The 72,089-nt window shown below is 41.9% G+C and overlaps 1 protein-coding gene across 1 annotated transcript; it reads right to left on the bottom strand.

The window, feature by feature from the left end:
• Window positions 1-4,957: 4,957 nt before the first annotated feature.
• Window positions 4,958-44,830, bottom strand: LOC122133059 (teneurin-1-like). Its single transcript, XM_042708380.1, has 3 exons — window positions 44,358-44,830; window positions 17,149-17,388; window positions 4,958-5,262 (listed from the first exon to the last, which is right to left on the bottom strand). Exons 2-3 carry the CDS (start codon window positions 17,360-17,362, stop codon window positions 4,958-4,960), a joined length of 519 nt encoding a protein of 172 aa, XP_042564314.1. The 5' UTR covers window positions 17,363-17,388; window positions 44,358-44,830.
• Between the last annotated feature and the right edge of the window lie 27,259 nt (window positions 44,831-72,089).

The following is a 72,089-nucleotide window of genomic DNA, read 5'->3' on the forward strand; positions in this document are numbered from 1 at the left end:
TCTACTACAGCCGTGCTGGAACGTCTTCAACGACAGGCAGGCTTAAGGGATGACAGGCTGACTGAGAAAAAAGCACACACGTCTTGACTCGGCTAAATTCGAGGTAATTGCAAAGGTCAACTGCGCTGTTTGCGCAGGGGCTCATTCGTGGATTAGCAAGACACACTCATCCTCGGAATAATGAAGGTCTCAGTGTGTGTCGGCTGCGGAAATGTCAATGATATCCCCCCAGGTAGTCACAGCGGCGGCCGCAGAGGAGGCAGCGGAGACGGCGGTGGCAGCGAGTCCCGGCCGCACAGGCCTGGAGTGGAGCCACGCCGGCAGGGCCTCTCCCATCCACCCACCCCATCCCACCCCCGCCTCACCCCAGCCAGCAGGAGAGCGGCCCGACGGCTGACATTATCAATGTTCGCAATGTCACATCTTAATGGCCGACTGTCTGGAGAGCAGTAAGAGTGACCGCTTATGCTGATAAGGCATGCGCGCACATGCGGCGACGTGAGCACGACTCTGGTCTGGTGAAACAAGAGGGCCTAGTTAAACAGAGAGACTGAGGGGGGGGGGGGGGGATCGCATGATTAATTTGAACTGCTACAGGGTAATAGTGATATAGAAAAATCTGTTGAGGAGAATATTGCTGGGCTTATTGAGGGCATCTCTTTATCTAATCAGACAAAATGTAGTCGAGATTAGTCTGCCCCCGATTTGAGACGTGTGTGACAAGTTTGTGCGGAAATTAGTGAGATGTGTGTGTGTGTGGCTGCTTCATTACCTAAACCACTCGATCGGTGAATCTTATCAAGGTTCACATTCAAAGCTGAAGACACTCATATATATATACACACATATGCACTGACAAATACACATGGAGGACTCTCTCCTTCTCTCACACACACACATACACACACACACACATACATACATACATACAGTACATACATAACTACATACAATCACACATTTTTATAAGGTGAAATGTATACAGGGTGTCGGGGTTGGGGCCCTCTCTGGAGAATGCTTTAAACCAGTCCTTGAACAGGAGCCATCCTACTTGCTCTTTCTTCTTTGAGGCTAAAGGCGGAAGAAGAAGAGCACAAGCTCACTGACATGTCCAGCACAGTACTCAGGCTTGACTGGTCCCTACATCTTCCACATCTCCGCCGTGGGCCAAGGTTAAAAGAAGAGTCAGACTCTCTCTCTCGCAAAAAGACTGGAGGCAAAAAGACTTCACTATCGCAAGCAAGCAACTCGCTGTGAGCCTCGGCAATATGTTTCCGTGGGAGTCGATGGACAAGCCTTTGTTTAGTTCACATGCGTGTGCACTGTAAATGGATGTATGTGTGTGTGGGTGTGTGTTCTGCACCCGTTGTGCCCACTAAATGACTGTCACAGCTGAAAGACACGTATGAATAGAGAGTGCAAGTGGAGAGGCTTCTGAGCGTCCTTGGCAAGTCCGCTCAGCGCGGCGTGGCGTGGCGTGGCACAGAACTGAGCGGAGCGGAAAAGAGACGACAGAGAAAGAGAGAGAGAGAGATGGACACCATGTTTCACACCGCAAAAGGACCGCTCTCTATTATCGCCCTGATAGATTTCTATTCCGAGGGGAGAATAATGACGTCCAATGAGAGTCCATTTACTGTGCCGCTGGCTAATGGCCACTCAGGCCGTCCTCACCCACAGCAAACAAAGGAGCATCGATACAAATGATCCACCAGACTCATGAGACCGGCCCGCACAAGTGGAATTACTCCCCGCGCCTGGCCCAGTAATTAGTTTTAATTTGGGCCTGTTAAATCAAAGCAAAATATACAACATGTCTCCAAATACAAAGATCGGCCCTCCTGAACATCATTCTTGCCCACAGTGCTGATAAAAAAGCTGACCCTATAAGACACAGAGCCACAAAGGAGACTGGGAGAGAAAAAGAGAGAGACAGAGACCTATAAAGAGAGAGAGAGAGAGAGAGAGAGAGAGAGAGGGAGAGAGGCTGAATAATGCATAGGGGAAGAGCTACATCTCTTTTCACAGTCAGCTCGCACAATGCCGTCTCTGAATTCCAACTCACAGTAAAAGTAGTGAATGGTGTCTTGCATGACACACAGTGAAATAATGTTATGGGGTCTATTGTGTTGGTGAACAAAGACTGTAAAATGCAGTGTGACAGTGTTCTGGTGTGTTTGTGACCTTGAAGAGTGTGTTGTGGTTGGTTTGTGCCTTGCAGACCTAATATTGTGTAAGACTGGACGGGATGGTGCAGTGAAATGGGAGTTTAATGTAAATAAGCTGGCACAAGGCGAGGTGTGCACATTTTTATGATAGATGTGTCATTGTGCAGTAAAACAACACACACCACATCTTAACTCCGCCTTACCCAAACCCTGTACTCAGTACCGTTCAACACCATCGAAGGATGCAGGCTAGACAGTGGGCTACATACCATTACGATTATAAAGAAATTGTAAAAAGCATCCTGCTATCATCATCATCATCATCATCATCATCATCATCACCATAGTCATTATCATCATCATCTTATAAAAGAAGTGGACCTGACTGGCTAACACACAATACACAGGACACACAATAACTATCACACTGTCCTATTTTCACCCCACTTTACCCCACTCCACTCGAGCTACCTGGTTGTGTGTTCACATCTATGGACAAAACTGCAGGCGCCTTCAGGATGGAAAACCCTCATGCAGCAATTATATGGTAAGTGCACAAAAAAGCGATGAAAGTGATGAAAAAGCGAGTAATATGTACCAAATTATAGAGTTACAGTAATATATCACTCACACACATCTCTCTCTCACAAACATCGGTATTTAGCAGCTAAGTTATGCTAGCTCTCGTGGTATCGTGCTATCTTTATGCCACATTATTTGACGTGAAATTTATGTATCTCTTTATTTCTGTCTGTTCCAGACAATTTTACAAAATCAAACGTCCTGTATGAATAATTGCATGCTGATAACTTCAGTAAACTCAAGAAAAACAAGACTTGTGGATTCACTTGAAATTCATCATCTTTATTCTGCTAAGACAAGTGTTAGCTAGCTGTCTAGGTCCTGCAAGGTAGCAAACGCAGTACGAGGACAGCATAGAGAGAGAGAGAGGGCGATAGAGAGAGAGAGGGCGATAGGGCCAGACAGCAATTTTTGTGTGTGTCCCCCCCAGGAATTACTCTCTGAAATGTTACCGTGTATTGTCCCCCCCAACAATAAAATGGGATCTCCGCCCCTGCACACACACACACAAACACACACACACATATATATTATATATACAGTACTGTATATATATATATAGATATTTCCATACATGCCTGTGTGATATATAATACTTCAAATACATGACTAGTGGAGGAACAGATACAGGAGAACTGTGCAAGAGGGAGGAGAGCTGACATTATGGAGACATTCAGAGAGAAAGGGGAGACAGATAAGGCTGCCAGGAGATCACATCCAGGAGGGACAGAGGAATAGAATGAGACGGAGAGAGAGAAATAGAGAGGGAGAGAGAGAGAGCAATAGTGCGAGGGGGGGGATAAGAAAGAGGAGGAAACTGAGAAACACTGAATGCCTGACAACATTAGTGTGTGTGTGTGTGTGTGTGTGTGTGTGTTTGTGTGTGTGTTAAGTGGGAGTGCAATGGATGTAAACTGTGCATGAACCTCTCTCAGCGCACGTCATCATTAAAAATGTAAACACTTTTTCATCCAAATACACTTGTCCTCAGTCAGTGAACACATACACACAAAGACATTTTCACACACACACACACACACACACACACACACACACACACACACACACACACACACACACACACAGATGCACGCACACACTCACACACACACACACAGACAAGCACACAGTGCAGAGAAGCATTTGCTTAATACTGAAAAATCGTATATAGTTCCCATTAATACTACCTATCGAAACTGTCTACATCCTATTCAAAATTATAATTGCAATTGTCATATAATATTGTGCTGTCCTCACTGTGCCTCTGCCCCCTGTGCTGCACACTGCTCACAGCACCAGGACAGCAGATCTTTCTTTAATAGACTTTCTGTTCATTAGCTTAGGCCCGAAATGTCAACGCATATGAATTAGGCCTGAGCCTAGAGTAGAGGCTCTTTAACCCAAACCTAAACTAAAACCACTATTTCAGTCTCTCACATAAAAACGTTAAAATCAGTTCAGTCACAAATCTGTCTTTACATTTACATAATTTTAATTACGTTTCTTGTAGTCCCTTCAATATTAGTATTTGAGTAAAGAAACAATCTGACCATGAAAGCCTAAAGCCTCGGGGCATGTCAAAAAGAGTCCCAATGTCACGTAGGACTAACGTACAGGTCAGTACATGGACAAAGACACATTTTTGTTACAATTATGTTTTATGTACTAATGTAATGATATGTAGTATGTTTTATGTAGGGTGACCATATTTGAGTTTGTGAAAAAGAGGACACTTCGTCGCGGGGGAGGGGGCTTGGTAGTGTATAGCATACAGATGACCCCGCCCCCTCCCCCGCAACGAAATTTTGACATCTTTTCCACATGCAGATGTCATGCATGTGCTCTTGTAAACAATGCAACTAGTGGAAGCGGCAAGGTGCTCAGTGTTGCCAGATTGGAAATGGCGAAGTATCGTACCAAATGCTCAAAATGATCGTCTTTGGAGGATAATTATCGTGCCTCTGGCAACACTGAGAGGGCGGTCGACCAATGACAGTCTACAGTCAGAGCTCGCGCAAGAAGGTGGAACGTAAGGGAGATACCCTTTCCAAAACTTGAAAGGGCGCACAAACTAGTTTGTGAAAGACCCAGAGAAACACAAATATCCGACAAGGCAAAATCCCGGACGTTTTTGGATCCCCTGCCGGACGCATTTTTTAGGTCTCGAAAAGAGGACATGTCCGGGTAAAAGAGGACGTCTGGTCACCCTATTTTATGTATGTATATGTTTCCATGTGTACGTTGACTTGTATGTGTGATGACAGCAGCGGTGTCTTACCGTTGTCCATGTCGGACTTCCTCTCCTGCTCGGTGTCGGTGAGAGACAGGATGGAGTTGGCTCGGCTGGACAGGCCGGAGCCGTGCTCCGATTTCACCTCCTGCATCCACAGGTGCAGGGCGTGGTCTGGCGAGGCCGGGCCCTCGGGGTCTGTGTCCGGGTCGGAACCGCCACAGACGGACACGCCACCGGCATACGGGCGCTGAGAAGAGGGTGCGTGGAGGAAGTCTTCATCTGGGAAAGAGGGCCAAAACAGGGAGAGGGAGAGAGGCAGCAACATTAGAGTTACATTCTGTGTTTCTTAGCCAATCATCACCTCTCTCAGCCTTAGCCTCTCAGCTGGTAAAGTAGGATTTGATTCTCCTGAATGCTGAATGCAATTGTTTAGGAACGTGACTGATATTATGGGAAAATAATTGTGTGCTCTCACAATTGGTAACAGTTTATTGAATAATTCAAGAGTGAAATCAAATCTAATCTAATAGAACATCATCATCATCATCATCATCATTGTTTATTCAGGGAGAAATTGACTGAGCACAGGGCTCTTTTGCAGCAATGCCCTGATTGAGGCCACATAGTACAGAAGAACAATACATAAACAAACCACAACAAAACGAAACAGACAAAATACATTTTAAAAAAAACACACCAAACAACTCAGAAATTAAGCATAAAAAATAAATAAATAAAATAACATAAAGTAAAAAAATTAAATCAGAGAATCATTCAAAACAACAGCATTGAGGCACATCCTTATTATCTAAAAGGCTCTTAAATTGGTTGACAGACAAATACTTGGTTAATTTCAACTCCACTTGAATAGTGTTCCATTTATGGGAAGCAAAGAACTTAAAAGCTATTTTACCTATATTAGTTTTTGTAAGGGGGATTTCAAGGGAGATGAGGCTCTGTCATCATCTATGGCATGCTTGGTAAATCCTGAGGAAGATAGACATGTGTAGATAGAAATATAAAATGTATTCTTCAAATGGACAAAACATTCTTAGTGAGATGTTTCTAATATTGACTTTGCTCCATTTAGGTTACCCATTCATACGAAATGAAAAAGAATCTCAAGGGAATCACAGCTTCAGCACAAAAGCAAATCGAATCAATCGAGTAAGAGTGAATAGAAAAGCAGAGATTATGCCAGATATGTAAATAGAGTCAAGAGCCTGCTGTGGTGATCAGATGTTAACTCAAAATGGACCCTTTGGATGGGGGAAAGAAAGAGGTGTGTGTGTGTGTGTTAGGGCTGAACGATTTGGGAAAATAATCTAATTGCGATTTTTTACCAAAATATTGCGATTGCGATTTAATATGCGATTTTTTTTTTTATTCTCTTTTTTTCCCCAACAAAACGTAATGAATGATTTAAATATGACCAACACAATATTAGATACATTTAGTGTAAAATCTTCTTTCCCACATTTTACATTTTTATTTAACTGCTCATTACAGAAACAAGAACAACAAATCGGTGTCAAAAAAGTCATTTTAAGTATGAACACTAGGCATGCACTTAAACACTGTGTGCAAAATGTATCATCTTAAAATATATATATATATATATATATATATATATTTATATATATTTTTTTTTTAGACCAGGTTTAGAAAATCGCGTTCTATCATATCGCGATTAAATCTCAAATGCAATTAATCGTTCAGCCCTAGTGTGTGTGTGTGTGTGTGTGTGTGTGTGTGTGTGTGTGTGTGTGTGTGTGTGACAGAACTCCACTCTCCTCACACAACGTGCAGCACAAACACAAACTAATCTGAGATTAATATTTCAGCCAGAACGTAGGGGGCCTTCCAGAGTTCCTGCTGGCGAGTAGTGAGGAGAGTCTTCCATGCCTCTTGGGAGAGAGAGGGAAGGATGCCCTCTCCTCACTGCACAACACACAACTGCACTCCACCGACTGACTGCACTCCACTGGCTGGGGAACAGCAAAGCATCCATTTTGTAGACCTAATATCATCCCAGTAGCAACCCCATTTGAAAGTACATTCATAATGTATCTAAATATGTATAAAGTTCTGCTGTTGTAGGTCTGGTTTGCCATTAGTTTCTGATATGCTTGGGAGGCTGTTTTTAACCAAAACTGAATTGAGAGGGAAGAGAGAGAGAGCAGGCTAAAGAAGGAAAAGAGAAAAAGAGAAAGGCTCATCAGACTCAGACACTCCTTTAACCTGCGCCTTGTCTTTCTTCTGCAGACTGCAGAGTGAAACTAATGAACACTAGAGCGATTCACAGTTGTAGCACAGAGCCCGTGGCACGTGTGAGGGACTAATCATAGCCTGATCTTTTCTGCCAGGCTCGGTAAGAGCAACTCGGCGCCTCAAATGCCGCTCATTTATTTCTTCCAAGACCTTCGACAGCCTTGCGTGTGCACACACTAACACACGCAACACACGCACCACGCGTACAGAAATACTCGCAAACTCTCTCTTTTTAGCTTTTAATTAGAGGTTGTGTGCAGATAGGATCAACTGGGATAAACAGTGACTCAGAGTGACTGAGGAGAATTAACTTCAGTGACACTGTGACAAATTAAGTACACACACACACACACACACACACACACACACACACACACACACACACACAAAACACACACACACACACACACAAACACAGACCCTCATCCACACACACATAGAGACAGCGATAGAGACAGAGACAGATATAGAGACAGAGAGAGAGAGAGGGAATCTTACATCAGTGGCTGGATGGTCTACTACGTGTAGGCTAGTAATGTCTGACAAAACCATCTGACCTTTCAGCCACAGCCATCTGAAGGTTTACCCAGACAGCTACGGCAGAGATCAGCCCCCCACATCAGCACATCTCACGTGTCCTCCATAGTAGCACTAACCTACATGACACTACAGCTGTCTGCCACTGCTGATGCAAGGCGCTCTGCAGATTAAAGAGAGTGCAGGTAGAGAGCTTTTCTCTCTCTTGGAAGTGTTCTTTTAAAGGGCCTGTGTGCAAGTGGCCCTCTTTCTCTCTTTCTTCCCCTCCCCCCCCCCCTCTCATTCCAGTAATCATCTCAGCCCTAATTACAGTGGGACGGCTGCTCCGTCCTTCAGAGCGACCCACCCCGCTGCCCCTCGGAGTCCCAGCCGGCAGTGCAGAAGCACGCACTCACAAACGAGCACTGGGCGCTCGCTCACACTCCTCTGCCTCTCCGGCTCACTCATGACTAACTCCCTTTGTTATACCCCCCTCTCTCTCTCTCGTCTCTCCTTCCTCCCTTTTCTCTCTCTCTCTCTCTCTTTGCCCTCTCTTCTCAATTCCTTCTATTTTAGTGTGCTTCAAAGTGCCTTTACATCGCAGTGCACTTCTCCTGTCCGATCACAGCCTGGATGTACAAGCATACAGGGGGATGAAAGCACACCCAAAAGGCTAATACAAAACACGTGCGTGTGTTGCAACAAAAAGCTACATTAAAATTGTGTCATTTCAGACGGTTCATGGGCTTGTGTGTTGAGTGTAGCGGATTAGATAAACGAGAATTTAAGCAACTCTGCACATCTTGTTAAATTTGCGGCTTGGTCTCGGCCACTCTCGGAGCCTGACTGAGGCCTGTGCGCGGCCCACTCTAAGCCGGGCCCGTGGTCACGGACCGTCACCATGTCCTAGCAGTTAGCACTGCCAGGGATGTGTATCCTTAAAGTATGTGCACGACTGAACCGGTGTCTGTTTTAAGATTGGGTTTGGACAGAAAACCTCCGCCACTATGTTTTGGTGGCCAGGGGGTAGCCTCAGTTATTACTTTGTTCTCATTCATCTGTAAAATTTGGCAGCATTCCCTCATCGTAGTGGAAGAGCAGGTGCTAAATATGAAGGGTGGTGGACAAACTTCTATGTTGTGAAAAAATTTGGTTTGATGGTATATTGAAGTTCTGTAAATAAATTTGTTTTTATTTTAAGAAAATATTGCAAATATCTTATTTTCCATCATTTCTCCATCTCGTTTATTTCAGAAATTATGGTTTATTTTAGGATTAGGAAAGGTCCATTGTTTGAACATGCCACAATAAACTTATGTAAAACATGGTAACTAACATTAGCCTACCATGCAAGGAATGAGTTGTTTATTCTCTCCTCTTTTGCATGTCAACATCTCTCTCTCTCTCTCTCTCTCTCCTCTCACTTGCCTATCTGCTTCTGCCTTTTTAAATTTTACTCTTTCTCCCCCATCGGTCTCCCCTCTATGTGTCCTTCCTCCTGCCTCAGCCTCTGTTCTGGGTGCCTTCATTTTCAGATGCCTCCTCTCTGGCCTCTCACTCACTCTCTCTCTCTCTCTCTCTCTCTCTCTCTCTCTCTCTCTCGTTCCTCTTCTCTTGACAAACAGCATGTCTCAGATCTCTCACTGCCTGCTCTCCTCTCAATCTGTTCGGGTTGAGAGAGCTCTACAGCGTGCAGCAAATGGCTCTTGTTCATTTTATGCAGTTTCCAGGGCAACTAGAACAGAATGTTTTGTTCCATGTGCATCATTTGAATACACCAATAAATGGAAGCAGAAAGCCAATTTCTAGTCATGTTTTTGCTTCCGTCAGACAAGAACGAATGCGTGAGGGTGTCTGTGTGTCAGTAGTTCCTGGTTCAAATCAAAGGTACGAAACAATACACACGCGTGGGGATGGACTACACCAACAAATAAAAAAACAATAAAAAAAAGACTCCATTTACGAGATTGAAGGCCAAGAGCAGAGACTGGGGTGCGTGGGTGTATTGTTTTAATCATGTCAAACCAAACGCTGCAGCAACGCAACAGGACAAGGCAGATAAAATAATGAATTCAATGGATGATAGTTTATCAAGTTTCCAAGGCTACTTTAACATTTCTTCTGTACTTCTGTTCTTCAATATATATCACCAAGAAACTAAAACGCTGAAAAAGAAACATTTTTGCAGTGCGGTGGAATAGTGTGGTAATTCATTGCAACTTCCTGCAGAGTTTGTGGATGTCATTAAAATGTAGAGATTAACATGAAGACCACAATTTGTGTTCTTAAAAATAATTATGTTTACAGACATCCTCAATGATTTACGCCGGGGACGCTGGGGACATGTCACCACCATTTTTTGCAATCATCAATTTCGTCCCCACCACTTTTGACAACTGACAATAAAACCTCACCACAAAAAATAGAAAGCTTCTCAAACAGTACTTAATCACCAGTTAAGATGAAATCAAATTGATTCACACAAATTTCAGTTTTGTGTAAAGTTAGTCTAAGTGTTACAATGTAGATACTCTTTGATGAGCCCCAGTCATAAGCAATCACCTTTGTTCCAGTGCACTATGTAAGCCATCCATCTAAAATGCATGCTTTTCTAGAGCACCTTTAGGTTATGTCTTCCTACCGTTATTTGGTTTTAAAATGCTCTAACAGAGTTACTAAGTGCTGCAACCATCGCATTTTTGGTTCTGTTTGCGGAGTCTAATTATAAAAAGACGGTGTCGCAGTGCTAAAAAGTCAGATTGCACTTGCAACTCTTGCCAGACTAATCTCTAACTAGCTACCTCATCATGTCTAGCACACATTATGCTTCATAACTGAAATAACAGTGGATTTAACTGTGTAGTACGTGGATAACGTTCAGTGGACCATACAAAGATAAGATTGACCTGCACCAGCCACGCCCCCGTTGGTTTCCACTCGCTCACTCTCACCGGAGTACTGATCACTTACACCTGTGTCCTCACTCACCTGCACCGCGTTTACACTCACCTGGCTCCTAATCACCCACACCTGTCACAGCCCCTACATATACCTCACTCTCCCTTCACGCGGTGTCTGGTATCGCACTTCAAACGGAAGCGCTCCCATTGGATTTCCCACGACCTGGCTTTCCGAAGGATTACGTTCTCGTCCATCATTGTTAGTTTCAGTTTAGTTCCTCTCCTTAGTTCCTGTTTTGAGTACAACCTTAGTTATAGTTTAGTTCAGTGTCTTGCCGAGTGTGACTCATGTTTTGTTTGCCGCAACGGCGTGTTCTGTTATAGTTTGTTCATTAAGAGGTTGCCTCTGCTTTATTTAGTTCGGCGAGTAGATCGCGAGTGCCACCAGTGCTGTCGCTACACGATGGTAGTCCTTTGGGGGATCGTAGTCCCTCACATTGCGCATACTCAGACACAAACGGTTTACGACATAAGGCTCAACATCAACATATCTGGCTTGTCTTAACGCATAATGTAGGTTTATTTAACGTAATATTTAATAATGTTGTAAACGGTTTAAACGTCAACATATGGGGCTTGTCTTAACGCATAATGTGGGTATATTTAATGTTATATTTAATTATGTTGTAAACGGCTAACAGCATAAGGCTCTACGTCAACATATGAAACGAAACTGGGGAGAGACTTTTTGATCCTCCACCTCATCTGTTTTGTCTACTGTGACATCTTTGTTTTTAAATAAATGGTCATGTTTTCAAAAAAACTGGCTTTCGTCACTTTTCTCCATGATTGAAAACGGATCTGTCGTCGTGACGCATGCGCGCGCGGCTTCACTGTCGACAGCAGTCGACAGTGTCGCAAAATGACGCATGCGCAATGTGAGTGACTACGATCGTGTAGCGACAGTGCCCAGCAGTGCTACGCGCCTGCGCCCCTCCGAGGGTTGAGACTGTTGTTGAGGATTCTCCCGCAGCCTCTCTGTGTCTGCAACCTGTTGTCTGTCCTGTGTGTTCCTGGCTGTCTCCGTGTGCAATAAACTCTGTTCCAAGAATCCAAAACTTGAAGTCTGTTTGTTCCGTGACACATAGATGTGGCTACTCACAGGTGATATGTTTTAATGTGTCACTTGTTATGTGATTTTATATCAATGTAAGCAGTCCCACACTGAACTCGAACCCGCACCCTCAGAGAGCAGAGGTAGGGTTGCTAATAATTACGCTACAACCTCTGGGTGAAACAATTGTCGCAAAAACGTATTTTATACTTCCAGGGAAAGATGTTTTGTTGCTGCAGAGTTCTGTATCCGCTGCCCGAGCCCTTCACACTATCCCAATAACCTGTGAAATGTGTGGTGCATTAGTATTCGGGTTGCACTAATCATAATAATAGTGGAGGCAGACAACGCAATGGGCTGGTGACGGGTAGGATCATGTAAAATCCCGTCTCTGTCCTCAGCCCTTTTCAAACCAAAATGGCTGCCATGAACAAAGTGATAGCCATGCATGAGGAGGCATGAATAAGTGCACTGTAGGATATAACGCTTCTACAATGATACATGTAAGGTCTATTAAATTGCCCTGTTCATTTTAATGTTCTAAAAGATTATTATCATATGAAAGGTCAAAAAATGACATGTCAGTGATGACCAACCTTTATGACTCCATTTAACAGACTTCAAATGGGAGAGGTCACATGTCAGTTTTTTTTTCTCCAAGTTATCTCTTCATACACATTTTTATCTTTATAATTGTATTTCTCATGTAACACAGCAAAACATCTAAACTAAAGGATAAATACCATTGTAGTTCATTTGTAGGGATGAAGATAAATGATAAATCTTGAATTGTTTGAATTGATTGAACAAACTATCACTGAAAGCTGCTGCTATTCTATATGCGTTTAGGCATTTTACACCAGACCTACCCAAAGAGCAAAAATAATCATGGTACCCATACCATATGCTGTTTCTCTGATATTCCCCAACCCTTCTGCTGTGAAGCCTAGAGAATGCTAATTGGTGAGTACACAATCAAACAACCTCCACCACCTGTACCCACACGCAGGATAAAAACACGGTGTCCATCATGTTACAAAAATAAAGGTAACATTTAATATAACATGAACAATGTTTTCACGCAGAAGGGGCGGTCACAGAAAGGGCCTGGATATGAACAAATGACATTTAATCAGCTTGGTAATTTTAGACATATTTCACATATACACAGGCTGTTTTAGTATTATTATAGTACAATGCAGCCTATCAAGTACTTCCCTGTAGAATTATGTTTTATACATACAGTCTGCACAAAGTGTGACAAGGCCAAATGGGCTATTTACCAGTAGTTGAGGGGAAACGAATTCACTTGGGAATTCTAACGTTCTACCTGATGATATACCTTGATATATTGCATCAAGCTGCATAAGATGCAAACATGACCGTAATTTCTTACTAATATACAAATCCACATTGAACAAACTGATCCCATTCAGTTGTTCTCACCATCTGCTTCATGAAACTGATAATTCCTCATATATCCATCTATCTATCTATCTATCTATCTATCTATCTATCTATCTATCTATCCATCTATCCATATATCTATCTATCTACCTATCTATTTATCACTGTATGCTGTTATTGAAATGTTAATCCTTTGTAAAAAAGAAAAAAAAGAAAAAAGAAATGTCAATAGAAATCAAAGTATCTCGTCATATATCAAAGAGCTACAATACATAAAAGAATAATGATCCTATCAACTCATAACTCAATTGTGTCCTGTTGCTGTTCAACACAAAGCAAAACAGGGTAAATGCACAGACCCATACAATCTTAAAAAGGGCTATATGCTTCATTTTGCATTAAAAGGCTTTAAAACAGGTCAAAAATGAGGACACATCACCACAGACTAAGAATAAATAAACCAATTCAGACATTCTCTTAGGCGCAACCAATCTGACACACACACACACACAGACACACACAGACACACACACACACACACTCTCTCACACACATGTGTTTGCGTTTTGGTTTTGTAGTGCACTTACAAAATGACTACAATCAGCTATTACCTTAAATACCAGTGTTGACCTTGATTATGGCTCAGATAATGCAGTCTCCCACCTCTCGTATTTCCATCCCTATCACCCATTTACGAAGAGGTGGCCCCCACTCAAAGAGCATCAGCAATAGAGTGCCAACAAACATGAAGGACCACTCACATGAAACTGTACAATGCATCTCACCATTCAATACACAAAACACACACACACACACACACACACACACACACACACACACACACACACACACACACACACACAATGACAATGTACACAAACACACACACTGACCTAAATTAGAAAAAAACTATATTATTTGTCTTTATGTAAGATCTGAATACACCATGTCATTTACATACTGTTTGTGTGTGTGTGTGTGTGTGTGTGTGTGTGTGTGTGTGTGTGTGTGTGTGTGTGTGTGTGTGTGTGTATTTATGGACTCAGGGAGAGTATAGGGCAGCCATCCACCCTGTTTAATGCAACCAACCAGCATGCAAACCAAAAGGGACACATAATAACATATACACAGCACACACAAAGAGCTATGCATACTCCTACCCACACATTAACATATTGAGACACACACACTCTCTCTCTCTCACACACACACACACACACAAGAGAGAGATACAGAGAGAGAGAGATACAGAGAGAGATACAGAGAGAAAGACAGATACAGAGAGAGAGAGAGAGAAAGAGAGAGATAAGACACACGCTGCATGTAGAGCCATATGCACACACAACACATTCACAATGAATATCTCTGTTCACACACACCAATTTTGACAACACACATGTGCATAAAGATAATTAAAATGAGCTCCATCTGGCTGCTAGGTGATTATTAATTTAGTCCCATCACACAGCACACAGAGTTGGTGATGCCCTCGTGGACACTCACAAACTAGACAGGCTATCCTGTTCACATCGGAACAATCTCCTCTGTGTTGTATAAACATAATGATGTTTTTTAACCAAAAATCATGAGGAGTCCATGGGGATTATTGCCTGCCGTCATTCACCCCCCACACACACAATCTCTGCGATAGGCATCCCAGGACCACGGCCAGCTACCAAGCCAAACATGCTTATTATTAGCGTTCTAAATCAAGCATTTCTATGGATAAACTAGGGAAACACCTTTACACATCATATCAAGCCTATTTGTCTCAATTAGTGGGTTCAGATGCATGTTTGCGTAAATGTATGCATTTAGTATAGAACGCAGGTGACTGATGATGGTGTTAACAATAAATTACTAATCAATTAACAATATTCAAAACAGTTTTATATTATCAGTTTAGTATACGACTTTCTGAATTGATGGGAACATTTAAATGAGCCTAGCTCTGATAATTCTCTAATTGCCTAAACCGAAACAAACTAGCACACGAGGACCTAAACAATGGACTGAGGAAAGCGTTCATACTGCCTTGATGGATTGCCCAGGGGTGGGTGAGGAAAGAGATGAACAACAAATATTATCGCCACAATGAGGACTATTTCTTTCTTCTGTTTGTTAAAGCCCTCCACAATACCATGAAACAAATATATGCTTATTAACTAATCAATCAAAAATAATAAATACAAAGATCTTCCTTTCCTCACTAATTAAAGCGGCAGCAGTTAACCCGTATAAAAATAACTTCTTGTCATATGTGCTAAAACTGTCACTATGTCCTGACAGTAGGACATGAGACAGATAATCTGTGAAACAATCAGTGCCCCTACTGCCATCGTGAATCCATCGTGACCGAATCAAAACAACCAATCAGAGCCAGGAGGAGGGTCTGACGGAGTGTCAATTACTGCTCGTGCTCACGCCCCCCTCCCCCCACGTGCGCTCACTCGGTCAAGCTCAATAACTCCAGTGAGTCTCCAGTGAGTGGTTCTTAGAGCAAATGCAATGGCGGATAAACAACCACCAGCAATGAAAACACTGCCCATCCCTCCTCAGCCAACAGCAACTTCCACGACTAAGACAAGTAAACAGAGGGAGACCAATGAAGAAAGAATGCTAAAAAGAAATAATTAGGCTGAGCCGAAGATAAAACAGAGGGGCTGGGATCTTTTCAATTGTATACTTTCAAAATCAATCTTACTCTTGCTTGTTTCTCCAGAATTGCCTACCTTTAATTAGTCCTGATGGCATACCCTGATCTGGGACTCAGACACCAGAGCACTGCATCCACTGCAGCCAGAGCCCAGACCTGACTCTCTACCTCACCAAGGTGTGCCAGCCAACCAAATCCGCCTTTCGGAGTATACTACTACCAACAATCCATTTCCAAATCATATACGTACTGAAGCATTATACAGTCAAATACTTATTTTGAAACCTCCTCAATCAAATTCTTATTTTTAATAAATCTCTGAATTTTGATCATATCCCACCTACCAAAATACCAATCTGAAACTTCAAAAAGATCCCGTCCCGTTCACCGGCTGGATCTTTGCTATGGAAACTGTGGAGCTGGAGATTGTTCGGTTTGAATGACGAAACCTGGCAGCATTATAGAGCTTAACAAATGTAAGTTTTAGAATGATCTATGAAATAACTTGGAAAGCGACAGAATCAATTTAGAGTCAATTATTTTCCCCTTCAATTTAGTTTTGCCCCAGTAGCTTAATTAGCTTAGCAAGACAGTCTATATTTTGATGTTTCACACAGCCGACATTACGAAATGCACACAGAAACCAAATACACCGGCGCACAGCTATCAACTTGCAACTTGGCATTAATATTTCAGCCGTCCAATAATAAGTAGCAGGACTGTGGTCTGTTGCTTATATGTCTTCAATAAAAGCACAGTTCACTACGTGACACCCTCACAATGTCAGCTTTCTGAATACAAAGCAGCTTATTGGTGGTGAAGTGCAAAGTCTGTGCGTGCTAGTCTGTTTGTGTAGTTATATGTAGGTATACGTATGTAGGCTATGTGTGTGTGTGTTAGTGTAGCCTAAGTGTTTGGTTGTGTCTGACCATTTGCAACAAGAGACCTTAAATTTCAAGTGCTGATCCAAACATTTCATCATTCTGGTGATCTACTCATGCTAACATTCAGTAACCTTGGTGGCCTTAGGTTTGTAGTAAGATGCCTGCAGCTCACTGGACCAAGAAAAGGACAAAACATCGAACAAAGCACTGCTACTGTGCACCCTCATTCACCTATGATTGGCAGTTATCATGTGTGGGCAAGGTGGTGTATGAACCATGAAACCATTATCATAAAGATTATCATTATCCTCTGTTAGCAGGGAAATCGCTCATCCTGGGGTGATTTGATCCTTTTGTTAACGTTTTGCATGTGCATATGAATGAAGATGTATTTGTGTCTCGCATTCTGTGAGTCACCTGCGTTTGGCTGTTGGCTGGTTTTCCTCTTGACGCGGTGGCTGTTGTAGGCGAGCCTGCGGTCGTGGCTGTAGTCGGCGTGCGTGTGGCTGTACGGCTGCTGGAGGCGGTCGGTGCCCTCCTCGCTCTCCTCCGAGGAGCTGGAGTAGCGCAGCTCCATGTCTGGACGAGCCCTGGAGAGGGACTGATACGGCTTGCTGTTCATCTGGTTCATCTCCCACTCTCTCTCTCACTCATTCCCTGCCAAATAGAAACAGAACCACAGATCTCTGTAAATGACAGAACCACAAGAAGAGACCATTGAGTTGGAGAACACAGTAAAGAACAGATCTCTGTAAATGACAGAACCACAAGAAGAGACCATTGAGTTGGAGAACACAGTAAAGAACAGATCTCTGTAAATGACAGAACCACAAGAAGAGACCATTGAGTTGGAGAACACAGTAAAGAACAGATCTCTGTAAATGACAGAGTTATTATGTTGTATCAGCTATCTTGATTAAGCTGTAGGGCAGACATATTCATCATGTTAAGGGGCTGAACACAGTGGACACAATACAGTTTAGCAGTGTAGGAAGTTCATATTTAGTAGAACTCAATGGCCTCATTCTCGAACGCAGTTAAGAAGAATTTAAGAGGAATTTAAGAGGAATTTAAGAGGAATTGGATTTAGGACAACATTCGGCATTCATGAAAGTTCTCTCATCTGGGATTTGCTCTGAACTTCAGAAGACTTTCCGAACTCGAAATAGCAGTCGTAACTCGGCCAGAGTTTTCTCAAATGCGATTCCTTAAAAAACCACAAGATGGCCCCGTGGGCCATCTTGTGGTTTTTTGAGGAATCGCATTTAAGAAAACTCTCCGTGTTAATTCATTTGTGAGAAATCGTTGGTGATTGCGTTCACATCAACTCTACAGATCCTCGGATTAAAGTATCATTAACAATTACGTTTCACATGTAGGCCTATAGTCATGATTCTACGAGGCACCGTGATGTCATAAAATAAATAAAAGGACTACACCGGAATGCTGCGCTCGTCTAGTGAGCGTCGTTTGGCACTGCCGTCTGTGCAAGTAGCCTACGGCAATCCAGAATTTTCAAGTAGTTCCACGTTGGTGGAACGAACTGCCTAGCACTACCAGAGCAGGCGCGTCCCTCTCTACCTTTAAGAAGCTTTTGAAGACCCAACTCTTCAGAGAGCACCTCCCTTCCTAACTGGCACTTCGACTAGTGCTTAACTTGCACTTATAGCAGTTACATTCCTGCACTTCGTTTTTATTTCCTATTTCGTTTTTCTATTTCTTATGTAAAGTAGTATTTATTGTTACACTAGGTCTCTATTGCTCGTAGCTTGACTGTTCTATCCCTTGTACGTCGCTTTGGACAAAAGTGTCTGCTAAATGACTAAATGTAATGTACACGAAACCGCTTTGACATGACTCGTTTACGAGTTGCTTTCGTGTAGATTCGGTCGATTCCGACTGCACACGTCACTACGGTTGCGTGCCCTTATAAGGAGCTGGCAGGGCGTGTATGTATGCAAATTCAGGAGCACGAGAACGCGCTTTCAATTTAAGAAAACTCTTCCGGGGGAGCACAGCCCAGAAAACTTCTGCTGCGTAGGACCGCATTTTCAAGCGTGCATGAATTTGGCGGATGTCTTTTGCTTACGTTGTTTTTCCGAAGCCCGTAAGAAACATTTCAGAAGAAACTTCAGAAAATGTTCGAGAATGAGGGCCAATGTGCTTTGACTCAATGTGTTGTTTTTTTTTTGGGTGGATTCTTGATGCTCAGTTTAGGAGGTTAGCAGCAATCTTCTCAGACAGAATAAGAGTACACATTAAAGAACAGTTTTTTCCACCATTTACCACAACTGAACCTCCCATGTTACTCCAGAGTTACAGCACTGCAGGCAAGTGAGGCTCAAGGGTAATGAGTGTTAAATGCATGCACTGGTCTATTCCTGCTTGGGTTTTCAGCAAATTAGCATTTTTCAGTGAAATACAGTTGGTCTGTAAGAGCAGACTTTGGTTTCAACTAAGAAGCCCTACAGGTCACTAGGAAAAACATAGAACAATAAAATGTATCCAAAAATGTCTTGAATAACCGTAGTGAGGGATACTTGTTTTAAACCTGTTATTGCCATTGTATGCTTTCCATGACCTTCTTACAATTTTTTTAGCACATTTTGAGCAAAACTACTCTCCTGTAAAAGTCTATAATGATAATACCTCAAAATAAATAAATACATAAATTAATTAAAGGTAAGGTCCATGATTCTGGGGAAAGGTTGTTTATATTAGCACCCGACTCTTCTGTGCTCCTGAAGCAACGTGTTGAATAGCTTGAAAACCATATTTGTTTCCCATTCACAGCGGCAGTTCTGTGTGCGAACACTGGAGTTCCTTCTTGCACACACACTGAACACAGACAGAGGATCGTTAGGAGCTATTTACTGAATTTCAAAAAAAGTATATTGGATTAGAATTATGGACACTACATTTAATCAGACATGTAGCTTAAATATGTTCTGCGGTCATCTATCAGCAGAGGCGCTCATCATTCCTTACATTGCACAGCATGCTCCTCACAGCGTGATTATTTGAATGTAATATACTTTCAGTGCAATTCACCACATAGCACAATGTAGCAAGTACTGCTGTCTACTGCTGCTTTGGAGTAAAATCCAAGTTCTCAAGGTCTTCGCTTTAAATTCTATGCAGTATTCTTCAACTCAGAAGAGTGATTTAATGGTTACATATAAGGGCTGCAGAAGGAGTTGTTTTGAAATGGCAGAAAATGTTTTGAAATGGCAGAAAACGGCATGTCTAGTCTGTTTAATAATACTTGCTTAATACCAGTACCTTCAATTCGCTCACAGCGAATAGTAACTTAAGTCAGCAAAAAGCGCTACCTGAACAGACAGCAGTGAAGGGTAAGATTGCTACATTGCTATCATCAATGTGACAATAGTGGTTAGATTCCTCCATAGCTGGTTGCACAAATCAACTACATTATACATTTTTACACCCACTTTACCTAGAAAACAACATGTACAATGTTGTTTTTTGTTTTGAATTGGGTTCAGCATTTAGGCAAACTGACCAAGGACATTAATGGAGTTTGTTCATGTGCAATGATATGGAAAGCTTGACCTCTGGTGTAAGATTCCTGAAACATCAGGATTACAATCAAAAGTGCTACACTGATGCAGATGTGGAACCCATTACTGACCAGCCAAGACATGAGAAGATATAAGATAAGTTTAGGCTCTTTGGACACCGACAGCAACTACATCTGACTAAAGCCGTTCTCAAATATCCTCGATTTAGTTGTCTGGCATGCTCTCTGTCGTGGCTGATGTCGTCACTGAACAGTGAAGATTTCAGAAGAATAGTCGTATTCAGAGCTTGTGCTCGGGTTGCGCTGAGTTGTGTCCACAGCTTGCTCACGGTTTGTCTGCTCTCTATCACCGCGCACAAAGCAGCCCGGCGGAAGAACAAAAAGGCCTCTGGTGACGCACCTCGGAAGGGTCCCTCGCCCTCTTTGCCTCTCTGGGCGCCGGGTACACTTCCTGTGTGCGGGTCCCATTGTTACCAGATGGCAAGCCAGGCTTCGCTGTCGCAAAAGGGGTGAGGAGGTAACAACAGCCAACTGTCAGCAACGAGCTCTGTGAGAAAGCGCTGCTCACTGAAGGGAGAAGAGCGGAATCCGTTTTTAGAGGAACGCCAGTGACGGAGAGAAGATACTGTCAGTCAACTTCTATTCAACCCTCTGGGAGTGTGCACTGTTGAAGTGCAGAGTCCCCGAAAGCAAAAGTGGAGTGGGGACTAAACTGTTGGATGAAGATTTACAGGATGTGCGGTGACCCGTGAACTGGTACGTCTTCATCCAGTCGCAGCGATCACAAGTGACTGCAAACTGCGGCAGCGGGATTCTTCATAGCGCTTGCACGTTTACAGTAGGTCTGTAGTTTTTAGGGCGCATTACCATGATTTCTTTTGCTCCTAGAAAAAGTAGTTTGTCGCTGGCTACACAATCTGTCTGACGTTGCCCGTCTACTCTGCGGCCCTAGTCAGTGTTCTAGTCAAATGTAAGCCTCCAACCGTGTCAACTGAGATGAAAGACCTGACCTCACCCCTGAAAATGGCAAAAGCAAAGTTAGAAATATTCTGTTCATGTCTGAGGAAATTTTCCTCACCAAACACAATGCTCGAGGCTTATAAGCTCTCTCCGCTCTTTCAGTTCACAGAGCACCCACTGAAACTAAATCATGAACTTTGACTTAAACTCAAGCAACAGATATTCCCTTGCCTGAGGAAGGGAAGCCGTGCGTGTCATATGTAAGATGCAGTGTGTGTCTACATCGCTTCTCTGTAGACCTCCAGTCTTGTGAAAAGACCTGGAATGATTTTAGCACAAGTTCACCCACATTTGAAACTCGACAACAACTACACAACCTCCCTCCAGTGTCCCCTCACCAAAGCTCATGTATGCTTCCGTGCATGGGACAGGTGAATCCTCAATGATCGGATTGGTTGGATAAAATATATTTTCCTGATTAAAGAATGTTAGTATTATGTTTGACCAGAGCATATGCAATATTGATAATTGGCAGAAGGTTAGGAGAGTTATATAAAAAAGATGACCAAATGTTGAAATGTTGAAGTGTGCACATATATACAGTGAGGCTGCTCTACTAGACTTGTACTGATTGAGAGGACACAGGGGAATGATCTTAGCTGGGAGAGCTGTAGGTGCAGAGGCATGATATAAGACGGGTTTCCATCCAATTTGCATATTTTAGCGCGTTTAAGACAATTTGGCTAAAAGAAATGCGAGTCTGTACACATTTCCATCCGCTGTGTTATGCAAATAAAAAATGGACTCTCTCTCCTAATTAAGGGAAGAGCTGTGAACAGGTGTGGGTTCAGAACTTGCGGTTGTCACGGCAACCTTTACATAAACATGTAATAAAATCTCAACAAATGCGATTTGATGTGAATAAACCTGTTTCCATCAACCTTAGTTGCATTATGCGCCTAAGCGAATCGTGAGTTAATCCACCCCCCCTAGGGAATTCATTTGTTATTTGACTCTTATTCAAGCGTTTCCGCTCAGGTTTCCCAATTGAATGGTGAAAATTTGCATTAAAGATTTGGTTGAAAACCTGGCTATAGACAGACACGCTGTCTCTGATACAGATTCTGACCATTATTTCTGAGCCTTGGCTCACAGACGCTCTCACATGAAGGAGTTAATTTTCTAGCTGAACCTTTCTAACTCCTCACACTAATGAGTTCTGGTGTGTCCACTCCTTCCCCCCATAGGTCACCGTCTGACCAGACACTCACTTAATTACCTGCTCAAGCCTCTAGACTGTCTCTCCATGGCCACAGTGAACAGTTGCTCTGTTTAAACTGTGGTTTCTTTGTCTGGCCGTGGTAAGTCAGACTGATTGGGACGTTTCCTGGTGTCTGTGCTACAGTTTGGCATGGGGACATACGAAGAGGTGGGCTCAGTTATCAACAAGGTGGATCTCAGCATAATCTATCTGCTGCATGGCTAATATGGCAGTAAAGTGGACCCCAGGGACGAAATTGTATCTTGCAGACACGGCCAAGGAGAAAATGGAGGAAAAGCCTGAAATTGGTCACAAGCAGGAGACCTGGGGGCTGGCATGATGGAGAGGGCTGTCAGATTAATGCTTCTTACCTGATGTCAGAGATGAACCAGAAAGCTAAAATCATCATCTCAGGCCATTCACACACAACACACTTCCACAGTACACGCTGTGCAACATGAAGCTGGCTTGATGTTTGAGTTGTAATCCATACACATAATCATGGCCATTTTTCTCAACTGTACCATTTAAGTGAAGCAAGAAACAGCTGAAGCGAATCATATGGTGGAATGAAAACAATTGCTAACACAGTAGTAAAAATATATTAACCTGTATAAATGACTGTGCAGATGCTATACAGATTTACCATGAAACTTCAAAACAAATCAATTATAGCAAATAAATGAGAGGACCTCTTATGCCAGCTCCTGAGAAAAAACAGCAATTTGGTTTCAACCTTTTTATAAACAATTGATTGCAACACTTTGATTGTTTACTTTCTGCCAATTTCACAACTCTGACTGATAATTAGTAGATTTCTTTTTGTAGGCCAACATCAAGATGTTTCCATTTAGTCTTTCAGCAAACATCTCACTCCAAAGGCCACAAGCTAGACATGACTCTTTGGGATTTCACGGTCGCGGATAAATTTCCAATATCGGAATAACATCATGAGAGAGTCCTGTCATCTCGCTGGTTTGGTGTAAGGTTGTCATCCGATCGCTTGGTGTGCGGTTGTCATCCGAGCTGTCTTAAGTCAGGTTTTTTCTCGTTTTGACATTCCAATACAATCAACGGTGTTTAATATTTTCATGAGGTTTTTTTCACGGGTACAGGAACGTCTCTGGCAGGTAGATGGACATGGAGGACACTCCAGGGAGGACTATGCAAAAAGAGGCCAAACTAGTGGATTTGTGGAGTGGACAATAGTGTCTCTTGGACATGACTTCCCAGAAGCTGCTCCTGTTTCTGCTCCCATGTTCAACAGTTTCTCTTCTTGTACATTTCCACCGAGAGCATGAGGGGAAACAATCTCAAAAGGGAATCCAGTTTCAATCTTGCAAATAGTGACCCTGCAAGATCGACCGTCTTTGCAAAATCATAGTCTGTGACCAAAAAAACCCTGTGACCAATGATACGTTGTCTTTAGATGTGGAGAGGGTGTCAGACTTTAGCCTTCTAAAAGTCTTTTCAGAGTCTTCTAGTGTATGGTTAGCATAATAGTTCCGCCAATTTCATCAGTTTTTGTCCAATTCTCTGGAGCTTTGTTGAGCTGCTGAAGACACTTCAGATTCTTTCCTCTTCTTTCAGCCATTTAGAAGAGCAGAATCTCAGAATCTCATCACAGAATCTCTGAGAATGTGTTCAGACTACACGTGTGACAAATCACACTTCAGTTTCTAAGAACAGCTGTGTTATTAAGTTCCTTCTGACCTAACTCACTGACTTACTGAACACAAGAGCATTTGCCTTACATCATAACCTTTCATCCTCATCGCACACACACACACACACACACACACACACACACACACACACACACACACACACACACACACACACACACACACACACACACACACACACACACACACACCAGGATGTTATGTTCACCTCCTGGCATCTATAAAAAAAATGTTTTTTTTTTACTAACAGATATGACAAATCTTCTGCTCATTAGGGCCAGTATGTCTGTGATACATGGTGTTAATAGGGACTTAATTGGCTGCTGACTAAATACCTCAGATAACTAATTAATGGTATAAGGATGTAAAACCCAGTGGCTATTTCCATCCCAGTACCACTGGCAGATGATAGTGAGGCTCTACTCACACAAACAGCACACAAATGCACACTAGCTCACACTCGTTCACATTCCACATCTTATTAACACACTGAAATATTAGGGCCTTTTTACACCTGGCAAGAGGAGGATGTGACGTGAGCTGGACACAGTGATCGGATCTCAATGTGGACACTGAAGACACATATTAATACTAGATGTATCTGGTTGAAATCATATCTAGATACAATCTAGATACATATTTTAATGCCAGGTGTAAAAAGCCCAATAGTGATGTGCCCATGAATGAATACCATGAATGAGGAACATCATTATTGCACAACAAACTGTTCAGTATTCTTTGCCTGCTAAGACATGGTATGTAGTAACACAAACCCATCCCCAGTGACAAGAGAAAATGCAGATTCAGACTTTATTCTCTCTCTCTCTCTTTCTCTCTCGCTCTCTCTTTCCTCTCTCTCTCTCTCTCTCTCTCTCTGTTCTTTCCACCACAATGCTCATAAGGATACTTTTACATTTGCAGCCTGAGATAAGTAAGAGAAATGTGCTAGTGCAGCAATGCCTTATTTATATTCATGTTCATCTCTTGAGTTTGCTGTGCGTTTGTGCAGAGAAATATACCAAGGGCAGAATGTTTGAATCACATATGGCTCTGATTTAGAAATGCCAAAATAAATTCTTCGGTTTGATAAATGCTGGACGGCACATGGTTTCAGATTGCCATAGGGCTAAAGATCCCCATGCACCCAACACCCACTCACCCACACACACACACACACACACACCAACACACACACAAACTAACCAACAAATTCCAAATCTGTGCACTACTGGGCAACAAATAACCACGAAATGTACTGTATTATTCATAAACAGACAAGTACTTCATATTTGACAAAATAAAACTGTTAATGGACTTAAACCTGAAAAGGTCATCCAGTGGGACAAACTCCGTCAATATGTTTGATATTCAACTTTCTTAGGCAAAAACCAATATCAAGTCGGCAAATGTCATTAGAGTCATAAAAAGACAGAGAAAGAGTGGGAGAGAAAAATCCATATTTTTAAAAGGGCACATGAATAATTAAGCTCTGGCAAAATGCAAGGTTTTATCTCTCGTGTGATCTGAAAATGGTACAATTTAACGGCAGCTTCCCTAGAATAACCCTATTATCATGGCTACCCGCTGGGAATACTAATGAAGTGGAGTTTGTGTGACTGTCTGTCTGTCACTCCCAGCTTGCTGCTGTGGCCTCTACCGCACCCCATAATGATGCTGGAGAAAAACCCTCCTTGTGGACGCAGAGGGACCTCTTCTAGCAGATCTCCTACAGTATAAAGAACGCAATCAGAGGCTGATGAGGAAAGAGATACAAAAGAGCATGTGTGTGTGTGTGTGCACAGAGACACACCCTCTCTCCCTCAAACTGACACACACACACACACACACAGACACACACACACACACACACACACACACACACATACAGACACACATAGTAAATACTCACAAAGTGAGTAGAGGGAATGAGCTCAGTGATCAGTGCTGAGTAAGTTTTTAATGAGGTGATAATGATGATTATGCTGGTTGTGAACACACGCATCATCCAGACGAAAGACACGGGGAGAAAATAAACTGCCGAAGGCTAATATGCTCATTACCTTCGTGTGGTCATTACGTGCCATCTACCTGCACAGTCCGCATGCTGCTGGACAGCTCATGGAGCCTCATGCTGCTGTCAGGAGGAGAGTCCTACTAGTGATTACACAGCAGCTACAGCAGCTACTGTATCTACTAATCTGCTCTAGACAACAACAAAAACAGGTCACCAAAAAGTGATGTTTCCACGACAGATTAGAGTGCTGTGAAACTGGCAAGCAAAGATCCAATTAAAATGTTTACTGAGAGCCGTGCAGTGGGATGATGGATACGTTGACGCTGAATGAATCTTGAGCTTACTTCTGATTTTGAACATGAAATCTTTTTTGAACTGATTTGAGTGGAGTGGAGTGACCAGACGAGAGCAACTCAATTGTTCATTTTAGGTCACTTAGCCAACCTCTGACCTTCATTTCATCCGGTGAAATGAGATTTGGCAGATTATGACGACACTTAAGAACCATACGTGATACTAACCATACTAAATAACACTCTGGGGAAGGTAGCCTTCGCCTTTCTTTGCATTAGCATTAGCATCAGTTATACTTGTAATTCCAGTTAGTGTCGGTTAGAAATACTGGATTAAAGAAAATACTGGATTAAAAGGTCTCTTTTCGTGTCCTTTCTTTCATCAGATATAGTCATAAAGAGCAGAGTAGAGTAAAGAGCCGAGTGTACAGTATATTGCCACAGCTCTACACTGCAAACAATATTGTGATGGGTACTGCTACACTGTCTGCCCTCATTCACTTTGGAGAACTCTTCCCCAAAACCACCGTGTTCTTGTTTGGATCAACATTAAGCTTTAATGCTTCATTGGGAAACGGGTCAGACATCCAGTTTAGATGCATGGCGACATATGTTCAAAGACGAACTTGTTAACAGCATCTCTAATGTGTAGCTGAATCATAGCAGCAGGGAGCCCAAGGAAAGCTTCTCAGAGGCTCATGAAAGCATATAAGGCTATAAATGAATGTTAGCTAGCCAAGTAACATGACACACTAGTGTTTGAGGGATTTTTTCCATCATATCATGTGATTTCTTTGTATTTGACCTTACATGGTCAAGTTAAAAGGGAGACCTTGCCAAAACAGGCAGCAATGAACATGAATATTTGTCAGTTAAACATAGAACACAACCAATAAGACGGAAAAGACAGGCACATTATCAATTAAATTGAAAACTGTGCATCTCCAATGAAGCTCCTGGTATTTATTTGGTTCCAGGTTAATTGGCCAGGTTCATTCTGGTTATGGCAATGGGGTTGGCGAAGGTCACCTTGATCAGGCGGCGTCTCTCTTTTGTCTTCTTATTTTGCCGCTGAAATTAATTATCAAAATGTTTAGGGCTAGAACATGCTGATTACACCCAGAATTACATTATATTTTTGTATCAGTCTGTCCTGTCATATGTGTGTTTATTGATTGTTCAATGCACCCCTCAATTGCTGAAATTTGTCCTCTGGCTTAAAGGCTAGCAGAGTTGTCAATAATTTGCAGTTTCTGATTTTTTATTTTTTTTTTCCCCTCTTCAATGTTTGGCATCTTAAGAGGTATTTTCTTTGACTTTGTTTTTGCAAGCCTTATTAAAATGCAAAAATCTTTTTTGTTAAACTTACTCTGCCTCTGGGTTTTGGTCAGGCCCACCCGCACTCTGTGACACTGATCGGTCCCGTTACAAACACTGAACACTCAACTGTGTCTTAAGACAGTAACCCATATGTGCTGTATTTTGGAGACATACGGGCAACTCTCTGTAAGCCATCAGCAAAAATCATTATTCATTAATATTCATGAAACAGAATTCCCTGTCCTTGCCCTGACTAGAAGATTGTATGACGAGTCAGGATGCACACAGCTGATACACAGCGAGACACAAGGAAAGAGAGAGAAAAAAATTGAAGGAGAATGAGTTTGAAAGAGGGGGGAGGACCTTGCGTGAAACAATGCTTCTTCCAAGTAATAATTAATGAAAAAGGAAGAGAGGCTGCTCCTGCCTGCTTTGCTACGTGGAGTAGAAACTTAAGTGGCTTTTTTTCTGGGAATCCTCCAGGCGTTCATCCTTCCCCAGGGGAGGATCAGATACAGCCGTCTATCTGGCAGTGCCATCTCAAACAGGAAGTCATGCCGCAGAAAGATCTGTGGCTCTTCCTGAAGCCGATAGCAGAACGAGCGCAGCAAACTGCACCTGACCTCCAGTGTAAAGTGAATCCATGCTGTGATTTTAGCTCTTACATGTAGTTGTGGGGAGGTATCTCTGTGGCAAAGCAAAGAAAGAACACTTGACTGCATAATATCTGCAGTGTTCAGCAAGAGCACATTTACTTTGATCCGAGACACCGTGGATTTACGTCCAGAGGTTTATCAGACAGGTAAATCTATGATGTAATTGAATTTTAACATATACATACATATATATTTCATATATTTTCCCTTTCTGTCTCTTCTTGTTATGAAGTAATGTATGGTAAAACGGATGACAATGTGTTTTATATCCAGATTTACTCCAGTGAAATCTTGTCTTGTGGAGATTGTTAACTTATTAGAGATCCAAGTGTGGCTGTAGCTGTCACCCTGTGATAAAGAGCTTCACAGCTCAGAGTGTTAATGTCGGTTATATGACATTTAGGTGTTTTCTGTCCTATCATCATCCTACCAAATATGTCAAAATTATATTGAAATCTGCTTCTTTTGGGTCTAGGGGACATAGATAATTTAGACCCACTTTTTAAGTTCTGAGAAATAACCCATTTTCAAAACTCATTCCACATAGGTAAACACCTACACTGCCCAGCCTATCCATAATGATAAGCTCTATCTTTCGGAAATTGCTTTGCTTCATGATGGATAATTTATCAGAAAACTGCCGGGCTTCTCTCACTCTCTACCCCCACTCTCCCTCTCCATCTGAAGATGCGCACACACCCACACACCCCATATACTCATACAGATAAAGGAAAACGATATGCAAAAAATCGGTACCCAGAAAAATACAAAAGTCAAACATAGGTCAGCTAAGAATATTTCCTTGCTCCTGGCTATTTTGTGTTTTTTTGTTTTTTTTCTGAGAGAGCAAGTGTCTTCCTGATTCAGGCTTTCTGAGTTTTGACCGGGAGCTCGAAGCAACGCTTCGTGTGATATCATATGAAGGTCATCACTGTGGAGACAGGGGCTGAGCAGGGCTGCAGGGAGTATCGAGGAGAGATGCCAGCATCGCTGAACTCAAAGAACAGCACTTACAACATCAGCGATACCAGGCCCCTAACCACAGGTACATCCCTATGGTATATCAGGCGCTAATAAAGAGGCACATGCACACACAATCAGGACTAAGAAGATAATCTGGACACTTCCCAATGCCACTTAGTATTACAGTCATACATAGCATGCCACCCTCACCCCCACCCATATATACACCCTTATAGTCCCCTTTGAAATGTGTACCAAATGCATTGCTGCATGCAAGAGATTTGGAAAAAAAGGTGCATTAAAACAGTTAAAAGAACAAAAATAAAAGGTTAAAACAGAAAAGTGCATTAAATCAGCTTAATGAAAATGCAATATCAATGCAAATTGCTGGGCTCATGAGAACACTGACGGCTTTATGTCATCTAATACCGCACAATCAAGAGGAATATTATCTGCAAAGAACCACTCCTCAAATGAGGGTTAATCACTTCTGCTAAGTTGCCTGAACTGTGGCTTGGCAGGTTTGTTAGAAATCTTAACTCCACCATTAGCCACAGTCTTTCTCCAAGAATGGGGCTGGCCCCTGTGAGGAGAGATCAGGGCCATGAGGTGGAGTAGAGTAATGCTGAGCTGCTTCTTTGGCTCAATGAATTCTCACTAGTCTGAACTATGGGCACAATAATTAAGTGATTTGTACATGGGGCTTTCAATTATACCAGAGGCACTTTAGACCCCACAACAGTGGATATGGATCAATAATGTGCCATCAAATCACTGCTATTAAGGCTGAACTATTCTCTGCCTTTCAGTTTCCCAAACTGTGGGGGGCGGCCTCTTTCTGGGCACAACTTTTCAGGGATGGAACCTCAGGTTCAGTGCCAAATCAAGATAACTAGTCACTATGAAATGACCTACACGCTACCAAATAACCTTGACGGATAATACAAAATGGAGATTCGCTGGAGCTGGTCAGGACATGAAATCAGGACTCTGCTTACTATTTGGGCTAATACAAATGTGCAATGGTAGCTTGATCAAGTAGGGGAGAACAACCAACACAACTGTAATGCTTTTGATAGGTGTCCAGACTCGGTTGATTGGGCATAAAAGGATCAATTACAACCAAAGTGTGTTCAAAAAGTGAATTTGCCCCGTGTTACAAACATGATGCAAACAGGCTGTACACACGGTGCATGTCATTATCCACAACGTGTTCAGATTGGATGATCATTCATGCTAATTTATTGCAAGGAGCGATTATCATTTTATACTAGCCTACAGTATGCTTTTAACATAGGTTAGGTTACTAATTTGAATAACTGAAGCTGTAATATTACCTTGCTATGACATCTTAAAGCAAGCTATGCCTATGCTATTAGCTGGGTTATGTTAAAGCCACATCTTCAGGCTATTGTGAGACATGGATTGCTAAATGTTCCAGTGCATGACAGTTTTAAGTACTGTCTGACAAATCTGTTTATGCTATGAAGGATACACTTTATTTGAGTGTTGACGGAACATTCTAGGGACGCACTAGTGCAGTGGGCCCACGATTCGGTACGTATCACTCTTGCACGCTTGCAGACTGTTTTGGTCTTCTTACCCACGTCATCGCATTGAATACTGAATCCAAGTGTTTACACCAAACACTTTGGACCAAACAAATAAAAAAAAACTTCAATTATATCACAGTGATGTGAAAGTGCATCAAGTAGTGATGACTGACAGACAGGGAAATTAACAATGGGTAAAATCAAATAATCATTAAAAAAAAGGGAGTGTATAATTTAGTTTTTGTTGGAGCTAAGAATTTTGTTTTTGGTTTCCCCTCTCTTCTCCAGCTCCTATTTGCATACAGAGCACTGACAGGCTCCAGAAATGTTCTGTGGATCTGAATGTACAACATGCGTGCTGTGCAAGGCCAAAAGCAGGTTTTGGAAGTTAAATGAAGATGACAGACGTATCACAATATCGCGGTTCATGTCTGCGTATTGAACCATAGGGGGCATACCGAACGGTTCAACATAATACCGTGTACCGTTGCATCCCACTTCTTTTTTCTTAACTTATTCTGCTGTAGGTCGTAGGTGCCTGGCATCCAGACGTTATCGCATGATACCTCAGCCTGAACTTCCCACTCGCTTTTGAAATGGGAGGGATGGGTAATGTTGAGGCGGTATGATCTTTGGAAACCCATTTAGGCTCTATTGCCATTGGTGTGCAAAGACAGCCAGTGATGGTAGTAGCGCCTCAATTTGATTACCCTCTCCCCCCCCCCCCCCCCAATGACCTTGTGGGTGTGTGTGTTTGCTTGTGTTTTTAAATAGGACCCTTAAAAGGTATTCTGAATGAGGCACCCTCAAGGATGTCCTTCCCGCTGTTAGTGTACAGTTTCCAGTTGACCACAGCTTCCGGTAAAAGCTCACCCTCTCAGACACGATTGTATATGGCAGTTTAACTACATAAACAAACAAAAACCAACAGACAACTACTGTGCGGCCCACAGTGAGTCAGAGGCAGTAAACACAGGCGCACATGCCCACACGCATACATACATGATAACATACAGTACATACACAGACACAAAATATCAGATGTCTTTTACAATGTTCCTTTTCGACAGTTCAGACACAAATGAGGCTTTCCAACAGCATAATCAATAACCTCTCCTCTTCCTTATTCCCCTTGTGAGCCTCTTCACCCTTTCACCCATCCCTCTCTCCGCCTCGCCATCTCCAACTGTAATTCCATTTTTTTTCTTTGTCTCCATGCTGGCGGATTCCCTGCCACTATCATTTAACTTCTCTCTACCACCCTTGCCTGTCCACCCCCCACCCCCCACCCCCCTTCAATCCCTCCTCCCTCCCACCACCACTACCACCAGCTCCATGAGCCGCTCCGCGTCCATTAGTTGCCTGGCCCGTGGGTCTGCACTGGGTGCTGCCGGCACCGCCTCTTCAGAAGGGTCTTGCTGATTCAGTGCTGCTGCGGCTGCTGCTGCTTTTGGCCCCATTAGGAGGTTTGATGTCTGTCTTTGATATGAGAGCTAAAAGCCTGCCCTTCAAAATTCATCTCACTTGAAAAAAAAAAAAAAAAAAACTCTAAGCCTCATCTTTTTAACATCGGCACCGTTGCCATGGAGATGGCCTCAGGTCTGCCAGCACACTTGCCATCAGACCCCAGTCAGATGAGCACATTTCAAAGCCAGACACTTTTTTGCCCTGGTGGGATCTCTCCTTCAGCTCAGCCCGTAACCCCCATGATTTGCATTAAGACGTCACATTTATTGCAGTGTCATTAAGGGCTGGTGCTTAATGTCAGCTTCTTTTGAAAAGGGGGGGGGGGGGGGGGTTCAGCTGACTTGTTGGCGGCTATGTTCACATCTGGCATCAGAGTTTTTGCTGGAAGTGCGAGTCGAAATTTTGTGGCATGCCTCTGTCAGGTGTAGTGATCAAAGTATACCAGCGATGGTGTTGGACACACACAAAAGAAGCCTCGGGCTTGGGCTGCATTAGAATAATTTAGTCTCTTTAATCTTCCAACACACACATCAAAGTTCTACCCCTTTCTCTCTCTTTCTCTCCGTCTCTGGCTCCCTCCCTCATGGATGTAGTTTCTCACCACAGTGAGGTGCTACCACTGCCACTCAGCCTACCATTTATCTTTTCATACACTTATTTATTCCATCCATCCATTCCTCTAGCTAGGGGGAATACAAGGCTGTGTAAGACCCATGGGGATGGCGCAGAGAGAGCCCTTTCCTAAACGGACCTGAACCAAGAGTTATAAATGATTAGACCTGTAATATATTATATGTATTGCTCCAACACCTGCCAACGACATCAAACACTCACCCCCCAGAGAGAACTAAGGAATCCATCAGCGACCCAAAACATTCAGTGCTTTTACTCTGAACCTGACAAGACTTAGCATCACATCACTTGATAACACATATACTTTCTCTCTCTCTTTCTCCTTTTCTCCTTCGCTCTCTCGCTCCAGAGCTATTGAAAGAGTGAGGACACTCTGTCTGTGTCATGCACATGGGATCTCCCCCGACACAGAAGACTTTATACTTTTAAATTCAAAGCTCTTGGACATACAGGGGCACTGCACTACAGCAGTACCTGAGTCTCTGCACTGTTTAAGTGCACCCACCCCCAGCCACCCAAAAAATACCAGATTTTTTTCAAATGTACACAACCATCTTCTGTGTGAGGGGCGGTTTTCAAGATGACATGACTGTGGGTCTGACTCAGTAGGGACATCTGACAGAAAGAAACAAAAGAACTGAGAGGAGGAAAGAGACAAAAAAAGAAAGCGAGACATTTGTTTCCCTACAGCATGCAATCTGGTGCCTCAAACCATGTAGTTCATGTTTGCATGCACTTAATGGTCCTGTATTTCCATAATGGCTTTAAGAGATTATGGTAAACAACAAAAACAAGTTATTGACTGTGGTGTATCAATACGGTTGTTTACTGGGATCACACTAATCTATAAGTGGCTTTGTTTGAGAGCTCTCTGCTGTAACAATGAATAGAGAACATACTGGTTTCCTTTGGGCATTTGAGGTCACAGTTCCAAGCTCTTCAAGACTAATACAACAGATAATGTTCAAGTGGGTTTGTTATGAAAATGCAGCTTGTACCATTAATATGCGAAAACAAACAAAACAAGTGAGAGCGGCCATTATCTTTTCTCTCAGCTAATTTCTCTGAATAATTACTATTATTACTGGAGTCAGTAGAAAATCAACCATACAATGGATTTTTAAGTAAATGATTGGTGAAAACTTAATTAGAACCACAGGAAGCTCTGCTGGACATATAAAAAATCGATAAAAAAGCAGCTTTTGGCTAAATTAATTCAACATAATAAAATGTCTTCTCTTCATTTAAAAACTTGCTCAAGCCCCCCGGATTGTTAACAGTGCTCATGTGAAATATTGAGAAGTCTTTGAATGCTCTCCACCATTCCATCCATGGCTCACAGAGTCAGTTAGAGAAGAAAGAGAATTCTTGTGTCATAGAACAAACCTTGATCGCACCCCCCACCGCCACCCCCGCCACCCCCACCCTCCTATTGTATCGGGGAATTGACTATGGCCGCCTCTCTTTCCAGTAGTGTGATGCAGTCACACCTCTGAGGCCTGGTGTTTTCGGAGGCGCCCTGAGAGCTCTCCGATCTGATCAATGTCGCATCAGCATCTGGTTACCATGGCAAAGGCGTGCGCCCGTTGAGGGCGTTGGGGGGTGGGGGCTGTGACGGGACCAATCAGACCTAATCTGTCAAGCAGCCACAGACACAAAGGACAGCAGGAAGGAGCCTGACGTGTTCCACGCCCTCAGCGCTCCCCGGTTCCTCTGCCGGAACATAAGAGAACAGGGCTTTCCCCCACTCTGTCTCTTTGAAGCCTTATCTGGTCTCAGTTGGCCATCAGCTCCTGTTACAGCAGCCAGACCTGAATTACAAACGCCTCTGTGATGAATGACATCTGTGATTGTCGGAGATGGGAACTACACCCCGATCCACAAATACAAGTATGTGTGTATACACAAACACACTTACTGAAGAATGTGTGTGTTCATGCAGTTGTGTTGTACGTTACAAACATGTCATTACCATTCAACTCTGCAGTAAGCGGGTTCTTACATACTTCAACACAGAGGTCGTAAATGTACGTAGCAGTTGAAGCATGAGTGCTCCCCACTAGCGATGTTCCCCCCCCCCCCCCCCCCCCCCCCCTCCCCCCACATCTCTATTCCATGCTTTATATGTGGCCTCAAATGGACAGTGCAGATGTTGAAATCACTCTTTCGTACAGGGTAATGGTTGTCTGGAGGGCCGTGTTATGCACACTCGTTCACGCACACACTCACACACAAACACAACATGCAGAGGTGTTAGCAAAGCTTGGTAATGATAGTATATCATAAAGTCTGCATCAAATGCCTATTTGAGTAAAGTAGGTTTAAATGTAAAGATTCTCTCGACATTCACACAGGCTATATATTTATTTATCACACGGACTACAATCTGGTATATGGTGATAGGTATGTCATGCCTAAATACATTTTTATATGTCAACTTACATAAAGCATCTGCGGTGGGTGTGTCTGGGAGAGAGAGACAGAGTGTGAGTGTGTAAGTGTGAGTGTGTTTGTGGCATACGTGTGTTTGTGTGTGTGTGTGTGTGTGTGTGTGTGTGTGTGTGTGTGTGTGTGTGTGTGTGTCTGTGTCTGCGTGAGACTGTGTGAGAGAGTGTGAATGTAGGTTTCTGTCTGAGTTGCTATATAAAGGAACTGCACCTCCTTAAGCTTTCCCCAAAGCACCTGTCATAGCCAATCACCTGCCAGGCAACAACAAGCCTCTCAAAAACACTTTTCTTCTCTTGGTGTTAATGATGAATATGTGTCGGCAGAGCATCAGTGCAAAACCCACCCACTTTCTCCCCTGTCTCGCTAACAAACACAGTTACTCTCGGACACACACACACACACACACACACACACACACACACACACAGACCTTGTTTGTGGTATGGTTCCTCTCTCTCCAGGGTCTGTATATTCTATCATTATCTTTCACCTTGTCACAAGGCGAGCAGAGAACAGCCCTAAGAGAACTTGTCGGCACTGCAAGGAGCTCTCTCTCTCTCTCTTCTCTCTCTCTCTCTCTCTCTCTCTCTCTCTCTCTCTCTCTCTCTCTCTCACACACACACACACATCTCCATTCTTCCTCTCTGTTCTTTCACTCCATCTTGGTCCCCTATTTCAGATGCCCAGTTCCCACCAATCTATCTCTCCTCCCTCCTTTAGGGATGGCCCTGTCCATCTCCCTCTCCCACTCCCCCGATCCCCTCATCTCTTCTTTCTCCCTCTTTTTCTGCCTTTACAGCCAGTACTGAGGAAAGGAGAAGAGAAGTGAAAGCTGAGAAAGACAGAGAGTGGCCCTGATCCTTGGACACCTAATGCTGGAGATTAGAGAAAGCCTCAAAAGACTGTACTAATTTACTCAAACATGAAAGCAATGAAGATAGTCCCATTCATCACCCTTCACTTCAAAAGCAAGTTGGATGGAAAGCAAGTTGAGACTCACTCATAAGTGCAGTGTAGAGGTGCCCCCCCCCCCAACACACACACACAAACACACAGTGGAGTGCAGTTAGGCGTGTGTGGGGAAGGGGAGGGGCTTGTGGTGGATACCAGTGGATGATTTACAGCTCGTGTCAGCATTCAACGCATCTGTTCAGCGCAGCGCGGACAAACTGATCTGCACCTCTGCATGCCGTCATTCAGCCTCTCATGCACCGCACGCGCTAATGAACAAGCCACACACACACACACACACACACACACACACCAGCAACCACACACACACACACTTACAGGCATACATAGACAAGCACACATAAATACATTGACACACATACACATACCGTTCCATAAATGCAATCGACTAACATGCACATACAGAACTGTCACATTGCGGTCTCGTGCGTGCTGACATTCAACTCTGGCTCTATCCTTCACGCCTGGATACGGAACATCATTCACCATCCCACCACCAGGTCCAATGCCTGTCACGCTCCGCTATACTCCGTCACCCTCTCTTTCTGTTTCTCTCCATCTTGCACTTTATCCTTTTCTTATTCACACTGTCTTGGTTTCTTTTCATCTCTCTCTGCCATTTTTTTTTTTTTACATCATTCTCTCTTTGTTTCTTTCTTTCTCTTTGATGGATGGAAAGACACATATACACACCAGGGTTTCCGGTCTGGTGTCCAGAATTTAATTAGAATGTATTTTACCGGACAAATTTGAAACGTACCGGTCACGTTCCAATAGCAGTTTATGTAACAAACGCAAATATAATGTGCACCTAGATTGACGAAAGAATAACCACAACCTCAAATCATTTTGACTATTTAATGAATAGTAATGATTAAGCAAAATGAACAGTAACTATTGAGTAAAACCTCAACATAAGCTACTAAAATGCAGGCTATTGCAAAACATCTGTATCCTGTAACATCTGTAGCCTGTTTAGAAAAAGATAGGCCAGGTAACATTTTATTCCCTCCTTTATTTCATTGCGGCCTCTTCTGCCGACAATCACTCTCCCCTCCTACAGACTACTTGACGGCGCCGTGTTAATTCGATTCTGCAGACAGAAGACCCTCTATGCTGGCGTACTTGACACGGGCAGAAAACAGGCAATTTTAGCCAGTGTAGCCCAGTCAGGGTACAGCACGCTGAACTTATAAATAAGCACGTGGCAAGTTGTTGCAAAAGTTAAACCAACATAACAGTGGACTGCCGTCATCACTGCCACTACATCACATCATGCGAGCTTGGCATCAATGACTATGTAAGCCTACATTATAGCTACATTTTATATGTAATATAAGTTTATATGTTTTCTTATGTCCCCTGTCACTGTACTACAAATCAGTCAGTTAAATGAAGTGTCCAGCCTACCTGAAGCACAAATGAGTGTAGGCTAATTAGAAGCAGATGAGGAATTCCTCAGCATGTGCTTAATTAGCTTTACTGTATCCCTTAGATGACAAGGAACAAGTCATGGAGATCAATGCTGATCACAGCGAGAATTCTAGGCATGCTGTCCTGAAGAAGATGTCTGGAATCCTTAAAATTCTCTGAATCACAAAGGTCTTAAAAAAAAAAGACTGGATCTGATGTGCATTAATATCAAGATTATACCAAATGAGCTTCAGACTTCAGTCTACCTTTGTGCTTGTACTTAGTAGATCATGGGATACGTGTAACTGTTATTACAATGTAACACTGTGTTATAACAATTGTAATAGACTTCAACTATCAAAAAATGACCAAATCAGTAAAAATGGTTGAATGCCATCATTGGTAAAACATTGAAAAAACAAAATGTAACACATTAAACACAATGTAACAAAATACATATATTGCATGTAATACTTTAAAGGCTTGTGTCTTCATGGTCTGAATGACCCGGCTATATTAAGACAGTCATCTTTGCCTGGCAGGTATTCTGTGTGTGCACAGCACCATGATGGGACAGGGTAGACCCGGTCGACTACAGGGGCTCATTTGGTTGGAAGTTAAGAAGAAATGCTAATGTGGCCATGCCATGTAAGGTCCAGTGATCACTAGCATATCTAGTCCTTCTGAGCAGAAAGACTGGCAATACAACACTTTTTAAATTTTTAACAAGATAATAAACAGAAATTCATATGTAGGCCTTTCTGTGGTAAATACATGTAAAATCTATTGAAAGAACTGTGGATTGTATTTGGCTAATATGACATGCAGGAAGTGGTGGAAAGTAGGCTACTAACATTAAGCTAAGCTAAGTAGCAGAGCTCTTTTAAAGCTATGTGTTCATTCACTGATGTGACGAGTGTACAATCATGTTAAAGCACGTTTAACATATGGTCAAACTACCTTGACTTAACCTAACTTAACTCTCATTCTCTGATATCTATTGCGGTGGTGGTGGAAAGATTTGTTTACAACTATACTTGGCTAGCATCACAAGACCCTAAGGAATGTGTCAAATTAGTGTGTAGCCTAGGCTATTCCCAGTGTTATCATTTAAACAGCATATTGCCATAAAAAGGGTTTTAATGAGTTTTTTAAATGCATTATGCTGCATGCATATTATTCAATTACATTGTTTTAAAAAGTGATTATTTTCTTTTTCTGCATTTTTCCGAATATTTCAAAAGAGCTGGTGGTGATACAGGGTAACCAGACCTGTTTGAGGCATCATAAAAGAGTGGAACATGGGGGAATGTTTACCTGCAGCCTCTGTTGCCAGAACCTGTTAAGCTATCAATCAAAATGCAGGCATCAGATATCACACAAAGGATCTGTGTTGCTGCCGGGTGGGGGGTGTTTCCTTATGATTATCGGTTCTAAGACAGAGAACCCTACGATGCAGACTGCAGTTCAGCATCTCTCTCTCTCTCTCTCTCTCTCTCTCTCTCTCTCTCTCTCTCTCTCTCTGGAGACAACTTTAAAGACAAGAGCAGCAGGTGACTGTAAATACGGCAAGGCATAACAAATAACAACACTGTTTCCCATGTATGTTTTCCAAGTGTGGAGCTGTCAGCAAAGGCACCCACGATGCGCTGCGATTTTCCAAATGTAGCCAAGGAATGCAAGCTACATTAACTCAACAATCAACTGTTGTAGTTTTGAAGCCTGTGAGGCAATTCAAATGTACAGAGGAAAAAGAACTCTTCACTACTGACCTAACTTTACATGTTGAAAGACCAGCATGGAATCCTATTAAAAAAAACTGGTGTGTATCTACTAACCGGTAAAATAAATTATATAAAGTATTTCATTTAAAGACACGAAAACTACCCGATTCCACTAGGTTTGTGCAAGAAAAACAATTATTATTTGCTAAATTGTATTCTACCACCAGTTAGTATCAGGCTATGATTCTGAATTAGAAGTGTCACATGGATCTTTAAAAACTATATTGTGATAAAATATCCATTTAGATGCATCAGTATAATATATCTACAGGCTACTGCATATATTGCAAATATTTAATGTTATAATATGTACAAAGGAATGTGTCATTCAAGTACATTGTACTTCTACATTCAACTTCAACTAAAAACATTCTGCATTCAAATGTCCTGCCAAATTTGAAGTCTCCTAGTCTAGGGTCACACGAGATCATACCCTGCTGCCACAGAAGAAAGTTATCCACGGATCGGTATTGTGCTACTATATAGTCTCCATCTAAATGTCTCCTGTTGAAGATGTTCTATTCAAAGCAGGCCAAGTGCCTGATCTGATTTGAAAGGCTATTTGTTTCTGAGACAGTTCTATCTGGTGATTAAATATGCTTCAGCAAACACCTCCAAAATGGTTGGCTGGCATGTGTAAAATGAGCATTTAGATATAAATGTTCCCTTTCCTTTCACTCTCAATCACACTCTAGCACTCACTCACACACATACACACACCCCAATGCTAACCCAGTTCTGAAAACTTCTTTACAAACAGTTATTAGGGAACTACACTTCACTTTAGCAAAACAGCAGGAAGGGTCCCCCACTTTCTTTGGAGATCTTTTTCGATGTCTTAATTACAACTGTAAAGATACGTGACCCATATCCAAATAAACCGTCCAAAAATAGCCTTCATTAACTAATTAACTTTTATAATGTGAACCTTCAATAGTTTTCTAAGTCATACCTTATAATGATCTTATAATGATCTGACAATTTCGTGTTGACTAAAACATGTAGTGGGAAGCAAATGACATAGCTAAATAAACACTGTCAGTTCCCCTCGGCAGCCTTCGAAACGCACGGCCACGTAAGTCCACCTCAGAGCACTAGTACCCAGGGCAGAGCCAGCAGACAGGCAACCAAAACAGTTCTCATTTAAAGAGGTGGCAGTGGCGTTAAGGACGCTGTTTTCAATAGGCAAAGAGGTAAAGAGCAGGTTGACGGGAGGCTCACGGGAGCTGGAGCCAGCGCTGAGGCGTAGGAGGGCAGAGCTGGAGCCTGCTGCGGAGAGAGAGAGAGGGAGAGAGAGAGAGGGAAAGGGGGAGAGAGAGAGAGGGAAGCGCTGTGGGTAGTGGGGGGGGGGGGGGGGGGGGGGCTCATGGGATAATGAGAGTGATGCTAGTAAAGCATTACTCTGGCCCGAAGAGGACAACAACCGCTGTAAATACAGGGTCTCAAACGTACAATCATTGAAGGAGGGGGGCGGCGTGCAGCCGTGCAGATGAAAACACTACGGGGCGCAGTGCCATTCAAACCCGCACTACAACGCTGAGGTGTGAGAGCTTAGATGAATGGAGGTGCAGCACTGATCCCCACTGCAGTGTGTAACCTGTATTTGTCTCAAACAAATGCTGAATTCGTTCGAAATTCGTTCGGAATTAGAATTCCCTATTTTTTGTGAAATTTTACTCTTGCGCTAGGTCTTGACCATTCCTGATGTGCTAAATGCCATATTTAGATGAAGCATCATCAAATGAAGCATCTAATCATTAAAATACCTGTCAACTGTAAATACTCCACAACTTCCAAACACATGCAAATACACACCTCCATTAATGTATGTGTAGAGGAGGTCACGGAAACCTGCAGGCCCGTTACATTTTAAACACATCCTTATCATCAGTGAACAGTCATAAATAGCAGTGTGTAAACATCACTTCAGACCTTATGACATGGCCTCAAGCACACCTGGGAAAAGAATGAGGAAGTAAGCCTAGCTCGTGTGCAGCACTGCCGCACCCATAAAAACGAATAAAAACAGGCACTGGATATAAATCAGATCTGCCGGCACTCTTCTTTTTTGACCTCCCAGACCTTATCCAAATGAATGCCATTCACCGTTAAATACACTGTTCAATCAGTCACAATAATAACGTACTGTTGTTTTTCAGCACTAAAGCCTTCAGTGAATACTACATGATTTGACTCATGTACGCCAGTGTGTGCAATGCGTATTGTGTACCTGAGAATGTTACAGAAAGGCCACTGATTAATATTAACCCTTATCACATCAAGTACAAGCATACTAAGAAAGAGCCGTACACTGCACAGTCTTTAGTCTTGGTTTGAAATAACACTTTTGTAGCTTGCGATTCCAACTTTCATTTGAGAGAAAGGCCACTTTGTGTGTGTGTGTGTGTGTGTGTGTGTGTGTGTGTGTGTGTGTGTGTGTGTGTGTGTGTTTGTGTGTGTGTGTGTGTGTGTGTGAATGCGTGTGTGTGTGTGTGTGTATGCGTGTGTGCACATCTGTGTGTATGTGTATGTGTGAAAGAGGTGCTGTGATGGAGGGCTGAGGGAGAGCGGTAAGGGTGCATGAGTGAAAAGGTGAGTAAGGAGGTTGCAATGTGAGTGTGAGTGCGCGAGCATCTGTATGTGTGTGCATGTGTCTGTATGTTGGTGGGGTGCATATGTAGATGAAGCGTGGTTGTCTCATCGTCTAATAATTGTTTTCTTCACAAACACCATACCAGCAGCAGAATCTTAGCTACAACTGAATGTAAACAACTTGATGTACTTAAGTGATTCTTAGCTTTCCGTTTATTCTGCACACAAGTAACGGTTTAGTGTCATGCCAGTCCCTGGTCTAGTCGCACTGAATACCACTCAGTGGTCCACAAATGCAAAAAGTATGTAGTATGATGATGGGAATTGATACAGGTCTTTCTACTGCATTCTATAATGTGATGTATGACTGTTTTACTTACAGTAATTTAACTGAAGACTTATCATGAAAAAGCCTACCTCATAAAAGCCACTCCATCCTATTACTTCATAAAAACACGAAAATATTTCACCACACAATTTTGTAAAGAAACTTTCTATTATTTCACTGGGGCATATGAAAAATGAATAACTTCATTCAAAACTCATCTGGCTCAGTGAGCTATCTCTGTGACCACTGAATCTTTGCAGGGCCGTGTTTCTGCATTCCTCTCGATGCTAAATTAAACATGCAGAAAATCTTCACTTACAGTAGAATTTGTGTCTAAAATGTGCTTTCCGGGGCAGCCATCGGAAGACCCTCTGCCACTGAATATAGGCAGAAGATTATTTCTCGGGGTATTTCTCACTCGAATCAATTGGATATAATTCTCTAAAGAAAAATTGTTGGGGTTTAAAAATAGGTTAATCATGACTGATTCCCTCTTAAGCAGCCAACGTGTATGATTAAGTACACCCATTCACTTGCCTTTCTCTTTAGCTATAGCGATAGTGGTACTTACAGAGTAAGCTAAAGACTCCCTTTCAGTAGCTGACGCCTCCTTGTTGCTGATATACGTGATGATAAAAGATAAACTACTCTTTCCTTCTTCCACACACACGACACGAGTCTAGTATCAGGCTCGCATACAAAACAGCATACCGGCCAAAATACAATTCAAAGGATGTATTTTTAAACTACAGGACATTAGGCTAGTAGTCTAGGCTACATATAAATAGTCAAGGATCCCATCCAGCAACCTGCCTGCGAAGAGGCTATGCAGTAGTAGGTACAAATCACATGCCTCCACAAATCAGTGAGGAAATAATAGCGGCTAATAGGCTACAACTGGCTACCTTCAACGCTCTCTAATAGACTATGCTATTCTTAATTTACTCCGGTCGTTCACCTGCTTAATGTTTACAGCCGAGTTGCTCTTTACATGCAGCATGACTAGCGTCTTCACATCCACTTTGTCCTGAATTTAAATGTAACTTGGGCCGTGTATTCTCTGGCTTTGTTCATAGCCTTATCGAGTGTGTGCATACCGATGCTGCGATTCAGCAGCCCATTTTAAATCATGTTATTTCACTTTTGACAGTTAAGGCAACCATTTAAATATTCTCCAAACGTGCAGTCGGGAGAGGATGATGCGGTTGCCATGCCTTGGCAGTCATTAGCCTTCTCATTAACTATCCCATTTCCTTCCATCAACATCACATTTGTCATGCATGCTGCAAAGTAAACGTTAACGAATGAGTGAAGGAGGCTTACGTTGGAACAACATAACAAGGACAAGGTATGTCATTTTAATTTGCGATTTGTGTGGGTGACTTATTTGTCTTTTTAGGGGTTACAGAAACTTTTAATAAGTTATTTTTAAATGAAATTGTTAGACCTTTAAAATAATTGTCTACTACAACAGATGTGTCCCATGCAAGTTTGCCGGTAATGTTGTCGTCAACTGATAAAGGTGATTTTCCTGGAAAAAGAGAATCACCAATATCAGGGGCCCGTTACTTCTATGAGAAAACCACGCCAGCCTTTAGAGCACAGCAGAGCCAGAGTTACAAAATACAGAGACTATCTCGCGTCCAAGCGGCAAATTGCCCATCGTTCCACAAGACGGCGAGGCTTGCATTAATACCCCTTCTAATTTATACACAGCGATTAAGACAGTTCACTGTACCTTACCTTTGCATGCGTTGAGCGTACTAAGTTCCATGCCAAAGCGTCACTTCTCTGATAGATGGCAGCGGGCTATTTACATTCCTGCGCGCTGTACTGGTTATCCTTGGGAAGAGATGCAGGCGAGTCGACTGAGTCTAGCTCGCTCGAGTTGAGATTCTCGGATGCGATAAACGGTACTGGAGTGAGCTGGTAAGCTGGTGCGAGATACACTACAGAGGCTGGCTGTGGCGGGATTCAACCGCTACCAGACCATTTGTGATTCACACGAAAACCTTCACGAGATCTTCTGTCCGCCAGACACTATAGCCCACCGAGCTCCGCACAGCATCTCACCGGAATATACCATATGCGCCCAGGAGGAAAGGGGTGTGTCACCAACAGTTGCACCTCGCAGTTTTATACAGAGAAAAGCTGTAAGGGAGGATACTAGTCCCGCACCATAGCACGTTACATACACGTTATAGTTGGGCTAGAACATTTCAGTATTTAAAATGATTTGCTGACGTTTGTTTCATGCTTGTTATTTGTCTATTGGCAAATATGGTTCTTCTGTTTCCACTTAACGACAGGATTGTCTGCGCACTTTATTTGCATGGTAGGCCTACATTGGAGCAATCATTTATTTTTATGAAGCGATCTCATACCATTTTATTTCAATTTCACACAAAATTGTTTAAAATTCCCTTTTGAGAAGCCCAACCTTAGTATCTGGATGAATTTTCATTTTCATTCATGGGTTTGTTCTACCATGAAGTATCCACGTCCATCCTTAAAACACACTGAATCACGGATGTAGGTTGTTGTGATTCTTGCATTCAGCAAATGTGTATGGCCTGCTCTCTGGTGAAAGTGAGCAAAAGACCGTGGAGTGCATCTGTGAACCTTTTGCCATTAGTTCTCGTGGCAGGTGGTGCACACTGACAGTGGCTGGTGTGTGTGTGCATGCCTGTGTATTTGTACTGAATAGAGTCTAGACTCAGAACTAAGTCAAGCCAGGGTGTTGCTAATCAAAACCCTTAACATACCTACTAAATGTACTTCGGAACTAACACTTAAAAAACATAGACTTGCACCTGAGGTGTCTGACTGATTGGATGTTGTGTGACTTCAATCCTGTGGGAGGTTTTTAAAGGTGCATTACTGCATATGCGGCCCAGTTCACCATCAAAATCTATCAAAGCTCCCAAGAAAGTACAGACATGTAGTGTACATAAATGCTGTTCCATCACATTGGGGAAATTAGAGACGGTGTAGAGACGGAAAGGTCAACTCACTTAGCAGATACTTATTGGCTCACATCATTTTCATTGCAGTACATAGAGTGGCCATAAATGGAAGGTGACTCCATTATTCATGTCAGTTATCTGTGCTGGGGGTTTTCACCATGTTTGAGTATTTGTAGACTTACATTTCAGTTATGTTGTGTTCTTCAGTTTTACTTGTGTAAAGCTTTTTTGTCTGATTTAATAATTAAAGAGGACTCATTTTCAATGTTCATAATTACATTTTTGGTGTCTACTAGAGTAGCTTTACAGTATATGCCTCAATGATTTTTGTCATACTGAACATCTCTATTCACCCTCTTTCTGAAAAGCTCCTGTTTTTAAGCCCCACCCCTCCGTTGAGCTCAGTGTGCTCTGATTTGTCAGCTCCGTAGCCAGTGACATCGTCACTGGGCAATAAGGATTGTGCTACAAGATTGTGTCATCATGTAACAGAGGAAAAGACTGGAATTCCAATAAAGCATGGTTTATGCAGGACAGTAACTCCCTCTGGTGTGTACCTTGGGCTTTTGTAACTTTGCAAACCGTTTACATGCACAAAAACTTTATAAATGTATAAGCTTTATAACTCACTAAAGGAAAGGGAATAGGTCCGCTTTAACAAAATGATAACAATACAGCTATTTCTTCAAAACCAGAAGTCTTTTTTTTTACCATCACCAATGAAACACACTCTTTTTATTCAGTGAAGACAACACATGAATGTTAGCACTTGTCATAAACCCAACCGTTAAAAGAATGATAAAAAAAAAAAGATTTCAATGTAGCTGCCTTCTGGTGCGCTTAGATCATTCACATCAAGGAGACATGTGAAGACTTTACCCCTGGATCATTTCCCCAGAAGATCAGTCACACACCATAGGCACGCTGAGAGTTAGATAATAATGTTCATGTGGCCATGACATTTGTGAGCCAATATTGCTCAAGGTTATGCTAACAACGCTTTAAACTAGGCAAGGAAGGGCTCAGACATAAGGAACAAGAACAGGGCTCAAATGAACTAGCACATCTGATAGTAACGGTTTTGGACTTTTATTTAAGGCAGTTGTTTGACCATTAGATTTTGACAAGACTCGTATTTAACAAGTGAGCATTTTAACAGTGTTGCTTACAGCTAAGGGAGGCAAAAAATATAGGTTGCCCTAAATTGCTTTGCGTTTATCAATGTTTAAAATGTTTTATTTCCAGATGCAAGGAAATGGATTTTTTTTCTTTCTTATCGTTCTGGCATCACAAAGTAATATGCTCTAATCAGAACAGGCTGGTCCAAACATTGATCCAAAATCAATGACAGTAACTAACATATATATCAGTGACATCTTTTCATAGTGTTAATGTCATATATGAATCAGAGGAATCCCTTTAAAGAAGAGATGAATGCTTGCTCGTCTGGTTATTGACATTCTTCGTTACTGAACATTCAGAAGACCCGAAAGGACAGAAATAGTTTCTCTAGCTGAAGCCCTCTCAGGATGGGTGCAAATAATCCTTTTAGAAATGCATTAAACATGGTGAGATTAAAAAGGCAATTCTGTGTCCCTCTCGCAAATTCACACACACACACACACACCAAATGCTTATAAAACAGGAAGCAGAAAGACATACATTTGAATTCGAATAGATTAAGGTATAGTTTTTTGTTTTGTTAGAAAGGCTCCTGTTTGGTCTCTTGAGTAACTATACTGAAATACCAAAAAAAGAGCATTCCAGTGTAATTATCTGAAAATAGCAGATCACCTTGCAATAGCTAACATAACCTTTCTGATCAAAAAGTAAGTCAGTGAAAATCTAAAATGTTGTCATTTTAAAGCAGAATGAGAGAGAATGCTGGGAAATCTATAATTTTTAAAGAGGTTTTGAGACTATGATATTGTAAAGGGCATTGAACACTGAATGGGACGTGGGCAAACACACACACACACACAAACATTACAAGTAGGAGATAAATGTATTGACATTTTTCCTTGAAAGTCCTCTCTGTATCTTTATAATTCAGAGAACATAAAATGTCATTCTATTATTCCCCATATAAGACTAGTACATAGAAATGGCTGCCTTAGGAAATAGACGCCCAACTGGTGATTGATGAGTGTGTGTGTGTTTGCCCACGTCCCATTCAGTGTACAATGCCCTTTTCAATATCATACTCTTAAAACCTCCATAAAGATTATAGATTTCCCAGCATTTTTTTTTTTTGTTGCTTCAGTCATTGAACTAAGAGCTTTAATCCCACTGGTTGAACCCTCCATCAACTAAGGGCAGGTCTTACTACTCGTCCTCAGCTGGAAGTTACTGGGGGAAAAATCGAATAAACCCCCATCTTCTTGAAACACTGATCAAATTGTTGACATGTCACAGGTCAATGAGATCATTCTCTAAATATCCAACATACATTCATTGTCAATATCCATTAGAAGGAATTGTCATTGCATCTCTAACCCGTTCGCTTTTGAATGGCAGATTTTGTCTCCATTATCAGAGCCATACTGCCAGAGCAGAGCTCAGAGGTTGAGTATGTGCAGCACATGATTAGGATGAAAGGTGCATGTGTTTTACCCCCAAATCACCTTCAAGCTGTTATCTCCTTGTGTGAGCACAGGCTGTCCATAATAAAATGCTATCTCGTACTTCAAAGTTAGAGTTCATTTAAACAGTGTCTGTGTGTGTGTGGGTGCGGGGGTTGGGGTGCGCGCATGCGCTTGCATATGTGCCTATGAGTGTATGCAGGAGTTAATTCAGCCTAAATGTAGATTGTTCCTCCTTCCCTTGTTAAGACACAAATGATGCCTTGCCCCATTGCCGAAGGAATGGGGGTTGAATTTTCTGACTCACTGAAGCCTGTGATTGAAATTAAACTTCATGACAAGGAGAATCTCCATTACCTAACAAGCTCAGAGGACTCACAGTCTTTTCGCCCCTCATCTCACTCTGACTTTCAGGGTGAAAGAACACAGTGCAGCCTCTCAGTCCGTCTTGCACTGACACACAAGCAAGCAGAGAAGTTTGAGGCAGACTCTGAGGCTGCTCTGCTCCTCCAGTGTGCGTTGTTCAGCGAGGGAGGGGTTCGGTAGCATAGAGGGCCCGGTGAAATAGTTTTTTGTTTTTTCTTCTTGAATATTAAGTGGTTTTAGTACTTATTGAGGATGGACAGCAAAAAAAATGAAATTCAAGTCGATATGAGAAGCTCTTTTTCAAGCTCTTTCTCTTTTTCCATGATAAATATGTAGCTTCGCCTTGACAGTTTTGCATTCACATCTCCGAAGGTTAATGATTTTGTATTATGGGGCACTTTCACACATATAAGCCTCACCAAAAAAAACTTTTTCAACATAATAAAAAAATGAGTTGACCTTTCTATGCAACCCAGACGTCTATTCATGCAGTATTTATAGTGCAAGCAGGTGAGTGTAGAAGTGAGTAACATTGAGAGAACATGCCCAGCAGGGATGGATGTGTCCTTGAGAGAATCTGGAGATGTGACTGTGTGATACCATTTCATCTGTTATGATGTTATCTCTCCCATTGCCTTATCACTGAGGCGTTCTGTGGTGCCAGCAAACGTTTCATACACTATTAAAGTGGTTTTATTAAACTCAATGGAAGATAACCGCAAGGGCCCATTTTCATATTGAGATTACACATGTTTCACATTAGATTATTGATTATCAAAGATCCTGTTGAAAAATGACCTCGGGTAAATTTCCCTGCCAACTCTGATCTCATTGGAAAGGTCAGATGGATGTTAGGCTTCCTAGCACACCAGAGCTTGCCATCACAGTACTACAATACTCTGACCTAAAAGAGCTAATTATCGCCTCCAGAAAGGCTACAAGATTCAATTAAATATCCAGTCTTTGCCAGTTTATTAGAAATTAGCAAAATGTTGTATATGCTTTTAATGAAGGGCTAATCAAAAGGAGGTTTATCTGGTTTAAATGTGGGGCTCTTACAGAATTGAATATTTGTCAGACGGAGTGAGAATTAACTTCAGAGGTGTCTTGGACATTTGATGTTGATGCTGCGACATCAAAGGAAAACAGTCAAAAGTAACGTCTGATTTCCCCTGTTCTTATTATCAATTAATTATTAGCAGCATTCTCTGCCTTATCGAGTAACGTAGCTCATGGGCATTCTAAAGCTATATTTATTAAGCTTCCTCGGAGCCAATGGAGATTCTTTTCCCTTTCATCCAGAGTTTGTCGGTGCTCTTTCAGATTGTAAATGTGCTTTGATAGCCATTGGCGAGGCAATTTGTCTACTCTGTGTCATTCTTGTGTGTGTCCACCTTTTCACAGTGTCGCCATATACTTTCACTGTTCTTTGAATTTCAACCACCATTGTCTGGCACAATTTCTCTGCCACTGTCAGGTTAATGGGCTTCTAGCTTCCTTTATGTTACAGGAAGAATCAGTAATAGACATATTTGAGTCTCCATTTTCAAGGATGCAGGATCTTGAAGAATTACTGCTATATTCTTTAACAGACCAACAACATCTTCCCATAGAACCACCCAGCAGAATGCATTACCTTATGTAATTATTCAAGGTTATTTCATACAAGATTCACAATGTTTCCTCTGTTTTGTGCACGTTGATCATTCAGCAGGTTGCTCCCTCAGAGCCCGGAGCACTGCGGTGAGGCAACAGTATCCCTTGACAAAAGGAGTTCCTCTTTAGAATGATGATTAAAACACTGCATCTGGCAACAGATGAAGACAAAGTTCTCTTTCAGCTCTTTTCCCTCTCCCTATCTTTCTCTCTCTCACTCCCTCCTTTAAAGAATTATCCATATCTCTCACTGCAGCCTATACCTCAGCATCAGTCAGAAAGTGAGGGTTTGCCGGCGAAGATCAATCTCCACATCAAATGGTTTATATTCAGTTCCCTTCCACACACACAGAAAAATGCAAATGTCATCCTCTGTAACCCTGCTATGGCGTCTGACCCATGACTGTCACTTTCTCAGATCTTCTTATAATGGTCTCTTCTCTCTTCTCTCTTCTCTCAGCGTCATGTTTAGTAGATGCGCTCCTGGGCTCTTGCAAAACCCACAAATCTCATTGATTTTCAAAAGTTTTTCAAAAAACAAGTCATGTCGCTGAAGGGGCATAAACTGACCCTCAGATATAACAAAAGGCGCCTCCCACTGCTCCCTGCGCCGTATTGTCCCCTACAGTCTCCTTTGTCAATGTCCTCTGTCCTCGGCCAGTGTGTCCTTAGAGCCGCTCACACTCGGGTTTTGGGTGGAGAAGGTGAAGGCGGCGCGGAGAGCTACGGCACACAGGGCAATGACGCACTTGGTTAATGTCGCGACCTTGAAGTCAACCAATCCAATCTTTATCTAGAGGACCTTATATCATGAAAACGGCTGTGAGTATGTCTTGTGTCGCAAACTGTTCCTCTACTGTCACCTTCCCCGACAATGCTTGTGCTCTCAAATAAATTCAGACCTCACCTCAATATTTTTTCTATGAGAATAAAACAGAATTGCCTCTCTTGATGGCTGACAATGGATGCGGTTTCTTATTATTAATTCATGGCGGAATTAGATGTTTTCATTTTATTTAAGATGCTGTCAGGCCAGTGGAATACCTCCGAGCAAAAAAATGATTGAATTATTTACCAGCATCACATTATTACATAGACTCACGCTCTCTGGGGGTCCTTAGTTAAAATGCAAATCCACAAACAATATGTTGTTTCATTTGCTGGGTATGATCACAGAGAAGACTGTGAAGCCTATTCATGTGTATTGAAACAAACACATAATCGTAAATGTGGTTTAATCTTCCCTTATTAATAATCAAAGTCAAAAATACTGTTATGATCATTTAAGATGCTGTTAATGGGGATGGTCATGGATTTGTGTGTACAGTCTTACAGTTTTATGATGAGGTATTGTGATGATTTAGTATTTTATTAGGTGAGTAATATATGTTCTTTGTACACACACACACACACACACATGCATACAAAGCAGTTAGGTCTCTTAAACCACCTGATTTAGAGATTTCCCCATGTGAAAAACAAACTGGAAGATCACTAATGTGATTATTTGTTTGGTGCTTTGGAGCACAAAGGTGATTGTATGCCTGGATGAACTTTTACAGGGAAACCTCTCCCTCTCGCTCTGTCTCCCTCTGTGTGTGTGTGTGTGTGTGTGTGTGTGTGTGTGTGTGTGTGTGTGTGTGTGTGTGTGTGTGTGTGTGTGTGTGTGTGTGTGTGTGTGTGTGTGTGTGTGTGTGTGTGTGTGTGTGTGTGTGTGTGTGTGTGTGTGTGTGTGTGTGTGTGTGTGTGTGTGTGTGCGTATCCACTTATTCATCAAAAGATATCACAAACAGCATTAGCTGTATTTAACCATACAGTACTGCCCCCCTGTCTGAAGGGGATACGTTCCAAGACCTACCGCAGATAGCTGAAACTGCAGATAAAAGCAAAAGCCATATAACTTGTTTACTTGTTTAAATTGAATTCATAAATTACACACAATAAGACATCAACAACAATAACTTATAATCAAATAAAAAAAATATAACTATAACCTACACTATAATAAAGGTTATGTGAATGTGGTCTCTCTCTTGAACGAACGGGAATCTGACGTTTTTGCTGAACCCTCAACAGAGGATGGAGCAATGAGAAATATCTTGTACGCAACATTTGTACCTTTCCCCTTCCTTCCTTTCGATACATCCTAGCCCCTCCTTTTGATAAAAAAGGAAACAAAGACGGAATGTAACGGAAGAATCAAGGATAGACATACATGAGAGACGAAATGAGCTTAAAGACAGAGTCACGCATTAAGTGTGACAGTGTGGAAAGGCTAATCAGAGTGGTGTGGAATTTGAAACTTATGAACCATTTCTGTGTGGAATTCTCCGCTTAATAATTGTGGGCCGCGGTAAACCGTGGATAACTGAAACCGTGGATAACTGAAACCGTGGTTACCGAATCAGCGGATACGGGGGTTCTACTGTACTGTCAGACAATAATAACTAAAAAAAAAACACATACCACATCATTTCACTCTGTAAATTCACATTCAATGCAAAAGGGAAAAACTCACTTAACAGGAAGAAACCTTCAGCAGAACCCAACTCATAAGGGGGGACCATCTACATGGGGGGGCGGAGCAAGCAAATGCAAACAGATTAATTCATACATGCATCAGTATAAAACATTGTGGTGTTCATGCAGCATATAAACACTTGATTATACATGATTACACCCTTCATGAAGCTTCCCTGAAAAACCTCTTAATGCCTTACTCAGAGACCATAGACATTCTGTCAAGAATCTAGGACCTTCTTAGTGCTGTCTAGACTAATGAAGCTCCTTCAAGGTTTTTATGAAGAACCTGTGTATACAAGATTGATAGTGGATGAAAATAGAGCGAGCCGGCATTTAAAGTATTGGTTGTCAAACAGCTTAGTGGGTATACAATGTGCTCATAAGGTTACTTTTATAAGGACCAGCAGAGATGAAAACTATGTCAATGACAGCATTTGTTTATATTACGGGTAAGTAGGCGGGCACACAATATGTATGTAAGCTGTATCATAAGCAGAGTAGAAATTGTGCATAACAGTTTGGTGGGAATGGGCAGCTGTCAGCAAGGAGGTTTCTGCAAGTGGATCAGGTGGAAAGACTGCAGCTGCATTATCCCATAGCAGAGATAGTCTAGAGTAGCAGGGGAAGAGATGAGACAAAGACAGAGTGGACAGAGCTAGGTTGCCTTATATGTGTGCGTGTATGTTATTATAGGTTATGGTGATGAGGAACAATATTATAACATCTAGCAGCATTTGCAGGCACTATAAGGGAGATAACAGAGACAGATTAGTAACAGAATATCAGTCGTAGGCAAGAAAAGATTTCACACGCATATCTCAGTGTCTAGACAATGCACTGCTGCCAGATCATCTAAACATAAATCTCATTATACTATGGCATGCCACAGGCTATCCAGGGTAAGGGGTGGGTTGGGGCGGAACCCCCTTGGGAGTTCGAACCCAGATTAGAGTAGGGAAGACACACACTGGGATGCGAACCCTGATCACTTTAGGCACCCAAAAAGAGTAATGAAGACTGAAGAGTAATGTGGCCACTCAAGGGGCAGCCCATGGCACAGGTGACATACGTAGGTGTGTGCTGTGCCTTCTGTTAACAGGCAAAGTTAGCACGCAGCCACGGCTATAATGTCTGTTGCAGCCTAAGAAGCTAACGTTAACTACAGTTTGTGACAGATGGTTACGGCGCCCAAAGTGACTGAAGAGATGACATCATCCAACATACTGCAATAAACCACTTTTACACACACGTTGTGAGTCCTTTGACAAGTCGGGATCAGTGCCATAAATCAAACAGTGGTATCAATTTGTTTGCAATAGTAACGTAACTAAAACTATGTTAGAGTTAGAGTAATGTGTCTGTTCCACTCTATTTTTGGGGGGTTTCGTCGCCAAAGTAAAATCTCACCTAGGGCCCCCAAACTGTCAGGGCCGGCCCTGTGGCCACTGCATCAGGATCAACAACAGCACAATAAAATAAAGAGAGAGGAAAAGAGCCAGACGCAAAGAGTGCATGGGAAGTATTTTTCAAAGGGTGCTGGATTCTCCTAACTATAAGATGCACTCAAGACGAATGTTTTTTCTCTGACTTTAAAAAAAAATCCCTTTTCAAACCAATCAAAAATCAACTATGCATGTACAACTAAAGCTTTCTGTCCGACAGACCTTGATGAGCCAAACACATTAGGGTAGGGTTGAGCTTGCCTGGGGCTGTGGGAAAGTAAATGGGATATCATTAATATTGTTGCCCTTTCTTCAGGCCAGCCAAAGTAGGCTACCGAGCAGCAGGACATCTTCATTTTCATAGGCCAGATTTTTCATTTCTGAAAAGGAAATGTCAGTCCACTGTGTAGATGGCATGGCCTGGCACTCAGTGATTTTAAATAAAATTTATATTTAATATTTCATTATTCCAATGAATATCATTAAGTCAGCATCTTATTTGTGGAGGAGTGAATTAAATATTTATGTAAAAGAGAAAAGGGATTTTTTTTATATCTCTGTATGTGTTCCTGTGTGTGTGTGTGTGTGTGTGTGTGTGTGTGTGTGTGTGTGTGTGTGTGTGTGTGTGTGTGTGTGTGTGTGTGTGTGTGTGTGTGTGTGTGTGTGTGTGTGTGTGTGTGTGTGAGTGAGTGATAAAATAATGAAATTACAGGAGCTTTGATACCAACAACAGTCAGTCAGAGACACTGATGGCATAAAGGCCAATGTCTATCTTTCCTTGGAAAGGGTCGTCATCTGCAGGTTCAGAACCATGGAGAGCTCCATTCCCAAAGTCTTCAACGCTGTGTGCCTATGACCTGCTTCCGCTGTAGCAGAGATTTCTGCAACTTCCATACAAAATTCATCTGGGGTTTGTACAAATAAGTATAACATATTATACTTCAAAGTGCAAAATATTCCTTTAACTGGTGCGTGTAATTGATTAAATAAATTATTTAAGCTGTTTAGTTTGTAAGCTAAATGTAGTTTTTCACTCTTTAGTTGAGACTGTGCATGTGTGAGTGTATCCTGTAGGAGCTTTAAGACCAGCTGCTGCCATCTTTCCGGTAGATATTAATTAGACGAAGATTTAAAAGAGATCTCTTCTTAGGTCAATGACTGCTGACACCTCACAGAAGGAGGCCTGAACTGCCATTAACCGGTGTAATAATCATGCATCATTACTTTACATTCCTGTGTAGTTTTACTTCTAATTGTTCCTAATGTTGCTCTTAATTGTCCATCCGCATTTTCTCAACTTTAACAAGGTTGCTTTTTCCTTTCTTTTTTTTCTCAAGTCCTTCCTCTGATCTGTGGTTCTTGTAATCATGGGGAGCTCTGCAAGGAGAGGAGATGTTTTTTCTGGTACCTCCATGTGCTGACTGACACACATGCTGGTAAGTGACATGACAGGTCTCAGCGATTGACCTTGACACCAAGACAAACCACTTCAAAATGAGCAGAAATTTAATTAGTCAGAGAGGTGGTCATCAGACGTGCCCCCTGGAGTGTGACGGGATTATCAGTCGCACCTCCCCGACACCTGTTCCACATGGGGTCTGATGCTCTCATTACCGCCAGTGATGGGCAGAGAGAGCACATTCTCCATGCTCGCTTTTCCGTGATTGTTTCTCTCTGTCGGTCACCGCGCGGCCCCCTCTCCGGGAGATTAGCGGCGCGGGCGTGTGAACCGGACACCACTGGCCTTCGGACAGGTGACCTTCACAGAGCTGCCTCTGTCCTCTGCCCTTTAATTGGCCTTCTTCTGCCTCTCAGATTGGTGCAAATTTCATGCTATGTTATCGCCACCCATCCCCTCAGATGGGGTGAATATTTATCGCATTCTGAATTCAATGACAATGAAACTTCACTTGGCTTGTGTGGGTTTTGGCAGGCTTAATCTAAATCAGCTGCAGGACAAAACCATCTAAAGCTATCGTTTGTCTCCGAATCAGAATCTGCCTGAAAGTTTTATGGACCTAAGAACCTCATAAAGACTTTAATGTGGTTCACTTATGTAATCATTAAAAATGCATTTCATAATCTTAGTACTCCACTCACAGTTCTTTGATTATTTATTTTCCTTACCATTTAGCCAGCATTGGAGAAAAGACTACGATGACTAAAAGCCCTGAACTATTAGAAGAAAGTCTATACAGTTGGTACTGATGAAGCTTCCCTGAGAAACCTCTTAATGCCTTACGCAGACCATAGACATTCTGTCAAGAATCTAGGACCTTTAAGACTTCTTAGTGCTGTCTAGAACTAATGAGGCTCCTTCAAGGTTTTTATGAAGAACCTTTTATGCTCCTCTTACAATGAAAAGCTTGCTAACCATTACATGTTCTCGACAGACATTTGTGTCTTTGTCTGTCCATGTGTTTTTATCTGCTTGCCTTTGTCATCTAAGCAAGGAGCCTGGCTGGCCTTCATATGTGCCACACCGAAATCCATAACAGCCTTATCTTCCATAATAGATGATGTCATCCTACTGATTTATGCAGTCATCATACATGCTCACAACAAAGTCTGATGTTAGTGCCCCATTATTCACAACCGATACACCCTGAGTGGAATTACAGCATACAAACTGTGTCTGCTTGCCAGTTAGTGAAATTATGTTAAATCATGTGTTGTGGATCTATACTTCAATATTCAGGGGAGTTAATGGCTATGTCTGCCATTTTTATTATCTACACTTATCTATTACACGTTTGATTGACTGTATAGTCTATTAGTGGCATTAGCTGTCTTTGGAATTCCATAGGTATAGGCATTGATTATGTTCAAATCAAAATGCTAGTCTTATTCAGGTAATAAAGATCAGTTAATATCAGTTCTTCCTGTTAAAGCCCTGAGGTTGGTTAGCATTGCTTTCATTTAGCCAGTAATGATTTCCTGCTTCCCCTTCCAGCCCATCCCACCTCCAGTGGCCAAATCTCAGCAGCGCTGGTATATATTAGCCATCTTGCCAGACCCCTGAATGAACTGCACAGCAATGTTCATTAAGAGTGCGGCTGCTAGTCTCGCCTGTTCTCAAATGTCAAACACGTTTTAAAGAGTGGCCTTTCACTGGAAAGCCCTCCACCTAGTCCCTCTTCATACAAATGGATTACCTAGAGCGAAGTCTGCCAGAGAGAGGAGAGAAGAAGAGTGGAGAGGAGAGGAAAGGGGAGGAAGCCTGTTGAACAGTCAACACAGATTATTGGCTTTCCAAATACTGAGGGAGCAGGAAGCACAATGCAGGTCCCCCTGAAAGGTCAGCATCACAGCTGGAGATGAATACGGATGAGGAGGAGGAGCGGACCCAGAGGTGGGCTCCCTTCAGCTTTTATTCAGTCTGATTCAGATTCAAACTTGACAAACCCACTTCACAGCAGATTTAACACAGATCACTGGGAGTGGAGCTGTTCTATTTGACCATGAACTTACTTCAAACCTAATGTTTTAAATTGTGGATTTAACGGCATAGATGTAATTCTACACAGAGGGAGGGAGGGAGGGACGGAGAGAGAGAGGAATGTACCAGCACCACATCAGTTCTGTAATAAACAAGTGCTCTGGCAGGTGTGAAATGTGCACCTCCCCTTGAGCTGTGAAAACTAGTTTTTACAGTGGGTTGTTTGAAGAGCATTGCCTCACCAAAAAAGTCAGAAAAAACTGAAATAAAAAACCTAGAAAAGATCAAATAAAATATGTTTTGAATGCCACAGTGTTTCCACAACACAATATTATTTTTGATTTTATTATATTTTACAGCTCTTCAGAATGCTGCAGAATATTCCATTGAATTGAATGGGCCATCCCAATGTTAGCAGGTCCGATATTTCGTGATTATTTCTTGAAAATGTATATGGACCACTGCCAATGACAACGGGGTTTGTGCTTCTGATTCACATCACATTCACTTATTGTAACTGAAATTCATTGTATCTTAAAGTCAGCAAGGAATGTGCCACTATGTGTGTGAAGCCATGAAATGGCAACAAAATGATTAAAAGCAATGTTCTGGAGAAATGTCTTTTATGGATTTGGCAAGTAACCATATAATATGTGGGATAATGAACAGTCCGCTGGACATTCTTGAAAGATAAATCCCTTCAGAATAGAATAAGTCTTTATAGTCACTGTACATAGAGCTGCGAAAAATAGAAAAACCAGCACTCCAGTCCAAATATATTGTGCAAAAATGCAAACAACATATAAGCATTACATATCCAAGCACATGCACTCAACACACACAGGGATTGCACAAGTATGGTATGTCTGGGCATGTATTGCAGTTTGTACATTCAAAAAGATTTAATATTTGTACCTGAGTGGAAATAAATAAATGTAGATAATAATGTATTGATTTGTGCAGAATCAATGCCTGCACACTGAAGTGCTCTATAAGAGTCTATGACAGTTCAGAGGTGCGGCTGATGGGGGGGGGGGGGGTCTTGTGTCATGTAGACTTGAAGACTTGCAGCGTTTAAGTCTGGTTGTGTGGGCATGCCTTTTCCCGAATGGTAAGGGTTCAAACAGGTCGTGTCCAGAGTGGGATGGGTCTCTTGTGATATTGAGCGCTTTAATGTAGCAGCGCTTGGTGTATGTAACATCCAGGTCAGTAAGTCTTGTGCCTATGATGCATTGTGACGACTTCCCCACACGCTGCAGGTGCCTCCGATCAGCACCACTGCAGCTAGCATACAATATCCTACTGCTCCAGAGTAGGTTAGTGCACTCTCTACAATGCTGCAATAGAAATGAATCAGGAGTTGTGATTTCCATTTCCTTAGGAAGAAGAGGCGTGCCTGGTCTAGCTGGTGTCACACGGACCTCTACAAATTGTAATATTCCACTTCCTCATTGTTTATGTCAAGCTGTGTATGTTCTGTCCTGTTTGATTTCCTGAAGTATATTATTGTTTCTTTTGTTTTCTTTGTATTGAGTGTTGAGGTTGTTGTCCCTGCACTATTCAGGCAGGGGTCAGCACTTCCTCCCTGTAGGCTGTCTCGCTGTTGTTGGTGATTAGTCCCAGTATGGTGGTGTCGTATGCAAATGTAATGATTATATTCCTCCACACGCCTCAGGGTCCTGTTTGTGCTGTCGGGGTTTATTTTTCAGGAATGACCACCAGACTATTCATTATCCCTTCCATATTTTTGGAAGTGTTCACAAAGAATTACCTCTAAATGTAGCCTAAGCCCTGACATACAAAGATGTCTCCAAAATGTCTGCATTTCCTTACATATCCCCCTCCTTACATATACCCCCTATCTCTGACCTTCACTTATTTTTTCAATCACACATGGTAAATGTTTCACTGACCACAGGCGCTAACTACGTTTCTATAAAAACCTAAACTTCACACAGTTCAGGTAGTGAAGTCAAAAATCTAAAATTCTTGAGCATCTTTTGTCCATTTACTGAATTTCTTTGTTACAGTCGAAGCAGATTTATCTGTTTGATCCAAGTAGGTCTGGAGGGATGTTGTCTAGTCATCAGTTTGTATTCTGCTTGACCTGTCAACAGTCTTTAGGCTCACCCACTAGCTCCTTTTACCTGCACTGTCTGAACTTGACATCTTGGATTACGAATAGTTCTAGTTCTACATAGTTCAGGTATTTATCAGACTCTTTTGTCCGAAGCGATTTACAAAATGTAAGTGCTTAGGCGCCTGTGTCAAGTGTCAAAGCGTGATAGCAAAGCGTGGTGCCCCAATCTCATTATCTTTCCACTGGGGCACCTCAAGGAACTGTACTTGGTTGCATTCTCTTCTGTACTTGATTTCATTATAATAGAGACAGTACCCAATGTCTCCAGGTATTCCAACATGGATGGTGGAGTGCTAATTTCAGCTTAATCTCAACATATAACTTCATGCCAGTCCTTCTGTTCAATAGGGCATTAATATCCTGCTTGACTGTTCATCACGCCCTCTGACAAAGATTGTAAACATTGGTGAACCATGACCTCTGATCATTTTGTACCTGTGTTTTAGTCATGCCCTTTTTTCTCTTGGCCATGCCTCCTTTTTGCTTCAGGATGATCAGATGTACCTCCCAAAATGAGGACACTTCAACTCCTCGTACATGATCTGGTCCTCTCTCTCTCTCTCTCTCTCTCTCTCTCTCTCTCTCTCTCTTTCTCTCTCTGCATGATCTGGTCCTCTCTCTCTCTCTCTCTCTCTCTCTCTCTCTCTCTCTCTCACTACTGCAATGCCCATCTAACAGGCCTGTCAGCATGCAGAGTGAAAACCCCACAGATGGCTCGGCCCATTGCAGCACATCTGGTCTTCAATCAGCCAAAAGGGCACATGTCATTCCCCTTCTTAACGCTCTCCTCTGGCCGCCCCTGAGGCAGGTTGCATCACATTCAACTCACTGATGCTCACCTATTGAGCAGCAATAGGCATCTATCCATTGGAATGCTGTCATTCAGGGTCTCTGCTCCTTTTTGCTTGCTACAGCTTGCCAATGAATTACACCTGCCACTGCCATCACTTTGCAGAAAGGAAATCTCAGTCCATGCTCTTCTTTTCTGTGGTTCCGCAGTGGTGGAATGAGCTACCAAAACCCATTCAATCAGCAGAATCCGTTCCGCCTTGCAATCTTTTTTTTGAGATCACCTATTCATCTATCAGGCCTCTTTCACTTTCCTTTGCACCTCCTGTGGACTCAATCCTTCACTCTCTCTACCTACGTCTTATTGGCCCTTGCTTCAAGTGGAACTGAAACAGAGCGTTATGGAACTTATTGTCAGTGATTTATCTCCTATTTTGAGCTTCTGAAATGTTCAAAAAGGCTGCCCATCACAGCAATAGGCTTGTTAGCAATAGTTCACTTTACCACTTGATGGTAATTAGTTTTATACCATATATTGAAGATTCAGTCTTAGGTTTGATCAGTCAGGATTCAGGTTTATTCTTGAAGAATGGCGGCCGACCACTTGTGAGACAGAGACTTTCAGATCCATCCTCCCTCACAGAACTTCACCTCAGTATATCTGACTTATTCCTTGAGGAACAGTCTGTTAAATACATTATATCTAAGGGGTGTCACCGTCTATTCAAATGGGCCATGCATGCAGGGTTCTTTGTCTCGACCTGGGGGGGGGGGGGGGGGGGGAAGAGAGTCCAGTATTACACCTCACTACCCAGGTCAGAGACAAAGAATATTCACCAAGCAAAGTCCACTCATGGCTAGTTAAATCCAAATAAAAGTAACAATTATGACTAGGTATAATATCATTGACTTATTGACTATGGCATATTCTTATGACCTATGCTGGTCCCTTCATTCCCCCTTTTTAAGACTGTATGTCTTAAACATCAGATCATTTAACTATTTTCTTTTTCTTGAGTGAGTGGCTTTGTTCAGTCTCTGTCTCATAAATGTGGCATTCTCTCACGAGGGAAGGCGAAACCCATGTTACAGAGTGCCCCACGCTTTTTCGCCAATTCTGTGGACCTCTGATTTAGGGACAAATTCCTTCCCGATGTTATGTCAACATAACCATCCTATTTTAGCCGTGAGAGCAGAGAAATATAACAGAAGTAATACATATACCGTATGTACATGGTACCCATTCGGAAAATGCAGTGTACAAGCGGTGAGAACACAGAACAAACTTAATTACACATGTTAACTCTAAGGTAAACTAAGCTAAAATGAAATGTTAGGATTAAACAATAGTACAGAAGATAACGGATTATGGGAGATACATTATAGTGTCACAACATCTTAAAACATTTCCTTTCTGGTTACTGAGGGGTACATGACATGGAGCATTACTGTATTGTAATGTGGGTTGACGGTTGATACAGTTAAGTGTGTGTCTCTGTGTGTGTGTGTTCGTGTGTGTGACTCCAGAATGTGTGAGTGTCTTTGATGGTGATGGTAATCGTTCCCGATTTTTCCGTGGTCCCTTGGAGTTGAGAGGTGTTGTGTGTGGGTGTCTTGACACTTGTCTCAGTTGTTTGCCTCCTATGGTCTTCTCTGTATCTTGTGTCTTGCCTTTGTTTAAAAGCAAGGGTTGACTTTCCTTGGGAGGGGGTAGGACGTGTGTGTGTGTTTGTGCGTGTTAGTGTGTGTGTGTGTGTGTGTCTGTGACGCTTGGCTTGTCTCAGTTGTTCCCCTCCTGTGGTCTTTGCTCCTTATGGGGTCATTCCACCTATGCATCTCTTAGCATATCAGGAGATTGCCATTTCTTTGAGGTGTCCCCGTCATCTCTTCTTGGGGAGTGGTGGTCGTCGGTTCAGGTGTTGCCGTGGTCCTGTGGATTCCAGAGGTGTTGATCTGGGTTGATGGCTGTGGTCTGAGTTTGTCCTCATTTCGACGTCCTGGCCAGATGCTGCATGGCGTTTGTTTGAAGTTCAAACGATTCTGCTGTTCCTTCATCTGTTGATTTTTTTTGGAATGGTCCCCCTTTCGACACCTTGGCGAGATGCTGCTTCCTTTTTTTGTCATCGCTATTCTCCATATTCCTAAAAACTGTCTGTAACGAGATCTCAGAAAAAGATAATACCGGCCAACATCTCCATGAGGCAGGAAGCCTGTTAGCATACTCAACACATCAGACAATAGACATTTGGTATTGGGTGTGAAAGACTGCAGACAGCTTAATCTCAGAAAAAAGCAGGTTTGCTTAAATCTCACAAGAGACATCACATCATCCTGTTATCTGCAAGGTTTGGGCATTTAAAAACCACAGACCCATACTAACCAAATAAAGAACTGAGAGTGGGGATTTTGAAAGAAGTTGAATGTTTGAAAGAAATGGAATGATTGAAAGAAAGAAAACTTTTTTAAATCTCCTTCAATTCAAACAATTTCACTTAAAGACAAAGTCAGTGGTCAAATGTAGGTTAAACAGTCCTGTAAGTTCATTCATTCATTCATACGAAGGCTGGCCAGCCTACAGGCACACACACACATTCATTTGCTTGTTCAGGAGACAGATGTGTCCATCCCTAAGAGAAAGGAATCAATCTGTTTACAGAGTTACAGTTAGTTAGTTAGTTACAAAATGATCTCATAAAATCCATTTTTATCCAGATTCCAATGGCACTTAAATGCCAAACCATTTAAGGCATTCCTTAATTCATTCATTGCTCCTGGATCATTTGATGAAGTCAGAAATTCAGCAGCTAAACCCTGTTTTAAGAATAAACACATTCTGCAGTTATCATCTTATTAAGGTCAATTCTCTCTGAAGCTCAACTCCTCCCCCTTTTGATCTAACAGCAGTCGTCTGCTGCTGTGAGATCACGTATGGTTTCCGAAAAAAAGCTTAATGGGCCATCAAGGTCACAGGCGCGGCTGTGCCTGAAGTGTGAATTAAGTGGTATGCGTGAGAGCTTTCTGTAACTATTGTGTGAACAGACACAGTTTAACATTTAGCAGTCTAACATCTGACTTTATCAAAAGCATTGTGAAATCTGGACTTAAAGGAATCTTATGTCTTGAATCATGACTGGTCAAATCCAAGAACTGAATCTCCACAATCTAATGTAAATAATTTACAAATTGACTTAGAACAATTTCTAAATTCAAATATTAAAATGCTGTAGATCCCTTTCCAAACACCCGTTTATGATCACAACATTTTTATCCTCTTGGGAAATCTATCTGAGCGGTAAGTAAAACAATAGAGTATGTCACAAGCACAGCTCAGACTGCCTCGGACCAATACCCGAAAAACTAGATGCGTCAACTTCTAAGACAAGCACCGTGTGTGTCAACTTCTAAGACAATCACAATAAAAATAAAAGTAAAATAAAATAAGATTTCTGTTATTACACAGGACTCTACTTCCTATATTTCCCAATATTTAGGTAAGTGTACTTACCAAAGCGTTGTGTCAGCCGGGGTACAGGGGATCTTTACAGCAGAACTGAAATCTCAGCAAAATTCCAAGAATTAATATCTCGGTGGTGGACCTCCAATTGATGGTAATTAGTTTTATACCATATATTGAAGATTCAGTCTTAGGTTTGATCAGTCAGGATTCAGGTTTATTCTTGAAGAATGGCGGCCGACCACTTGTGAGACAGAGACTTTCAGATCCATCCTCCCTCACAGAACTTCACCTCAGTATATCTGACTTATTCCTTGAGGAACAGTCTGTTAAATACACTATATCTAAGGGGTGTCACCGTCTATTCAAATGGGCCATGCATGCAGGGTTCTTTGTCTCGACCTGGGGGGGGGGGGGGGTGAGAGTCCAGTATCACACCTCACTACCCAGGTCAGAGACAAAGAATATTCACCAAGCAAAGTCCACTCATGGCTAGTTAAATCCAAATAAAAGTAACAATTATGACTAGGTATAATATCATTGACTTATTGACTATGGCATATTCTTATGACCTATGCTGGTCCCTTCACACTCTAAGTTATACTGCTCAGCCTGTTAGCTTAGTTAACCTAATTTCTTTCATTCCCTTTGATTATTTTGCAGCTGCTGTGGTAGCGAAAGACTGTGGGTGGCACCCAGCATGCCGCGCAAGCGAGAGTCTGTTCTGTTTAGTTAGTGGTGTTTTGTTCTGGAATAACGTGGTACCTCCATTTTGTGTCTGATGCTAGCATGTGTGACTGTTATCATGTGTGTGTTGTACTGTTAAAGTCCTGTGTTAGTTGAACATATCTGTCCACTGTCATTGTGATCGTCATTGTGAAGTATTCCCTGCCTCCTGTTTTTCCCATTATCTATGTGTGAATGAGTTCTCCTGTATGTGTGAACGCGTTTGTCTTGTATGTGTGCATGAGTTCTCCTGCTATGATAATGAGTGGGGTGCAAAACAGAAAAATATGACCCAGAGCACTGTTCTCCATAATTGTTTACCACCATAATCCAACATAATAATAGTTTTTGCCTTTAGCTCTCGGGTTGTGTCATGAGCCAAGAGAAGCCACTGTGTCTGTGGTGAGGCTTATTTTAGTGGATGCTTTGACAGATCTGATGAAAAGTGTTTCAGTAAATGGAACTAAAGTAGTGTTCCCAATGTGCTCAGACTGTGTGTGCTTCTAGGTTTATGCAGTCAGACCATCGTTCAATAGTTTTATACTTTCGTATTGACTAGTCACAACATGCTAAACAATTTCTGAGCTGTGTTGTCGAAAGCAGTATTGATCGGATATTGACTTCTTTTCAACTCCTTAACTGACACTGCTCTGAAGCTACTGCGAGACACTCCCAAGAGGACTGCATTAGCAGATAGCACGGATCACGGGGGAGGATCATTCACAAGGCCGAATGATCTGGAAATTGGTTTCATTTAGAGGCATCTCAGTTTAGACCCTCCTTTTTTAGTTGCGTTGTGTCCTCCAACGCCTGGTCATTTTAATCATGCACATGTAATTGCTCTTACACCGTTGCTTTTTTGATTCAGAGCTATGACAAGTAAAGATTCCACAGAAATGTGGAGAAAAATAGTAGACTATATCATTACACCTTTTTAATTTATCTTAAAACATTGTCATGCATGGGATATGAAAATGTGTAGCTGTGTGTAATTTATCTATGTTTAAACTTTGAATTTTCATACGGTAACGCTGTGTCCCTCTGATTTGCATTTTGATGATTCTCGTTCTTTTTTTAGCAAGGAGCGTTGGGATTTCTCCGTGTGCACTTGCGTCCTTTGAGATGAAGAGCAATGAAGGGAAGAAATCTTGAGGCGAAATGTGGTTTGTGCTCTACACAGCTCTATTTCTTTCTCTCAGTCTCTCCCCTCCCAATTTCACACTATTTCTCTCTTCCCTCTACTCCTGTTATTAGCCCATATATTATATATTAGCCCCCCCACACACACACACACACACACACACACACACACACACACACACACAGTTTCTCTTCTCCATTTCATTGTTTTAAAACATTCCCCATTAGGGTTCCCCGGAGTAAATCCATAGCTGTTTGAACCCTGTAGCTAACAAGAAAGCCAACTCTCTCTCTCTCCATCTTTTTTCTCTAAAAAAATATTACTCTCTCTTCCTCTTCCCCTCCCTCTTTTAACATGAATATATTTATTGGAATTCATTAACTATTTATTGGAACAATGTCTCCCTTTCTTTTTGCCTTCTCTGCGTTTGTACTGCCTGCTCAGTTTCAGCGGCTGGAAGCTCATTTGTCCGGCTGTTTCAAGTCGCACATCAAACGCAGGCACTGAATCCTGCTCCTGCATGTAAAGCTGAGTGCTGCTGTCAGGAGGCACTCTTGCCGCTGCGAGGACTTCAGCTCTTTTGGAAAAAAAAAGGTTTCTCTCTTCCTGTAGGTTCCAAATGAAGCAGAATGCTGTTTGAACCTTGAATCTCCCTTACCTGAAAATAATTAAGTTATGCTGTGTCAAAAAAACTAAACATAATGTATGTATCTGCCAAGTACCATCCTTAAAATCAGCTGTAAATATATTATGAGGATAGTCTCACTTCATATACTTCCTTCTTGAATTAATTTGGTAGAGAGAGTTAATTTATTTGCAGTGGCAGTGGTTCTTTCCAAAGATTTTGACCATAAAGTGCCTAAAGATCAGTTCCAGAACTAGAACTCTCTGTGGTTTTCCATTTCTGCTGAAGGATTACAGGATTTTTCATGGCGTATTTATAACCAGGCTCTTTATGTGTTTAAATACTCACTGGATCTGAGACGTGCCCTACATTGATGATACAGTTATAGGGGGCAGCTGACAAGGAAAGTGTAGCGCTTGAGAAGTGTTAATCTGAATACGCACACACACACGCGCGTACACACACACACACACGCAAGCACACACACACACACACACACACACACACACACACACACACACACACAAACAAACAAACAGCACACATACAGTAACACATAGAGTATACAGGGCACAGTCTGCCTTTGTCATTTCGCTGACCTTCACATTCACCCCACATTAAATAACTCCACTTGGGAGCAGAACGGTCATGCTGCCAATTACCGCCGAGCCGTGTGAATGAGACAATTATTAGGTGCTCCTGCTCTCTACCCTGACCTTCACTCTCCTCCCTCTCTCTCCCCCTCTCTTTTTCCCTCTCTCTTTCTCAATCGCTTTCCACTTTGCTTTGGAATGCGCATTCATCCTTTTTCTTTCTCTTTACACTTTTTGTCATTTTGCTCTTTTTTATTATTTATTATTTCTTTGTATTTCTGTGCCCTGCCATCTTACTTCCCTCTTGTTGCAATGTAAAGCATTTGCCTGGCGGCTATACAGTCCGAACATCTGATATGTTAAGGAGTCTCTTTAAAGATCATGTCTTGTGTGAATAACCGGAATACTTGTTCTGTGTTTTACACGCACAGCGACACACACTCACACGCTTGTGCCCATCGACACACCTGCACACACACACACACACACACACACACACACACACACACACAACATAGTGAGAGCTTTCATACATCAGCCCAAATGTAGTATGATTACAATAAATTCGATAGCTGTTCTGTGATCACTGTGTGTGTGTAGGGTGGATCTCTCCTCTTGCCAATGACGTGTGAGTGCGATGTAAGTGTCATGGTTTCACAGTTAGATGACTTGGTGTCAGGTTCCCAATTAGATAGCAATAGATAGATGCTTTACTGCCAGGACTGACACACACTAAATCTCACTCTGTGTCATACGGTGTAGCCTCACATGGTCGGGGTGTCTTCAGCACTGCATGTGGAGCTCTCAGTCTCGACACAACTCGCTGAAACTGTGGACTACAAGTGCACAACAAACAAACGCCTGTAATGCTGCTCCTCCAGGCATTTTCTCTCTAAAATCCCTGTAGTTTTGGTCACAGATTTTCAATAGTCTTTTGCATTGGTTGGTTGGTTGATTGGTTGGTGCTTAGATGGGTTTTGAAATGTCAAATGCTGATCATTATGTACTCGTTCCCATTCACATTTAGTCCATATTACACCATGGTTCTCTCCAGATGTGTACATATATATATACATCTGGCAATGTGAGACGTGCAACCTATATCTTTACCATACTTCTGTTCTCTTCTCTTGTCTCTCCCATGTGGTGGTGCCACACTGATTCGGCAAGAACCCAAATGAAATGAAAGGGAGGATGATGAAAAATGATTTCAATATAACAAGACACAAATTACACTTCCCAAATCACCCCTAATCCACTGTTAGTTCACTGTGAAGACTTTTGCACGAAGGACTCTCACAGTATTTCATTCCAAATCTGTGGGAGAGACACAGCCTGGTTGAGAAAAGAACCAAAGAAAGCAGTAGAATTACATTTCCAACCCCAAATGTTATGTTAACATTACTTAAAGATATTACATAATTTCTAAACCATTATTCCATCTATTAAAAAAAATAATATAGAACTTATTAGTGAACAATTAGTAAATAATTTGTTGAACAATAATGTAAGTCATTCAAAGTCAGTTTAAGAAATAAGGTTTTATAGAAATAAGGTAACAAATATTTGCAAATTATTTGTTTCCATGTGGATGACTATTTATATAGTCCATGTGGACAGAATATTTATATCCATTGCACCCATGTAATTGAGAGGTATATAGAAAGACCAACCAGTTTAGTTCCCCCATGCTTCCAGCGGGTGCTTCATCCAGCACAATTGGTTGTGAGTGAGGAGCAGGGGGGCTCACACTGGTATATGTTGAGTAGTTAACACTTTAGATTATAGGCATGGAAAAAGGTTTGTAAATGACTTGTATATATATACAGATCATTATTAGAAGGTCAGGTAGATCTACAAATAGTGTGAGAAACATTTATGTGAGATTAACTGTTTCCACTTTAGATTAGGGTCAGCACAAGGCTTGTAAATGTGCTGTGTATCATGTCTTCATACATTTACAAATCATTTATGACAGGCGAGGCAAATCTGTCTTAACACATAGCCCATCTTTAGTCTGCATTGCAGTGCTTGTAACTGACCAGTAGGAAATTGTATCGACAGCTGTATACCTTTTCAGATACGTATTATTCTCATTGAATAGATCATACATTTTTGGTACATCCCTAATAAACAACTAGATGGTCTTAACCTTACTGATATATAGCAGGAATCAAAATAGAAGGTTCATAACCTTTTAATATACTGTCTGAATATGATGATAGCTCTAGAATAGGTATTCCTACCTGCAAACTTTACTTCACCAACAAACTTTATAAACAAGTCCATCTGTCTTGTGGAAACACAAGATGGTTACTTTGGAGGGGTATGGTAGAGTACTTTGGACGCATGTCATATGTTCTGAGAGATGTGTCTTGTATTATTTTTCCTCAATAACATTTTTACCTTTTTTTTTTTTACAGTTTATTAAAGATGAATTTGTCTGTAGTCGTAGTGGGCCATTGTCATCATTTCAGTCTGATTATCAGGAAAGTAATGCTTCACTTTAGAACAGGGAACTTATGTTGGATCAGTAATTATGTACTATGTAGGTATAACTGATTGAAGTGCACTCATGGCTTTGAGGAAGTTTCCACTTCAGAACAGAGGCCCTGCCTCCCAGACACCATTAGCAGCCTGAGGTGAGTACAATAGCCATTCCTTGGTACCTATCCTACATTTATTCTGTCTCTACAGGTAACATATTCAGACAATATTCAGGAGGTTACGAACTTTTGTATTCTTATTATATAACAGCTTAGGTTGACACCAACTAGCTGGTTATTAAGGATGTACCAAGAATAAATGACATATTCAGTGAGAATAAGAACATGGCTAATACAGGCTTAATAAATTACCAATAATGCTTAATGCAGACTTACACAGACACATATTAGTGTCTGTGTAAAGGGTAACCATATATTTCCTAAACTAAAGTTACCCAAATATCTTTGTTTTGTTGATAATTAGTTCTTTATGAACTGAAGTATTATACATGAATCACTACTATTCGTTATTATAAAGTGTTACCCACAGATGTACTGGGAAATGAACCAGAGAGTCATTGTGATGCTGTCCACAGAAGCAGTTTTGTTTTGTTGTCAGTGTCAGTCTGGTCTGAGATAAAAAGCCTTGCACAATTACAGCTGCTACCACAGAGATGAGAAACACTGACCAATTAAGGAGCATCAGCCCGAATCAGCGCTTGGGAGTGGTTTGTAATTGAAATGCACTGAAAAAAATTTGAAGGTCACAGTCACAATGACATTTCAAAAATGACATTTCAGTCATTTCAAACTTTTCTTATCCTGAGTTATGAAAAACTACAATAATATGTAATAGTATTTTAGTAATATAATAATATGATGCATTTTTAAATAAGTCTTTCCTGTGGACATTAAGTCAATACTATATTTTATTCTATATGAGTTTTAAAGAATATCTTGAGAAGCCGATTTTTCAGTACAGACGTATACTGAAGCCATTTGCTGTACTTCATCGCTGTACTGGGATATGTTGATTTGACTAATATGCAAGCCTCACACAAGTGTCACTGGACAATTTTAGATATTTATCATGGTGCACTCATTATCCACAGTAAACAAATCCCAACTGACTCATCAATGGAAACTCTATAGCAAAACAAGCTTAATTTGTCCTCTTACCAGAAGATTCAAATATTGCGACTGGTAAACTACTGGCATGTGCTGTTTGCGTGTTGTCGTTTAACCTATAGAATATAATGCAGGATAAGTAGAAGCTAAAGCATCTTATACATCTTTCTTAAAGAAAACTACATTCAAGATCTTGAGATCATTCTGTTATGCTGTTATATACATGTGAATGTTTGTAGATGATTTGATTCTGTGAACATGAGATTGGCTACATTTTTTAATGAAAAAAGTCAACATGTTTGTCTGCCTCTTTTATGGCAGCTTTCAGGTTTGAACCTGAAGAAACGGATAGGTAGCCAATGGAAGCGGTTTGAACCTGAAGAAACGGATAGGTAGCCAATGGAAGCGGTTTGAACCTGAAGAAACGGATAGGTAGCCAATGGAAGCGGTTTGAACCTGAAGAAATGGATAGGTAGCCAATGGAAGCGGTTTGAACCTGAAGAAACGGATAGGTAGCCAATGGAAGCGCGATAAAATTAAATGAATAAATAATGTCAAACACCCTGCCCTCCCACAGGGGGGAATTTCATCTAAACAATGCCCAATTCTCACATCTGAGTGAGTGCTTGTGTGTGTTTTTTGTGTTTGACCGAGTAAGTGCTTGTGTGTGTGTGTGTGTGTGTGTGTGTGTGTTTTTGTGTTTGACCGAGTAAGTGCTTGTGTGTGTGCGTGTGTGTGGGTGTGTGTGCCTGTGTGTGTGTGTGTGTGTGTTTGTGTTTGACCGAGTAAGTGCTTGTGTGTGTGTGTGTGTGTGGGTGTGTGTGCCTGTGTGTGTGTGTGTGTGTGTGTGTGTGTGTGTGTGTTTGACCGAGTAAGTGCTTGTATGTGTGTGTGTGTGTGTTTTTGTGTTTGACCGAGTAAGTGCTTGTGTGCGTGGGTGTGTGTGTGTGCGCGTGTGTGTGTGTGTGTGTTTTTGTGTTTGACCGAGTAAGTGCTTGTGTGTGTGTGTGTGTGTGTGTGTGTGTGTGTGTGCGCGTGTGTGTGTGTGTGTGTGCTACAGCATGACTGTGCACATCTACTGAGGCTGAGGCTACAGGTGAGACCGAGAGCAGGTCACAGTAACCTCAGGTGCTGTTGGGAGGCATCCAGTCCTCTGACCTGACAGAGCGTCCTGATCTGACAGACTGCAGACAGCTGACATATGAAATGCATTAGAGCTGATTAAATATACAGAGCATCCTTTGAGCCAGGCTCCGGGGATGATTGGCCTCCCAGCACACGCTCACTGAATCAGAGCTCCTTCCTAAGCCTCCGCACGAATTCACCCACACACACAGCCTTCACTCGTCACACGTCGAAATGCAGTAATTCAATTATTTGATATTGGCGGCAGGAATCTTGCATGCACAAAGCTGATAT

The sequence above is a fragment of the Clupea harengus genome, chromosome 8 (assembly GCF_900700415.2).
Source record: "Clupea harengus chromosome 8, Ch_v2.0.2, whole genome shotgun sequence".
Taxonomy (NCBI): Eukaryota; Metazoa; Chordata; class Actinopteri; order Clupeiformes; family Clupeidae; genus Clupea; species Clupea harengus.

Bases quoted from the DNA above. Each gene is read 5' to 3' on its own strand.
- LOC122133059 (XM_042708380.1), bottom strand. From the start codon at position 17,362: ATGAACCAGATGAACAGCAAGCCGTATCAGTCCCTCTCCAGGGCTCGT. The intron at 5,263-17,148 runs GTGACTCACAGA...CCTCTTTCCCAG, and splicing joins CAGCCAACAGCCAAACGCAG to ATGAAGACTTCCTCCACGCA.